General features: G+C 40.9%; 3 protein-coding genes across 3 annotated transcripts; 2 read left to right on the plus strand and 1 right to left on the minus strand.

Moving 5' to 3' along the window:
* The first annotated feature begins 14473 nt into the window (after positions 1-14473).
* Positions 14474-23846, plus strand: LOC104225991 (2-isopropylmalate synthase B). The gene is made up of 12 exons (XM_009777874.2): positions 14474-15236; positions 16231-16444; positions 16528-16608; positions 18308-18400; positions 18490-18576; positions 19874-19974; positions 20430-20463; positions 20540-20614; positions 21459-21542; positions 21654-21788; positions 22589-22734; positions 23469-23846. The coding sequence occupies exons 1-12, from the start codon at positions 14596-14598 to the stop codon at positions 23596-23598; spliced, it is 1821 nt and encodes a 606-aa protein (XP_009776176.1). The 5' UTR covers positions 14474-14595; the 3' UTR covers positions 23599-23846.
* A 3683-nt stretch (positions 23847-27529) lies between these two features.
* LOC138871392 (uncharacterized) lies at positions 27530-28840 on the plus strand. The gene is made up of 2 exons (XM_070149267.1): positions 27530-28218; positions 28564-28840. The coding sequence occupies exons 1-2, from the start codon at positions 27530-27532 to the stop codon at positions 28838-28840; spliced, it is 966 nt and encodes a 321-aa protein (XP_070005368.1).
* A 1594-nt stretch (positions 28841-30434) lies between these two features.
* Positions 30435-41292, minus strand: LOC104225992 (uncharacterized). The gene is made up of 4 exons (XM_009777875.2): positions 40924-41292; positions 38410-38468; positions 31313-31494; positions 30435-30699 (listed from the first exon to the last, which is right to left on the minus strand). Exons 1-4 carry the CDS (start codon positions 41288-41290, stop codon positions 30627-30629), a joined length of 681 nt encoding a protein of 226 aa, XP_009776177.2. The 5' UTR covers positions 41291-41292; the 3' UTR covers positions 30435-30626.
* Between the last annotated feature and the right edge of the window lie 30797 nt (positions 41293-72089).

Below are 72089 nucleotides of genomic sequence, written 5' to 3' on the forward strand. Positions count from 1 at the left end.
CAAATCGGCATCAGTTTCGTCGAGTCCGGACCTCAAGATTTGAAGGAATACCACTGCATGCTAACAGGCTCAACGGAAGATGATTTTGAACTTTTGGGGTTGAATTCGGATTTAAGATTCGACGAGTTCAACGTTGATTCAAGGGGTATGGGTTAGGGATTTGGAGAGAGGAGATCATGGGGGCTTCAGAGTGTTAGTTTGGGGTTGTTTGGTGGTGGCGCTGCCAAGTTTATGATGATGGAGAAGAGAGGCGGCGGGTAGGGTTTTGGAGGGGTCTATAAGGTGGGGTGTTATGAGAGAGGCGATGGAGAGGGGGAGAGACGAGTTCAACGTTGTTAAGTGTCCCTCACTTCTAAAAAGTTAGATCAGGCAAACCTCGACGGCTGGGATCACATTTTCACTAAACGGCGTCGTTTGGGAGGTGATGGGTGGGGATCGGGTAATAGGGCGGGTTTTGGGCCATGCTAAACGGGTTTCAGGGGAGGGAATGTTTGGGCCTGGGCAAACTCTAAAGACTTGGCCCAAAAATCCATTTCTTCAATTCCCTCTCCTTTCTTTTCAAATTAATTCCTTTTCTTCTTCTTTTTTTTTTCAAAATTAATTCTTTTTATTTCTTTTTTTTTTCAAAAATCAAAATTAAAATTAAAAGGTGCAAAATAACTATTTTTGTGACTTTTTTTTTTTATAAAACAACTAATTTGCTGATTAATCCAAAAATGTAAATTTAAATCCTAAATGCAAATGTCAAGTATTTTTGTATTTTTCATTAATTAAATAAAAATGCACAGACAAATGCAAACAATTAATAGAAAATGCCACAAAAATCCATAAAATTGCAAATAATGAAAAGCAATTTGTTTTCTTGAATTTATGGGAGTAATTCATATAGGGTAAAAATCACGTGCACACAGATGTCTTTACCAAATTTATCTACTGAAAGATCCCGTGATCATCCCAGAACCCGATGTCACAAGTCCATGAGCATCTACCAGTGAATGAAATAAAATACAGTGACTGTCCGGAATACAAGTGGACAGAAATGAAAATGCAATACAATACTCTGAAGGAGACTTTGCTGGCTACGGTCATCTCGATAAATGCAACTCACCTGAGTCTCCGTATCAACCATGCCGCTATACCACTAGCCACACATAAACCTGTGCAACAAAAATGCACAGCAAGTGTAGTATGAGTACGAAAATAATGTGTACCCAATGAGTATCCCGTCTAATCTCGAAGAAGTAGAGACGAGAGATCGACTTCGACATTTACTAGAGGTCCAATAGTAATATATTATTAATGCGAGAAATCATGGATTTATTAAGAACAATAGTAATTTCAAATAAGTCACGAAACTGGTAAGAGTTCCTTTTTATTAAAAGTCTCCGGATTCATAATCCATTAATTAACAATTATCTCAAGTCGGGGAGAGCAAATATCAATATCAATAACTCTCAAGGCAAGCAATACAAGCATGCACAAATCATGCCGAGGTCGTACGGCCCGATCCAATATATTTTAAGCTGTGCACTGCCAGAGAGTCGAATGGCGCAAACCATAGATGCATCTATTTAATCTGCCGAGGCGTTCGGCCCGTTCCAGAATTTAAACACGCACAGACAATCAATCAAGAAATCATCAGGAAACAATTATCCAAAGAAAACCAATTCTCTTTTAACAATTTAGAAAAAATGAAGTTTAATTCTTTTTAGAAATCCATTTACCAATTCGATAGGATTTAAGCAATCAACTGTCAATAAAGTTGCAGATATTCCAAGTATAGCATGTTTTTGGGTCCTAGACTACCTGGACAATAGCATAATAGTAGCTACCCACGGACTCTCGTCACCTCGTGCATAACGTATCCTCCACAAATAGGAGCACATAACCAATTATTTCACCTATGGGGACAATTCCCTCTTACAAGGTTAGAAAGGAGAATCACCTCACTCCGAAGATCCATAACCGGCATTCCACGCTCTTCCGAAGACTCAAATCGATGCACAATGCTCCAAAACTAGCCAATAATTATGCAAATCCATTAATATATGTTCAATTCCTCATTACAATCCAATTTATAACTATTCCTAACCCCGATCGAAAAGTTAACAAAATTGCCCTTGGGCCCACGTGCCCGGATTCCAAAAAATTTCGAAGATAAAGTTTACCCATAGCTTCACGAACTCAAATATATGATTTTCTCTTAATTTCATACCCAAAATCGTGGTCAAATTCCAAGAATATCAATTTTCTAGGTTTCCCCTCAAACCCCAAGTTTCTACCAACTTCCCTGTCCAAATCCGTATATAATCATGTATTTAACTAAAAACTAGCATAAATTACTTACCTCATGCTTGGTGGTGAAAATGGCACCTCAAAGTTGCTCCAAAATCGGCTCCAATGGAAGAAATGGGGTTGATATGAACTCAACCCCCGATTTAAAAGAACCTCACTGCCTCCAGCGTTTCCGCACCTGCGGTCTCACAGGTGCGAATCAAACGCCGCTTCTGCGGTCCAGGGATCCCAGCCCATTCCACTTCTGCGCCCTCTCCTCCGCAGATGCGGTCCCACTTCTACGCCAAAATGACCGCATCTGCGGTCCCAGCCTAGCCGCCCATTTCTGCATCTACAGTACGAAGGCTGCTTCTGTGGCTCCGCACCTGTGGCCCTAGTCTCGCAGGTGCGGTTACACCAGCAACAAGCAACTTTAGCCCTTTCAAAAATTCCATTTTCGATCCGTTAACCAGCCAGAATCCACCCGAGGCCCCCGAGACCCCAACCAATCATACCAACCAGTCCCAAAACACATTACGGACTTGCTCGAGGCTTCAAATCATATCCAGCAGCGCTAAAATTATGAATCGACCTCCAATCCAAGCTTAATGAACTTTAGAATTTCAAACTTCTTCATTCGATGCCAAAACATATCAAATCACGTTCGATTGACCTCAAATTTTGCACACTAGTCATATTCGAAATTACAGACCTATTTCAACTTTCGGAATCGGAATCCGACCCCGATATCAAAAGGTCCACTTCCTGTCAAACTTCTCAGAAAACCTTCAAATTTATATATTTAGTCAAATGACTCCAAAATAACCTACTGACCTCCGAATTCACTTTAGATTGCGCTCCCAATTCTAGAATCACCATACGGAGCTATTCCGAGACTCAAAATCTCAAACGGACATTGATAACCCTGAAATGCACTTAAATCCAAAGTTATGAGATTCTTCCAAAAATGCTAATTTCCATAATATTCGCTGAAACGTTCCCGGGTCTTCCAAAACCCAGTTCGACATATGTCCAAGTCCGAAATCATCATACGAACATGTTGGGACCTTCTAATCCTTATTCCGAGGTCGTTTACTCAAAAATCCAATCTTAGCTAGTTCTTTCAACTTAAAGCTTCCGAAATGAGAATTCTCTTTCCAAATCAACTCCGAACTTCCCGGAATTCAATTTCGACCGCGCGCAAAAGTCATAATACCTGAAGTGAAGCTGCTCATGGTCCCAAACTGCTGAACGACGTGCTAGAGCTCAAAATGACCGGTCGGGTCTTTACATTCTCTCCCACTTAAACATATGTTCGTCCTCGAACGTGCTAAGAACTGTGTTGGAGTTGTCCAAAATCACTGTTTAACACCTCGAGCACCTACCCATGCTACCACAACTCAGTTGGGCACCCTAGCTCGATCAATTTGAAGATACCCTTTTTCACTTAGGCAAATAAGCCTTAGAGCCTATTCCAACATCCAAAATTCTCTGCCTGGCCTGTTCCAACATACGCTCACCGAATCAATAACTACACGCAACACCAAAACATGACTGCATACCTTAGCTGAATTCACACCTTGCACCACTTTCCTCACAGGACCACAATAACATTCTCTGATCCATTTAGTCAAAATTCCATGAATCTGATGCCCTCATTGCACCTCATGACATACATAGGTCTTGCTCTAACTCTTACAATACCGCCATGACGGAAAAGATGTGTAGAAATTCATAACCAACTGCCGAATCAACAATTCATTGGGTTTATACTCCTGACAAGAGCCATCACCTCATTCTGAACCAAATAATGGTCTTTGCTCTTTAATATACTTCATATAATCCGACTGCACTGTTCCTAGATCCAATAACCTCGTCTCACTTAGTACGAACTGCTCAGGCAATAAGCCACCCCGGACATGATCAAAAGTCTCATATGATGCCGCAATGTGCCGATAGGCTACCAATTCGAACGTGATACAAAGGAAAACGAACTCTGGAAGGAACTACTCAACTCACGCACTAATATGGACTTTCCTTAGAAAATGGGAAACAAAGCATACAAAAATAGCATATAGAAAACTGTACTCATCATTACACAGTTGCGGCGTGCAACCCAATCCAAATAACATACCCATGGCGGCGCGCCACCCGATCCACACATAGAATTCACATAAGGTGATATACATCGAGCTAAATCGCTCATCACAACAAATACCGAATATCGGTCACAAGCACGCTAAGTGTATAATACCATCCCTGGGGAGACATATAGCGTTATAAGCTACAAACTCAAGCACAACTGAGGTGCGATATACGATCTGAATCTCAAGAGCCATTCTGCTCATATAACATCATCTATACGCAGAACCTCAACACATAAGAATTCACCAAGCCGTCTCATGATCACACGGCGCAATACATCATTACATGAAATAGCTGACGACGAAATAACACACCGACTACTCTTCCATAAGGAGCGCATGGCTGAAATGAACACATCTGGCATGATATAGAGCCCATTCACATTTAAATCCATCCACAAACCTCAAGCTGATTCTGATCGCACCGAACCAGGCTAATAACCTTTCAAAGGTCCATAATCACCCCCTTTTTCTCATAACACTAGAACAACCATCATAACCGGAGTAATCCTCCACAGTCCGCAACCTAATAAACCGTGTGCCTTCCAGGCATCAATTCTCAATTTACGACATCACTACAATCTTCATATTTGATTTAACTCTTCAATCAATCAAGTGGCTACATGCCACACTAATATAACCTTCACGTGGGGCACGCTCCCACAACCTTCCGTAACAGCTAACGGGTCTGTACATCCAAACCACCGGTCGTACTAACGCTGAAAAGTGATCAAGAATCCTTAACTAGGATGCAAAGCTTTTTTCACAAAGCACCAATCTCAGGTGACGCTGAGGACAATACCAACTTACTTTAAACATCGAAACTCCCTTCCTGCTCATCCGAGCCCGTGACATCCTTGTCAACACCGAACTGCAACCTTGATCCTTACTTCAATTTCCATACCACTTACTGCACCCATCATGCCAATATGCGGTAGAACACGATTTTCATCATAACTCTGGAACCACTAATAGGTTAACGCTTCATCATATAAAAACTTTTCACTTAACTCACTTCAGGAGAACCATAGCAAAACATAGGCGAATTCTCATAACCGTAGAATATACAAACCTCTAAGTAGTGGTCTAAGCCACCATAGCCCTTCCGGGATCCGCCTACACATGACAGGCCATAGTAGAAGAATATTTCTGAATAATATCAATTACGGTGGCCGACAATCCTCACACGCACCATCACACACGCTGAAGGAATTGATCACTACTAGCAATATGCCAGTTCAACTATGACTAATCAACCTATCTTCTTTCCAATTTATTTTTGATGGCCTTTGAAATAATAATAACACCATTCAACACATAGTACACTCCATCCACACTCGTCCTGAGTGACCTTGAATCACGAGACCATGCTGTCTCAAATCCCACGAACCATTTCATACCCCCCAAATGCTACACTACAAGTCAAAACATCATAGGACATTCTGTTCCTCTTCTTATAAGCTGCTACAAAGCTTGCTTCTTAACGGTACCTATAGGCTAGAAATCATTAGGAACCACACTTTACCTCTTTGAATCCACTAGGGCCGTTCTTGAGAGCCACCTGCTATGACTTGGCCCCGAATACAATCAACTCCATAAATCTTCTAGCACATGAATACCCTCTCAACGAAGCACCCGGCAGAATCACTTCCCTTGAAACCCGCACCTATACAAGGTATAAATCCTGAATCCTTCCCCAAGTCTGAACATAAGCCAATAAGGTCAACCATAGCACACCTTTAACAATTCTTTTGCTCAAATTACCACTTATATTCTTTTCCCGTAGCTGAAATAACTCGTCAATATGCTAATAACCAGAAACCTCGCAAGTAGTTAACCATGCAACCCAATCATAGGCGGTGGGACTCTCCCACTTGGCTTGAAGCCACTTATTACACAACTCTGGAATTCACCAGGATTCTTTATCTTTTATTGACATAACCTTGTGCAATCAACCACTAAAATTCTCAGAATCCTTCTGTAAAAACCCCTTTTTATACTCTGAATCATCAACCACATTCGCACGACTGATCTCTTTGCTGTATAACCAATAGAATTCTTCACAGAAGCTTCGCCAACCATATGACCGTTGATCTACTCACTGGAGATAACCCACCTGTGGAATTTACGTGCTGACATCTTCTAACATTCCTGCACGGGGTACAATCACTACGACATCAATAACTCATCCTGAGTCCGAGCTCACTCTCTAGCTGCACAAGTCCATTCACCCCTCGTGGACATCAATTAAATGTGCGGCAACATCCTTTCAATTCAAAGTTAGGTTGTATCCTTCTTCATTTCAAGCAGCTCCTTTCCGTTATATCAAATCTCCTGCCGCATAGTAGCCCATACTTCAAATTAAGTCCGTAGACCCAGCCACCGAATCCACATACTGCTCTGCCACTCTCCCACTTTGGGCGGACTCACTTCATTAAGAAACTACTCTACCTCCACTTCTTACACCGGGCCTTCTGGAAGTTTAACTGCTGCATGACACTCCCCACACATCCTTCCTCATCCTTTGCTGCTCAGCTAATGCCTTAGATCGAAATTTATCTCAGTAGCGTTTGAACCAATAGACCGTCATTCACTTTTAAACCTTTCCGAAGATCATCTTTCTCGAGCCGTCAATATTAGGAATACACATTCAATCCTGGACCACCACACCCCGTGATCTCTGACAGTCGTTTCTCCAATATTATTCCACAATACTCGGCCAAAGGCGAATTGAAGAAAACCATAACACCAACGAACTTAACATATTCAATCACGGACGACGAAACCACGTCGCAGATGAAAATCCCATCACACTTGAAATCACTAAGTCTTGTTAATTCATCACTCCAAATCTGGACATCCTTAGGCCAATTGCTTTTCCTCCGCCGGAAATGAAATATCAGCTGTCTGAATCGTGCACTGAGTAGACTTCCTTTCAAATCATCTACTGCCTCAACACATAGGCAAGTATCCTACTATCAAGTCAATATTGTGCGATAACTAATCGTGAGCATCATAGCAAACTGTGCATAGCCTCCAAGCTCTTAGAAGCACAACTACCAAGCTGAAATGATAGAAAATCCTTCCGCAAGGCGACGATAATAGCCCAACCAACTATACTGGGAGAAACATCCCGTACCACATCTGTAGTACCATTACAATTCTTCAATTCTCGATTTATAACAAGCGCTTCATGTTGCATAAGATTGAGTAGGAAAGAAACAAAGGCATGAGCCTCAAAGGAATCAAACCGCGCGATGATAAACCAAGAAGGGAAGTACTCCTAACAGCCCTGTAGCCTCTCGAAGATAAGTGCAGACGTCTCCGCACCGATCCGCAAGACTCTACTAGACTCGCTCATGACTCGTGAGACCTAAGGGAACCTAGTGCTATGATACCATGTTATCACGACCCAAAATCCACGAAGGGTCATGATGGCGTCGGACACTACTGTCAGGCAAGCCAACCACGATTTACTAACAATTTCTCATTTTAATTATTTTGAAATCACTTCCTTTAAACAAATAAATAATAAATAATAAACTTCTCTGGATAAATGAGGATGACTTTACCAAATTTATCTACTGAAAGATCCTGTGATCATCCCAGAACCCGGTGTCACAAGTGCATGAGCAACTACCAGTGAATGAAATAAAATATAGTGACTGTCCGGAATACAAGTGGACAGAAATGAAACTGCAATACAATAATCTGAAGGAGACTTTGTTGGCTACGGTCGTCTCGATAAATGCAACTCACTTGAGTCTCCGTATCAACCATGCCGCTATGCCACTAGCCACACATAAACATGTGCAACAAAAATGCACAGCAAGTGTAGTATGAGTACGAAAATAACGTGTACCCAATGAGTATCCCGTCTAATCTCGAAGAAGTAGAGACGAGAGGTCGACTTCGACATTTACTAGTGGTCCAATAGTAATATATTATTAATGCAAGAAATCATGGATTTATTAAGAACAACAGTAATTTCAAATAAGTCACGAAACTAGTAAGAGTTCCTTTTTATTAAAAGTCTCCGGATTCATAATCCATTAATTAATAATTATCTCAAGTCAAGGAGAACAAATATCAATATCAATAACTCTCAAGGCAAGCAATACAAGCATGTGCAAATCATGTCAAGGTATCCAACAATATTTAAATTGTGCACTGCCAGAGGGTCGAATGGCGCGAACCATAGATGCATCTATTTAATCTGTCGAGGCGTTCGGCCCGTTCCAGAATTTAAACACGCACAGACAATCAATCAAGAAGTCATCAGGAAACAATTATCCAAAGAAAACCAATTCTCTTTTAACAATTTAGAAAAAATGAAGTTTAATTCTTTTTAGAAATCCATTTACCAATTCGATAGGATTTAAGCAATCAACTGTCAATAAGGTTACAGATATTCCAAGTATAGTATGCTTTTGGGTCCTAGACTACCTGGACAATAGCATGATAGTAGCTACGCACGGACTCTCGTCACCTCGTGCATACGTAGCCCCCACAAATAGGAGCACAAAACCAATTATTTCACCTATGGGGACAATTCCCTCTTACAAGGTTAGAAAGGAGACTCACCGCGCTCCGAAGATCCATAACCGGCATTCTACGCTCTTCCGAAGACTCAAATCGATGCACAATTCTCCAAAACTAGCCAATAATTATGCAAATCCATTAATATATGTTCAATTCCTCATTACAATCCAATTTATAACTATTCCTAACCCCGATCGAAAAGTTAACAAAATTGCCCTTGGGCCCACGTGCCCGGATTCCAAAATTTTTTGAAGATAAAGTTTACCCATAGCTTCACAAACTCAAATATATGATTTTTTTCCTAATTTCATACCCAAAATCGTGGTCAAATTCCAAGAATATCAATTTTCTAGGTTTCCCCTCAAACCCCAAGTTTCTACCAACTTTCCTGTCCAAATCCGTATATAATCATGTATTTAACTAAAAACTAGCATAAATTACTTACCTCATGCTTGGTGGTGAAAATGGCACCTCAAAGTTGCTCCAAAATCGGCTCCAATGGAAGAAATGGGGTTGATATGAACTCAACCCCCGATTTAAAAGAACCTCACTGCCTCCAGCGTTTCCGCACCTGCGGTCTCACAAGTGCGAATCAAACGCCGCTTCTGCGGTCCAGGGCTCCCAGCCTATTCCGCTTCTGCGCCCTCTCCTCCGCAGATGCGGTCCCGCATCTGCGCCAAAACGACCGCATCTACGGTCCCATCCTAGCCATCCATTTTTGCTTTTGCGGCACGAAGGCCGCTTCGGCGGCTCCGCACCTATGGCCCTAGTCTCGCAGGTGTGGTTACACCAGCAACTTCAGCCCTTTCCAAAATTCTATTTTCGAATCATTAACCACCCGGAATCCACCCGAGACCCCAACCAATCATACCAACCAGTCCCAAAACACATTACGGACTTGCTCAAGGCCTCAAATCATATCCAACAGCGCTAAAATCATGAATCGACCTCCAATCCAAGCTTAATGAACTTTAGAATTTCAAACTTCTTCATTCGATGCCAAAACATATCGAATCAAGTCCGATTGACCTCAAATTTTGCACACAAGTCATACTCGATATTACGGGCCTACTCCAACTTTCGGAATCGGAATCCGACCCCGATATCAAAAAGTCCACTTCCGGTCAAACTTCTCAAAAAACCTTCAAATTTCTATCTTTAGCCAAATGACTCCAAAATGACCTACGTACCTCCGAATTCACTTTCGATCGCGCTCCCAATTCCAGAATCACCATATGGAGCTATTCCCAGACTCGGAATCTCAAACGGACATTGATAACCCTGAAATGCACTTAAATTCAAACTTATGAGATTCTTCCAAACATGCTAATTTCCACAATAGGAGCTGAAACATTCCCGGGTCTTCCAAAACCCAGTCCGGACATACACCCAAGTTCGAAATCATCATACGAACCTCCTGGGACCTTTGAATCCCGATTCCGAGGTCGTTTACTCAAAAATCCAATCTTAGCTAATTCTTTCAACTTAAAGCTTCCGAAATGAGAATTCTCTTTCCAAATCAACTCCAAACTTCCCGGAATTCAATTCCGACCGCGCGCACAAGTCATAATACCTTAAGTGAAGCTGCTCATGGCCTCAAACTGCTGAACGACGTGCTAGAGTTCAAAACAACCAGTTGGGTTGTTACACTTACGGTCAACTTTACTCCTTGCCTCAAGTGCGGATGCAGCCTTATAGGAATCAGGTAATGCGTCTCATCCTATTTATTTTAAAATATAATAGGTTTCCTGCTAAAATTAAATGCGGTCATAAAGTTTAAATTCAGGTTATGTCCCTGACGTACCTAATACGTTAAAAAAGGGACAAAAATTATAGGCCACACATTGAACATTAATATCTCTAAATATTTGTTTATATACAGACATTGGAATATAATTTATTTTCCTACGAGTTTTGGCAACAATATCTTTCAATTAGTGTTATAGTTTAGAAATTAACTTTAATGATGAAGAGGTAATACATGTATGTTAATCTTTTGTAAATGTTTTTTGTAATTTTTAACTGTCCAAACACTTACTATTTTTTTTATACCAGCACAACCTGATACATGCTACAATCAGAAAGAATCAAGTAAATAGGTACAAAAATTTGATGTGTGAAGGTTTAGGTTATGTTAATAAGAACTTTAAAGTTACTGAGATTTTTGGTGAATATAGACCACTGACAAGTCCTTTTGAAATTACTTTCTTACAATTCGCTCCGGAAACTACACAAAGGAATTGTTAATATTCCTATAAACAGATTTGAATTAATAAAACCATACATGATTAGCTGAAGGCTGAACAATAATACCTTGTTATCAAGTTCATATATTACTATCAATCTTTGCTGCTACATTTTGTTTAATTCCAATATAATTATGAAATAACTCCTTTTTTAGTTCATATTATAGATGTGGTTGGTTTTCTATGTGCCACTGGTGACATGGAGAGTGTTGGAAATAAGTGAAAAAATGGGACATCTAAGTTGTTACCGATTAGTAAGCATCTCATATCTTTTTAAGCACCTTTTTTTTTGTTTTCTTCCTAAAAAGTGGATTAATGCTTACCTTAATTCTGTTTTAAAGTTGTTTAAGCACGTATCTTTATATTACATTTTGGATGAATCATATGTATTTTAACTCAACTAGATTATGTTTTTCTTTTTCCACAAAAATAACTTTGTGGGAAGAATTTGAAGAAAAGTTTGAACCTTATCTATACAATGGCTCTGGCCTTTACATTGGCTATTGCTCGATCAAACTAACCTCATCACTCTTCCTATCAACACCACATTAGCACTTTAGTTGCCACTTCTTTGCGGCATGCATGTTGACATCTCTACCCATTCAGGTATTTAATGATAAAAGTCTATATTATGAAAAAACTCTCTCTTCTTTAAATTTAAGTTCTGTACTAATACATCTTAATTTATATTGTCATTTTCTGAAGGACTACCTCCTAGGACAACAACAACTCAAGTTTCCTTTGGATATTAAAAATAATTTAATTGTTCATGGTAAGAAATTCTTTAACTGTCGTATTAATGGTTTTATTATGTAATAAATAGCATGCGCAAATCTATATCTCATTGTTACTTCTCAGAAATTTGTATAACTTGTGATATACATCTTAATCAAGATATTCTTTTAAACTCATTTATGAATTTTTGTCCTTACATTTTTGCAACTTTGCGCGTCTTGACTTAAAAAATTATATCTGTATTTTATTTTTATCAGCAGACATTATAGTGACAACAACATATGTCCTTCCTCCTCATTGGATGTGAGAATCTTAATATTTCTACACATTAGTACTGTTGCTGGCTTCATAGAAACTGTCATTTATTACCCAACCTCAAAGACAAATCGGACATGTGTAGGACAAGTCGGATAGGTATACATGCAAATTTATTCCCTGAAAGGAGTTTATATATATATATATATATATATATATATATATATATATATATATATATATATATATATATATGGATCATATGAATTTGCTTCAGAAAATTGCCTAATAGTGTTTTATTGGAAGAAACTCTATTTTTCCTTAAAGTTCAACGTGTATTTTAATCTTTTATTCTAAACAGGATATAAACAAGGAAGCTACGACTGCTAGGATTACCTCCTTATCGAACGTTTGAATTGGATGAGCTTTAAGAGGCCACTAAAAACTTTGATTTGACAAATCTAATCTGAGGCATATAACCCAGTCTTATACTGCCATTTAGTTAGTATTGTTGGATATTGCTTTGAATGATGTCAAGATGACTTAAATGTTAGCATGTATACTCTTTGAATTTGTGCCAAATGGGACGTTGCGGGGGTCATATCAAAATCTTGAGATATAGATATTATCTTTATTGGCAGCATTGATATGAGAATCTTAACTCCAACATAGGTGCAAGACAAGACAAATAGTCACAACTTAAATCGAAAAGGTATACATAGAACATCATTCCCCAAAAGGAGTTTCGTTATATGTAGATGTAAGTATGGGACATATGAATTTGCTTCACAAAATTGTCTAATCGTGTGTTATTGGAAAAAACTTTACACAATGTTATTAATTTACGTGTGAAGCTATTTGTCCGAGGCTGATTTTAAAAAAAAACAACAAAAGTCAATTGATTAATGTCGTTTTACTTTCATTTCCATCTTACCCGAAACTTGACAATGTGAACACTTAAAGAAAAATTAATTTTATTTTTCTTCAGGAACAATGGCTGGTAAAGTTATGAAGTCTGCAACAACAGCAGTTGGAGAAAATCAATATCAATGGCACCAGAAGTTGGCAAAATACAAAGACGAGCTCTTCAAGGGAGTTTCGGGTTATTGGAAACTTGGGTCATGGAAATCACTATGCTCGCCATCAAGCTCACTTAAGCAAAGATGTTCTCCTTGTTGGACAAGATTGGCCATATGATCCAGAGAGAAAGGAGATGAAAGCAAAACAAAAAGAACACAAGTGTGGCAGAATATCATTCTGTCAAGGTTTTCATTCTCCCAACAACTTTAATGAGGACATACCTACGACGTTTGAGAATCTACAATTTGAAAAGGTAACTTTCCAGTAAGTTTGAAGAATATTATGCTATAAAACTATGTTTGATTAACTTATGTACTAACTACTACGTGAACAACCTATAATTCTTTACACAAAGGAAGGACAAAAATACTACATACAAAATAAATAGCATAATTAGACATCAGTTAAAAAAGTCATGCTTCATATGAGTTCTATTTGGAACAAGATTATGTAGATCACAAACTGATTGAAAGGTGAAAGAAGGTGTTTTTTGGCAACATCCTCTACATCTTAAGAATCTGTTTGTTTCTTATATTTAATTCTTTCCTATTTCTTGTATTTTGACATGCAACCTTGATACGAGCGTCTCTGCATGTAATATCAACCAAAACTCATAGTATTTATGAGTGTGTACATTGTCATGTCCCCAAGCACCTTAGGAAAGTTGTTGTACTAGAGTGTGTACATTGTGGATATCAAGGTTGTGCAAATGGGGAGTAATTGTTTTCCCCTAACTGTATGTTATGAAGTTTGATTTTTCTATCTCGAAATACTATGGCTTTGTCGTATTTTTGAATTTTTAAGGCATTAGAAACCTTTGTTTGTGGCAATCTACCTGGTATACATGACTTGCTTTATTATGGTTATAAAGAACATTATTGGACTTAAGAAAATAACTATATATATTTTTTTATTGTGTTTTCTTACTACTTTATTATACGAATATCCATTACATTAACATGTTCCAAAAAATAATAGCATTTTCATGTTTTTCGTATCTACCATCTTTTCTGAGATATATTTTCTTATGAAAAATTATATTTATTATATACTAGTTTTCATTAAAAGGGAGAAATGAATAGGTTAGTCTAAATTAGTGGGCAGCCACACCTGCAAAAGACTTGTAATTAAGTTTGAATTTTATAATCAAATCCTTCTAGTATTTCTTTTTCAATTAATACATTATTTAATTTTTTTCTTAAATTTTCTTTAGTGAAATTTCACTCTCTCCTGCGCCGCCACTCACACCCTTCATTTTTGACTCCACCATTCCCAACTCTCCACACAACTCGACTCCTCTGTTCTTCTCTTCTCCTCCAATGGCGTCTATCACCATAAACCATTCATTTTCCCGTAACCCTAACATCTCATTCCATCCCCAAAATCCTCTCATTCAAACCCAAGCTCTCTTCAATTTCAAACCATCAATCTCCAAATGTTCCCCTATTATCCACTGCGCAATCCGCCGTCGACCCGAATATACCCCGAGCCACATTCCCGACCCGAACTACATTCGCATCTTCGACACCACTCTCCGCGACGGCGAACAATCCCCAGGCGCCACAATGACCACAAAAGAAAAACTCGACGTTGCGCGTCAGTTAGCTAAGCTTGGTGTTGACATAATTGAAGCCGGTTTTCCTGCTTCTTCTGAAGCTGATCTCGAAGCTGTGAAATTAATAGCGAAGGAAGTTGGAAATGGTGTGAATGAAGAGGGACATGTTCCGGTAATTTGTGGACTTGCGAGGTGTAATAAGAGGGATATTGATAAGGCTTGGGAGGCTGTGAAGTATGCGAAAAAACCGAGGATTCATACGTTTATTGCGACTAGTGAGATACATATGAAGTTTAAGTTGAAGATGAGTAGAGATGAAGTTGTGGAGAAAGCTAGGAGTATGGTTGCTTATGCTAGGAGTATTGGTTGTGAGGATGTTGAATTTAGCCCAGAAGATGCTGGAAGGTTTGCACTTTACACTTCCATTTTGAACTTTATCGAAAAATTTAATGTTATTCAACTTTTCAGGTATTAAAAATATAAACTTTGATGTGATAATGTCCCTGTTACACTAACTTACTTTTTAACCATTACTTTAATATTTTTTTCGATGTCAGTAGTATAATATACATTTAGTAAGAATATTTCATCAATTAACATTTAACTTTGGGCTATCATTTCACTAAATATAACCACATCCCTGCTAGAATTGTTGATTCTGAGGGTTTTTTCGTGAAGCGATCCTTATTGAATTCAGGCAATCCAGGAATTTGCCAATCTTTTTTTGTTGATAAAGTAATCAAATTTTATTAAAAAATAGCAAATATCTTCCCATTTACATGAAGTATGCCCAAAAGTAGAAAGCTTTCAAAATAATATGATTTTCTAGCAACAACACGCAATCATCTATGCTTATAGGGATCTCGCGGTGTGCACCAAAAAGAAATAAGCTTATAAGATGCTATTTTCTTATTTCTCTTGTGGATGAGTCATGGCCATTATGGTCTTATAGTTGAATAGACAGTTTTATGCTTAAAGATAGTGTTATATAGATTCAGATATTTACATAAAAATGATTAACATTTTAGCTGGTGAATGATCCTTCAGAATTCTGTAAAGTTTCTGGAGATGATCTTGTCACAAGGCTATTGACACTAAACTGGCTTTTAATGAACTCGCTTGTTCACTTCATTCTTCTCTACTAGCGTGTGTAAGAGCGTGAAATTTATGCTCTGTTAAGTTGCCTTTTCCTATTAAGGAGTTGTCTGGTATGATGCTTTGAGATCTCAAGTAAGAGGTTTTAACTACCTACTATTTTCTATTGTCATGTATAAAAGCTCGTGGACTAGTTAAGTGATTAGAATTGGCAATGGTAACCACTTTCATGCATTCTGTAGCTTGGATTTGTTGCCGTCATTGTATTTTGAACTGAGCCTTATTTCCTGTTTATTCCTCTCAGATCCGATCCAGAGTTCCTCTATCATATCCTTGGAGAGGTCATCAAAGCTGGGGCAACAACCCTTAACATCCCTGATACTGTTGGATACACTGTTCCCAGCGAATTTGGAAAATTGATTGCTGATATAAAGGCCAATACCCCAGGAATTGGAGATGTGATCATCTCAACACACTGCCAGAACGATCTTGGGCTTTCTACTGCCAACACCTTAGCTGTATGTAGTTCAATGTTGTTTAGAACCTAGTGGTTTATACCAACTTATAAGCTGTATGTTCATTAAAGCGTGTTCAATTTCAGGGAGCATGCGCAGGTGCAAGACAAGTAGAAGTGACCATCAACGGAATCGGTGAAAGAGCTGGAAATGCTTCTTTGGAGGAGGTATGTGAGGGTTCTTCAGTGAGAAACTTCAGGTCTCTTATGTGCATGATTTGAGCTCCAAAATTTGAGGGGTGGTAAGAGGTGGAATCACCAAGTATACAACCGGACTATGAGTTCCCCTCTATTCTTTCTCCGTCATAAAGATGGGTCTTTAAAATATTTTCCCATAGCACTGTAAGGTATTCTCTGCACAAAAGGAACTATTCTACCTCTTCCGAAACAAAATTAACATCTTGACTTTAAACTGATATTTTTCTTTTCGAGAAAGGTAACAATGTATTATCATCAGCACAGCACTATATTTACAGTTCAAAAACAGCAAAAATGCTCTTGTTCATCTTACAAGGACTCTATTAACTCAAGTAAGGCTGAGCATCTTCCAAATATCTCTCTTTGCACAAAAAGTGAAACAAAAGTATACAATTCATCTTGATTTTAAGAGTAGAAATTGTGTATTATCTAACCTTCCTTAGAGGATCTTGTGGGAGCCACATGTTATTATTTTTGTTTTTAGGAATAAAATCAAGAAAAAAGGGTGTTGAGAATGGTAGAAGTGAGTACATCCAACCTTCTGAATTTGTAAGATATGTTTAAACTTATTTTAAGGACATCATTTTTTGGGGTGACGCGGAAAAGAAGGGTTGAGTAAGGACTTCATATTTAAGAATTAAGACGGGGAAGACTTTCTTTTTGACCATATCCTCTGTAGCCTTTAGACGCATTGGTCCATAGGTGTGACACTATGATGATTGAAGGTGATAAAAGCAGAAAAAGTAGACCTTAAGTCACTTAGAAGGAAGTTATATCGAAAGTCCTCCAATCTCACGGATTCAGTTTGACTAGCTATGAAATAATACAACTATAAATAAAGGATCTATATAGGCAATATCTAGTTTGATTTAATGTTTAACTGTTATTATTACACTCCCTTAAAGTAGTTTTTTCTCGATCATTTTTTTTTTCTGGTTAAAAGGCTTGTATGTCCCTGTAGAGATAAATGTGAAACGTAGACACCTCTGGTTTTAGATAAACCTACTTTGTGTTAAAAGTCAAAGATTGAACAAAGTGAATGGGTATAGTAGATTCATATGGCTGAACCCAACTAATTTGGGATTGAGGCATAGTTGCTTGATGATTTCCTTTTGTTGAAGTTAGTATCTCCTATGCCTCACATTTGGTTGCCTTTCCACTTTGGATTGACTATTTTCCACAATTAAAATTTTGCCACTCACTTCTACGGTGCACAAGTTTTCTACTTTTCTTCTCTGAGGCTAAGAAAAGAGCAAACTTTATAGTGACTACAGATTTTCATATATCCTTTTAAAAACTATTTAATGTCACAGCGAGACATCCAATTTTGGATGAAGGATGGAATTTCATGTGCTATCATAGTATTTCTCTCCCTCTCTTTCCCTATGTTAGCTTTTCCACTATTATTTATTAGGTGTGGTTTTACTTACCCTTTATGGCTCGATCGACCATCTATGTTTCTAACTATTTGAAAACAATAGTTGCAAATTTGCAACCATATTTTGAAGCAAATTTCTGCTGTTGGTTGTGATATGTTCTGTTGAAACGGACAACTACTGACTTGTATGGGATTCTTTTGTCCTCTGTGTTGCTTGTTCTGTTTGCTTTTCCTCTTGGGCATTTTGGGCTTTCATTTTCTAACCTGTTACCTTCGACAATGCCGGAATAGGTTGTAATGGCCTTAAAATGTCGTGGAGAGCAAGTACTAGGTGGCCTGTATACAGGAATTAATACACAACATATACTCATGTCAAGCAAGATGGTTTGTCCCCTGCTATTTCATAGTCTCTGCCGATATTTTACTGGTTAATATCTTTCTGATGTGCCTTCTGCTGACCCTTTGCTATGCAGGTAGAGGAGTACACCGGGCTTCATGTGCAGCCACACAAGGCCATTGTTGGAGCTAATGCGTTTGCTCATGAAAGTGGCATCCATCAGGTCTGCGTAATTTTGCTCTAATTCATTGTTGAAAGAGACAAATGTTCTAAACCCTAAACAGTTCTTGAAAGAGGCAACTCAATCCTCTTATTAGTTCATGGGCATATTTGCTTGAATGTTTGTTAATTTTTGCTTTATTCTGCTTTGACTAAGCACAAAATTTTGCTATTTAAGTTGAAAATAGATACTCTATTCATCCAATTAGTTCTGTAACTTGTATTACCTTGCTTTGAGCAAAGACTTTTTTTTTTGCACTATTCCATCGGGTACTGGGTAAGAACAAAAGACTTTTTTTGCACAAATCCTATAAACAGTACAATCATCCGCAGAGGAAGAAAACAAGTGAGCATGAACTATATTATCTTTTAACTTCGCGTCAAAATAACAGATATTTCAGAATAGGTCTGGTTCTGGTTACTAGTTTGCTGAATCTGACATCTACAAAAGCATAATATGGGAGCTGTTTTAAGAGTAATTTGCCGATATACACTGAAATAGTGAGTTGATGCAAGAGATTTAAGAGAATGAAGTAGAGGGAGAGAAGGAGAACGGAAGAAGGGAAAGGGATTATTAGATGCTTGTGAAATTGTTTCATTAAGAGCTGCTGAAAGCTCAAGGATACACAATATTCTTTTTATTGGCTCAGTGACATGTCTAAAAATTTGGGACAATGTGAAGGGTATAGCTTTCTTTGCTGGTATGTCACAGCTTTTCAGTTACTGTCACTGAAAAGTTGGCTCTGTTAGCATGAAGGGTTGTTCTCCAAGTTTTAAGCAACAACTCACAGCCAATAGAAATACTTTTAAATTAAACAGAAGCCTCAAAGTACCAAAAAACCACTAGAAAGTAGCTCCAAGTATTCCTTCTTGGGGCATTAGATCATTGTAGACATTGGTGAGCATATTCCAGGAGGGGCAGAGATCTTATACCTCCTGACATAAAATAGCTTCTTTCAAGAGTTTGAATCCACTTACTCTTTCATTTTTCAGATTATCCATTTGCTTTTGGCCCTTTTCACTTTAGTTGCGTAGTTATTATTCCTATATTTGGATATCTATGAATAAATCTGCCACATATCTGGTTAGAGATTGATTAGTTGTTCTGTTTGCACTGTTTTTGATTCATCTTGAACTGCATAAAGTGTTTCAGTTAAACATCTTTAGTGTCTCCCCCTCCCTTTTCTTCCTTGCGTCAAAGCTGGATTCTCTACCTTTTTATTATTGTATGGTTGTGAAGTTTAATTAATTCAGTTTTTCTTTTTCAAACTCTTCCGCTTAAACTACTTTGTGCTCTCTAGGATGGAATGTTAAAACACAAAGATACATATGAGATTATATCTCCTGAAGATATTGGGCTTAACCGAGTTAATGAATCTGGCATCGTCCTTGGGAAACTCAGGTATGTGATTTTCCAATCAATGCTTGTTGCTATGATGGCATAAATGTTAGATTTCTGTGCTCTTCGAGCTTTTGCTTATTATCCGTTGATTATTAAACTTGCTTAGATTTACTACATCCTTTTTGTTGCTATGAAGGATATATTTCTTTAGTACTTTAGTAAGGCTCCCTGATCAACATGCTGTTGCTGTTTCAATAATGAATCGCATCTTTGTTGTTTTAAAATACTGTAGAGGTCTTTAGGAACTTCCTCTCTTCTCATGGAGGGATGAAGTAGAAGAAGCTTATTGAGTTTGCCTCACTATAAAATGTCAGAGCCACCATTGCATCAGATAATATCATCACAGTCTGTACCTTTGTCCCTCCTATGCCTCCCTCCGAACCTGCACTATTCATCATTTAAATCTAATTGCTTCATTCCTATAAGAAATTGATATGTTGAACATTTTTGTGTAGTGGGCGTCATGCTTTGCAAGCCAAAATGCTCGAGGTAAATTGTATGCCCTGGACTTGAGTTTCTTTCTTATATTTAAGAGCATGAAACAAATCCTTTAATCCTGATGCAGCTTGGATACGATATTGAGGGAAAAGAACTTGAGGACCTCTTTTGGCGATTCAAATCTGTGGCCGAGAAGAAAAAGGTGAATTACGTTGTTGAAATTTCCATTGTTGTACATATATTTACATTGTCATTCAAATGCACGTGGAAATGCCCTGTGGTGCAGTTTATTAATTTTGTGATGTTGAGAAGCTTTTTTTTTTTTTTGGGGGGGTGGGGGGTTGATGGGTGGAACATTTTCTCCTTCATAGATTGACCTTGTGGATAGAACACGGACTAAACATGTAATTATGATCCCCCCCCCCCTCTCTCTCTCTCTTAGTAATCGATCTTACATTTACCAAGTATGTCACAACTCACATCTTTTTGAGCAAGACGAAGTATGTTGCATATTCTAATTTTATTTGTTGTAGTGTTTTCCTTATCTCTGTGTCGGGGTTGTATAATCACTCGTGTGAAACTGGAAACAACTGGGTGTGTAAGTACTTCTAAAATGTTGTAAGGTGAGACGAATTAAGTATGAGAAAAGGTGGAATTGAGAGAGAGAGAGAGAGAGATGAAGAAAATGGAGGGTGGATGTGAATGAAAAAGTCGGTGGTAAAAATCTTAGAAATGACACCTGAAAATTGGTATGGTCCAACTCCATGTTGGTTATAAGCTGAAGTGTAAAAATTTTCCTATTATACCTGGTATATTATAAAATACCCCTCTTCTCGAGCTGGGGTTACTGACAAATTAGTGCTAGGACCTTTTAAATCATCTTTTCCTTGTGCAAACTTTCTTCTGCTCATTTGAAAGGGTTATCTGGCTAACTTTTATCAGTTCAATTATTGAAACTAAGGTTAAGCTACTGTGTGGATCTAGTATGATGTTGGTATCGTGGGTATGTTTTTTGACCATCTACTTATCTCCTACTGCTCATTCAGAAAATTACAGATGATGACCTGATAGCATTAATGTCAGATGAAGTTTTCCAGCCTCAATTTGTTTGGCAACTTGAAAATGTACAGGTAAATGTCATTGTTGACTACATTTACATCGGTTTTATTTAATTTTCTGACTTAGATCTGGATTGGGAATGATAGTTCAGCTGATCAAAAGAGTTCCTGTTCGATGGACAGGTTACATGTGGAAGTCTTGGCCTTTCTACGGCAACTGTTAAGCTCATTGACGCTGATGGTCAAGAGCATGTTTCTTGTTCTGTTGGAACGGGGCCAGTTGATGCGGCTTATAAGGCAGTTGATCTCATTGTAAAGGTCTGAAATAGAAATCGAATTTCCTAATAATCTTGTCATTAGGACTCGTTGATTGCAAGCTGATCTGTTGGTTAATGTTCAATTTTGAAATGCTCATTCGGTAGAATCTCTCTTTTATGCAAATCATCAAAATTATACAGATACTGATTTTGTGTTCTCCCCTGGCTATATGTGCGTCAGGTTGGATATTTGTTGAGCAAAGTATTCGAAAGCACATGATTTTGGATTTAATGTCTTGTTGAGTCCTCTTACATGTATCCTTTTTGTCATCATCTGTTCTACAGAAAAAAATGCCTTCTTTTCTGACCGTTCTCTTGTTGTGAAAGAGGTCAGGTCAGCCCAAGTATATGGAGTTGTACTTAAAAACTATGACTAGAGTTCCATTTCAAAATTAATAACCACATATGAAGTCCTTTCTTAAAGCTAGTCCAACCCTAACTCAGCATCCAGCAGATCAGCACTGAATTCAACAATGACATACAGACGGCCAAATTCCGCGTAACAAGTGCCTTCTATTTTACTCTAATGCATTGTGAAGAACCTATCGAGAGCCATTTCATCATGTTCCACATAAATGATCAACCTACTGGCTTTATAATAGTTTCTAAAAATACGTGAAACTGTGTTAAATAACCATTTTGAGTGAAAAATCTACATTTTGAACTTGTCTTACAAGCAGATTTGGCTCTAGGAGATGGTATTTGGCTCTAAAGCAGTAGTCAATTTTTGGTTTTCAGTTATTCATCTTTTTTTACTGTTTGTGGGCTCTTTTATGAATGTAGTGTTCACCCATTATGCAGGTACCTGTAGCACTCCTTGAATATTCCTTGAATGCAGTCACGGAAGGTATAGATGCCATAGCTTCAACCAGAGTTTTAATTCGTGGGGAGAATGGCCATACATCAACCCATGCTTTAACTGGAGAGACTGTACACCGTTCTTTTAGGTATGAAATGTACCGGCCATGTTGTTTCATCTAATCTTATTTGCCATCTTTCTTTGATAGAACATAGGAAATACGGAGGGTGTGTTGGTGAATTTTGGAATCAAGGACATGACACGGAAGTGAAATGAGCCAAAGTGATATGTTTTTTCTATAAAGCTAACTATGCATAACCCAGATTTAGGGCTAACACATGAATAGAAAAATGCTGTATGAGAACTATGATCGATAGCAGACGTGGATATTTAAATGGAAGATATTTGCATAGCATGAATATATCAGCTGAAGCATAGCCATAGTAGACATCAGATTCATGTTTCTGCCACTGCAACATCTCTCCCCTCCTCTTCGGAAATACTGCTCCCAACAGTTATCCCTGTACCCCCAGGTCCTTTCTCCAATCTTTATTTCGTCATTTGACTTATCCAGAGGGAAGACCTGTGTCAGTGTATCCAGCAAGTTGGGGAGTTAAACTTCATAGTAGACCGACATGATTGGCTGGATGTCAAACATGTACCCGGCATATTTTCGACCTACATATAGCTAATGCACATACATTATGTTTTCTGGCGAGTCCGTAAATTATTGTTTTTTCTTTTCTCCTATTAGAAATGTCTTATACGAGTTGTAAATTCTGGCTTCCAGTACAGACTCTGTGCTGATGATTTGATTGATATTTGGGATATGTTGCTTTCTCAACCAAAAAAGTCTTATATGTCTACTCTCTTCTTCCACAGTGGAACCGGAGCAGATATGGATATTGTTATCTCCAGTGTCCGAGCCTATATTGGTGCATTGAATAAGATGTTGAGTTTCAGAAAGCTGGTATCGAAACACAGCAAACCTGAAGGCAGTGCAGTCGTATAGACATCCGGTATGATCGAGTTTATGGTTCTTATGTCTCTTGTGACTGCTGCAGCTTTATCAATTGTACAGAAGTGGGGAGGCTGTCCAAAGAATTTTGACCTACCTGTATTCTCATTTTTAGAATTGTGGCGGCCAAAGAGATGTCATACGCCCTATCGTTTCTCCAATCCCTCTCCATTCTTCTGCATGTTGATGTATTACCTGTTGTTTACATCTTAATTTAAGTGCCTGTTAGTGCTTGAAGATCATCTAAGTTTTGTGGTATATCTGGTAAACATAGACACACTGTTCATATAAGATGTGTTTGAGGGGTGGGTATCGGTTGGTTCAGAAGTTCGGTTCGATTTTTTTGGTTTTCGATTTGCGATTTTAATAATCAAAACCAAACCAAAGTATTTTTGGTGCGTTATTTTCGGTTTTTATTTTTCGGTTTTAGGCTTGTCAAATTGGACTTCTTTCTTAAGCAATAAATGAGCCTCAAAATTAAATTCTTACAAAGTTTATGAGGCTCAATGCATGTGCCTAGCAAATTGTCCTACCATAGTCTGCTATAACATAAAATTTAAGTAGAAAATAATAAAATATGCACTAAGAATATATGCTTATTGTATTTGCTAAGAATCTGTAATAATGAGTATTTTTTTATTGTTGAATTTGCAATTTAATATTTTCTTAGTAATAGCTCTTATGATTTGCACATTAACGGAAAGTAACAGAAGAGATTTATGTTATCATCGGGGAACCAATAGATATCATAATTTATTGAATAATGATCATGGTGGTTATTAATTTTTGGGTAGCGTGACTTTGGGGTTGAATGAGTTTCTGAAAAGTGTGGCATTTGGAGTTTGGACTTCAACATTCACTAACAATTAATAAATGATTGGCCCCATCAAACATTTCCGGATCAATCTGAATTCATTGCAAATATAACAAATACAGACAATGAATTATAAATAGATGAAGAAAAGTTCTAAAACGCTGTTTCAACAAAAATGACAGTCACTATGAGCAAATCAGCAGTAAAATATACTACAAATTACAAAAAGTGAAGAGTAGAATAAAGAGTAGAAAAGAAAGGAGTAAGAAAGGAGCGCACAGGTAGGTAGCAGGAAGAAGGAGACGCCTGATGTTGTAAAAATTAGGGTATATGTTAAATAATTTTAAAAATATGAGTATAGGTTAAATGGGGGCGACCAAATGGGGAGCCACATGCAATTTTTACTAACATGTTAGACTTAAGAGTAAAGATGAGCTCAGAGGCTATAGGATCCATACTTAAAAAAAAAATTCAGTTTTTCGGTTAACCGAAAAATCAAAATACTAAAACCTAACGCCAAACTTTTAAAAAATATAAGCCGCAAACTGACCGAAAAACCCAACAAATTGAACCGAATAACCCGAAATTATCTGTTCGGTCGGTATTATATGCTCTTGCTTTACTAAATTATGGAATTTCATTCTAGGTTAATTGCACAAACCTCTTTTGAGTTTTCCCCTAATCCCATGGGTTTTACAAATGTTTCTGAAATTACTGGAGTCTCTTGTTTTAAAATTACATTTAGCGATATTCTTACACTTGCAACTCCCTAACGTTTTGCCATTTAAAGATGTCTTATAGCCCGTTTGGCCAAGCTTCTTAAGAGGTAGGTCAAAAGTGTTTTTTTTTCTTTCAAAAGTACTTTTTCCCTCCTAATTTGAGGTGTTTGGCCAAGCTTTTTCTTGGGAAAAAGTGTTTTTGGAAAGAAGCCGAAGCAGTTTGTGAGAAACAGAAAAAAGTAAAGCAGAAGCAGAAGCAGTTTTGACTTTTCTTCTTACTAAAAATACCCTTAACAAAATATAGTATATACCAAAGTAATCGTTAAACGTAATACTTAGGATATTAATGTATACGCATTTCTTCTTATATAACTTTCTAATATATAGTGACTTTAGGGGTGAATGCTTTTATATTTATTGAATGATTTTTAATATATTTAATTTATATTAAAAGAATTAGGTACTTTTTAATTTTATTTTCATATTTTACTTAAATAAAATGAAAAGATTTAATAATTGCCTGTAATAACAAAATTTTGAGATTATTTATTTACTCATAATATTAACTATTAAGTAAATCTATTCATGTCCTTATTCATAATTTGATACTTAAAAGCACTTTCTGAAAAGCTTGGTCAAACACAAATTATTGCTTAAAAGTGCATTTTAGAGTGATTAGCCAAATACAAACTGCTTCTCTTCAAAAATACTTTTTTAAAAAGTATTTCTCAAAATAAGTTGATTTCTCCAGTTTGGCCATACATGCTATTAAACTGAAAGTGAACAACTTTACCTTCACTATTCCCTTATTTTCAATTAAGTCCTCATCAAAGAAGATGGAATCTTATGAAGTAGGTGTCGATAATTCCTAGTCTTTAAATTATTCAATCTAATATATACTTTTAATCCATGTTTGGAAGCAAAGGCTCAAAATTGCTCTACTCTTCTCACTCTCTAACGTTCACCTGCTAACGGTGCTCATCTCCATCGCCGCTCAATTGTCGGCGAGTCACAGGTAAGTCCACCCTTCCTTTCTCGTTCCTTCTCCCTTTCTTTTCTCTCTTTCCCTCTCTTGCTTTTCTTTCTCTTTCCTCTTTTTTCGTTGTCCTTTCTTCTGGTGTGACCGGTGCCGGCAGATTTCCGGCGAACACCGGCGACGACAATTCCCCCTTCGAGTTCTTTCCCCTCTTCTATCTTCCTCTTTTTCCCCTCTCATCTCTCCTTTCTTTCCCCTACGCCTTCTCCCCTCTCTATTTTCTCCCCTATCTCTCTTTCCCCCTTCTTTCTTTCTCCTCTCTTTCTTCCCTGCTACCCTCCCCCTCTTTTGCCTTCCCGTTTAACCTTGCTGCCCACTGTATAGTGGCAGTAGAGGCAGCGGGACCATCTTTTTCTTTTTTCGTCTCCTTTTCTTTGTCTAGGTCAATCAGAATAGTGCTTAGGGTTCACGGAGGCGGCGATTTCAGCAGTTGCACCCAGCGGCAATGGTGGTGCGTGGCGGTAACCGATGTCAAGTTATATTTCCAGGTTCTTTCCATCGGGAGTTGGTACCTCCCGATTTCTTGTATCTTTCTTTATGCTAGTTAAATTGTGACTATTTAGTTAGCATCAAGCATATTATTAGAGCATTTGTAGTTGCTACCTGTTATTTCCTAGTTTGGGTCTGTGTTAGCGTTTTCTGGAGTTTGTCGTAGGTACTGTGGTCTGGGATGGTAGAGTAAGGTCATGTCCTCGAGGGGTGCCGGGGGTGAGAAGTGGGTTGGGGAGGGGGTCAGTGGATGGGACGAGAGGCAATGAGGGTAAGGGGAAAGAGGGAGCTTGTAGATTGAGGATCGGGTCGTGAAACATAGGCACGCTGACGGGTAAGTCTATTGAGCTGGCAAAGATTCTCCAGAAGAGGAATGTTAATATAACTTGTGTCCAGGAGACTAGGCGGGCAGGGTCGAAGGCGAGGAATGTGGACGGGTATAAGTTGTGGTACGCTGGAGTCGTGAGGGGTAAGAATGGAGTGGGTATCTTGGTGGATAGGGATCTTAAAGAGTCTGTGGTGGAGGTTAGGCGAGTGAATGGTAGGCTAATATTTATTAAGTTGGTGATTGGTGAGTGCACCCTCAATGTAGTTAGCGCTTACGCGCCGCAAGCGGGCTTGGAGGGTTTGGACGAGATTGTGCAACAGTATTCCACCTACTGAAAGGTTATTTATTGGAGGAGATTTTAATGGCCATATTGGGTCAGCTGCTGGTAGTTATGGCGAGGTACATGGCAGCTTTGGCCTTGGAGTTAGGAACGGAGGAGGTACTTCTTGTTAGACTTCGCCAAAGCTTTCGAGCTGGTGATTGCGAACTCGACTTTTCCAAAGAGGGAGGAGCATCCGGTTACTTTCCAAAGTTCGGCGATGAAGACTCAGATTGATTACTTTCTCCTCAGAAGGTGTGATAGAGGTTTGTGCAAGGATTGCAAGGTTATCCCGGGAGAGACCCTCGCGACTCAGCATAGGCTCTTAGTGATGGACGTCGACATTATGATGAAGAGGAAGAAGAGGTATGCTCGTGGCCGACCAAGGATTAGATGGGGAGCTTTAACCAAGGATAAAGCCCAGGAGTTGGATGTGAGGTTATCCGCTATGGGAGCTTGGAGGAGTAATGGAGACGCGAGCACTATGTGGTCAACGACGGCGAACTATGTGAGGGAGGCGGCAAGAGAGGTGCTAGGGATATCGAAGGGTTTTTTTGGAAGGCACCAAGGTGACTGGTGGTGGAATGACATAGTCCAAGGTAAAGTGGAGGCAAATAAGGTAGCGTACGCGAAGTTGGTAGGGAGCACAAACGAGGAGGAGAGGAGAGCGAATAGAGAGATATACAAGGTGGCAAAGAAGAAGGCAAAGCTGGCGGTCATGGAGTCTAAGAATGCAGCATTTGGCCGCCTATACGAGGAATTGGGGGAGAAAGGCGGGGACAGGAAGTTGTTTCGGCTGGCTAAAGCGAGGGAGAGGAAGGCCCGCGATCTGGACCAAGTAAGGTGCATCAAAGACGGGGATGGTAGAGTATTGATGGGAGAGTACCAGATTAAGCAGAGATGGCAGACGTACTTCTATGGCCTTCTGAACGAGGAGGGGGACCGGGATATAGCGCTAGGGGACTTGGGGCGTTCGGAGAGTCTCCGAAATTTTAGATATTGCAGACGCATTAAGGTGGAGGAGGTCGTGGGGGCTTTGTGTAAGATGAGTAGGGGTAGAGCGACCGGGCCAGATGAAATCCCGGTTGAGTTTTGGAAGTGTGTGGGTAGAGCAGGATTGGAGTGGTTGACTGGGTTGTACAATGTAATTTTTATAATTTTTAGGACGAAGAGGATGCCTGAGGAGTGGAGGTCGAGTATAGTGGTACCGTTGTACAAGGACAAAGGTGATATCCAGTGTTGTAACAATTATAGGGGTATCTTACTTAGCCATACCATGAAAGTCTGGGAGAGGGTGGTAGAGGTGAGGGTGAGGAAGACGACGTCTATATCCGACAATCAGTTTGGGTTCAGGCTGGGTCGCTCCACTACGGAAGCTATCCACCTTATTAGGAGGTTGGTGGAACAGTACAGGGATAAGAAGAAGGATCTGCACATGGTGTTTATTGACTTGGAGAAAGCATATGACAAGGTCCCCAGGGAGGTGCTCTGGAGATGTCTTGAGGCAAAGGGCGTGCCAGTGCCTACATAAGAGCAATCAAGGACATGTATGATGGAACTAATACTAAGGTTAGGACTGTGGGAGGCAACTCAGAGCATTTCCCGGTTGTTATGGGATTACACCAAGGCTCTGCACTTAACCCGTTCTTATTTGCCTTGGTGATGGATGCATTGACACACCATATTCAAGGGGATGTGCCATGGTGTATCTTATTTGCTGATGACATAGTTCTAATTGATGAGACGAGAGTCGGTGTTAACGAGGGATTGGAGGTTTGGAGACAGACCCTCGAGTCTAAGGATTTCAAATTGAGCAGGTCTACAGAGTACCTGGAGTGCAAGTTTAGCGTTGAGTCGAGGGAAGTAGGTAGGGACGTGAGGCTTGGATCACAGGTCATCCCCAAGAGAGATAGCTTCAAGTATCTTGGTTCGATGATCCAGGGGGGACGGAAAGATCGACTAGGACGTCACTCACCGTATAGGGACGGGCTGGATGAAATGGAGGCTTGCATCTGGAGTCTTGTGTGACAAGAAAGTGCTACCGATTCTCAAGGTAAGTTTTGTAGAGCTGTGGTTAGACCGGCCATGTTGTATGGGGCAGAGTGTTGGCCGGTTAAGAACTCCCATATCCAGAGGATGAAGATAGCAGAGATGAGGATGCTGAGGTGGATGTGCGGGCACGCTAGGATAGACAAGATTAGGAATGAAGATATTCGGAAGAAGGTGGCGTGGCCCCTGTGGATGACAAGATGCGGGAAGCGAGGCTCAGATGGTTCGGGTACATGCGGAGGAGAAGCATTGATGCTCCGGTGAGGAGGTGTGAGCGGTTGGCCGTGGTGGGTACGAGAAGAGGTAGAGGGAGGCCTAAGAAGTATTGGGGAGATGTGATCAGGCAGGACATGGTACGACTGTAGATTTCTGAGGACATGACCCTTGATAGGAAGGTTTGGAGGTCAAACATTAGGGTTGTAGGTTAGGGGGTAGTAGAGCTTTCCTTACTTCATACCGGGGGTGAGACGGGGTTGGATTAGGGTTGATCTTAGATGGCTTGCAGTTTATGTTGAATCCACACTATCGTTGCTGTTTATCTTAGCCTCGGGCCTTAGTTACTGGTTACTGTTATTGCATGTCATTTATCTTTTTGTTGGTATGCTTCTGTTACTATTACAGCTTCTACTGGAGTTACTATGAATTGTCTTTTCTTGTTTTCTGCGCCGAGGGTCTATCGAAAACAGCCTCTCTGCCCTATCGGGGTAGGGGTAAGGTCTGCGTACACATTACCCTCCCCAGACCCCACTTTGTGGGATTTTACTGGGTAGTTGTTGTTGTTGTTGTTGTTGTTATGGATTGTGCCTTCGATATGCTTTCAAAAGAGTATTAAGAACCTTTTGAGAAAAGTTGTCAATTTTTCCAATTTATTTTTTCAAACAAACACCTCTTGGCGTTTATTTGTTCAGAATTTCAATTCCTTTTAATATGATTACGACTATTAATTTATTCTCATAAATTTTCTTTTTTGAGGCTTTTTGGAGGCAGAGCTACTCTTGAACTGTAATTTGGTAATGACAAATTAAGGAGAGAGTGGGAGGAGTTGGTAGGAAAGAAAGTTGAAAAAGAAAAGAGCAGGACCATGAAATCTGATGACTACATCAAGCACGTAAAAGCATAGAATCCAGTTCATAAGTTGCTAGTAATTGCATGTTACGGACTCTTCACTCAAAAACATTCTCAGCTTTCTGAAACTAGATGCAGGTTTAAGAAAAGCCCGCTCCTCATGAAGCCGCTCTTGATCAAACGGGACTCTACCACCAGCCACATTAGATATCCGATGATGGTTTAACCTTCTCTTTCAAGAACTGCAATATGTGCTCGCGTTTCCAGTTATCAATTCTGCAAAATGTACCAAAGACATTAGATAACCAGAGAACTTGCTGTTATTGCACATTAGTGCATAGGAAGATGCAATGCAGGGTACTAACTAATCTTTGTTTTTTTTAACTTGGGCCGACCTTAGGCGGGCACACCTCCTAAGTGCAAAGGAAGTCACCAGCCTAGGTCATGGGCCTCCTTGATCGCCCATTGACCCCGTCTAGGTAAGTACTAACTGACCTTTGTAGAAAGTCAAATAAATAGCTGAACTCCAGGAATTGCAGCTTTTGCTGCTCCTCATACTCAGGCTTCCCAAGGGTACAAATCAGAATGCCCTTAAGGGATCTCTGAAATTGGTCAGCATGTGACACACTCATGACCCAAAGGTTGATCTTCTAGAGGCAACTAAAAGACTGCTTATCAGTGTGCTCAATACAGGTATGTTTCCCAAGCATGAAACAGAAATTCATATGAAAGAGCACGATTTCAGAAAATGTATCAGAGCACAAGGATCCTGATGGGCAATACTTCTCATGCTCAATGCACTTTAATAAAGACAACATAGAAATAGGAAATCGGCTGTGAGACACACATAACACAAAGGAAAGAGGGGAAAAGGAGACAGGAAGATGACCTAATGGTTTCCATGTGCTCTCCATGATCATCCAACATGATCAACTTTGGCGGAGAATTATATGCATATTGAATTTTTACGCAAGGGAACTTATCCTTTTCTTCTTCAATGAACCCAACGACTTCAGGATAGAAAACCAGCTTTCTCATGCAGACTTCCAAAATTGCTCCAGAATAAACAACCTGCAATCACAATCAGAGTAGATTAGAAGTACCATTTCAGAAAAAAAAGGGCATCATTTCAAGAGTGTTCATGATTTACTCTAGTCATTAGTTGACTGTCGTGAGATATGTTACGCGGCGCCTTCCTGAAAGTCCTTGGAAGGGCGACGTAAGGCTAAGCAACTGATGTCAGTATAGTTGCTGTCCGCCAACTGAGGTCCCCTCCGTACGCTAGACTAGATTGTCAGTGCCGTACGGGAAAACCAATGTCAAGAGCAATTGAGAGAACAGGAATGAGAATTGAGAATGAAAGAAAGCTTGATTGCATTAATGAAAGCTATTACAGAAAGGCAACGCGGTGTCGAGGGGGAGAGACACCAGTACAGAGAATTGTTTGCTTGCTAGAAAGTTTGATTGCTTGATCCCCCCTAATAATGCTTAAAAAAATAATCCAAAGCTACAAGACTAGACTTGATTAAGCTAGAGAAACATAATGGAAGTACATGGAATAAAACTACTCTATATTTACAATGAAAAAGACTTAGTTTGCTATAAGGCAGAAAACAGGTCCGTTGTCAGCAGCATAGTCTTTGGCATCAGGGTCTGCGCGCGCGGCATTGTCTGCGCGCGCGGCGCTGTTGGCATCTGCCTGCGGTTGGGCGCTGGCGAGGGATATCGGTGGGGCGACAGAGGCACATGCGCGCTTGTCACTTGGCGCGACCAAGACCACGGGGCCGTCCGTGGCGCTAGGCATTGGAAGGCTTGCTAGGACGCCACGGGGCGCGCCCAAGGGGTCATGGGGCACGGCTGGAAAGCCGCCCATGACATTCTCCCCCACCTGAGTTGGCGACGTCCTCGGCGCCTTACTTGCAAGATAATCTTCAATTAGGCTCTTGTAGGCTTTGAGGTTTGTTCCCCTCTCCCAAGTGTTCTCCTCTGTATCACAGCCCTGCCATTTCACCAAGAACTCCTGGTGATCTTTCCTTGAGGCATGAATCACTCTATCATCAAGGATAGCTTCAACACGCCTTTTCCCGGTTGAATTGGGCCCTCGAATACTGGGTATTGTGAGCTGGCTCCTTGAAGGATCCTCTGTATCTTCCCGAAAAGGTTTCAGGAGGCTGACATGAAAAACAGGATGAATTTTCCACCAAGCTGGGGTATCCACCCGGTATGCAACTTTCCCAATACGCCTTTCAATGGACAAGAGTCCAATGTATTTTTGCAATAAGCGAGGGTCATGGACCCCCGCAAATAAGTAACGCTTTGGAATTTTGACCATCACTTTGTCTCCTACTTGGTATTCAACAAAGCGACGATTCTGATCAGCATGCCTCTTCATCCGCTTTTGAGCCTTGACAAGATAGCTCCGCACTATCTCCAAATTTTGCTTCCACTCTTTAGAGAAGCTAGCAGCTCGAGGAGATTTAGACATATTTGGTGCATTGACTGTGTGTGGGAGTAGCGGTTGCTGTCCGGTAACAATTTCAAAAGCGCTTTTGTTTGTACTAGAGCTCTTTTGTGAATTGAAACACAGTTGAGCAGCATCCAGAAGCTTCACCCAATTCTTCTGCGATCCGGTTACAAAATGACGCAAATATTCCTCCAACATACCATTGAACCGCTCCGTCTGGCCATCAGATTGCGGATGAAAACTTGAGCTGTGATTCAGCTTCGACCCAAGACACTTAAAGAGTTGGGTCCAAAAGTTGCTAGTGAAGCGTGAGTCACGATCACTAACAATATCTTTGGGTAGGCCCCAATATTTGACGACATGAGAGAAGAAGAGTCGAGCTGTATCTTCTGCTGATATATATTGTGGGGCAGCAATAAAGGTAGCATATTTGGAAAACCGATCTACCACAACCAAGATAGTTGTTAGATCTCCGACCTTGGGCAATCCGGTGATGAAATCCAGGGAAACACTTTCCCAAGGTCTCTTTGGGACAGCTAGTGGTTCCAAGAGTCCCGCCTGTGTTAAGCGGTCTGACTTGTCCTTCTGGCATACTAGACAAGTCTTCACATACTGAGCAACGTCATCGGTCATTTGAGGCCAATAATATGCACGGCGGAGTAACGCCATGGTGCGTTCTTCACCGGGATGGCCGGCCCACAGAGTATCATGACATTCCGCCAGAAGAGTCCTTCGTAGGTCTCCTCCTTTAGGAACATAAAGTCGGTTCCCTTTCACTTTCAGAAAACCATCTTCCATGTAGAACTGGCGAGTCTTGCCCTGTCCTACCAAATCAACCAAATACTGTGCAGCAGGGTCTTTGATGAGTAAATCCTGTATCTGGTCCTTGATGGAGGTGGCTACTTCGCTTCCCCTTAGGGTGGCGAGCAAGCACACCAATGCTAGATCAGCTCTCCGACTGAGCGCATCAGCAACATGATTGGTCTTCCCACTTCGGTACTCCAGGTTGAAGTGGAATTCAGCTAGGAGTTCCTGCTACCTGGCCTGTCGACCATTCAACTTCGGTTGGGTCATGAAATGGCTAACAGCTGTGTTGTCTGTCTTGACCACAAACGGGGTTCCCAGAAGATAGTGCCTCCAGAGGCGCAAGCAGTGGACGACAGCCAATAATTCTTTCTCATGGGCGGCATAGCGTCGCTCTACATCTTTTAGCTTCCGACTCTCGTATGCTACAGGATGCCCTTCTTGTAGCAGGACTCCACCGAGGGCATAGTCAGATGCATTTGTTTGTACTTCGAATGGCTTGGCCAGATCAGGAAGGGCCAAGACGGGGCTACTAGACATAGCCGCTTTCAATGCGTTGAAGGCCTCCATTCGCTTGGGTCCCCATTCCCAAGGCGTGACCTTCTTGAGGAGTTCTGTCAATGGTACTGCAATGAGGGAGTAGTCTTTCACGAATCGTCGATAAAAATTGCATAGACCAAGGAACGCCCTCAAGGCGTGGATATCCTTAGGCGGCGGCCAATCTGTGATTGCCTGAATCTTCTGCTGGTCCATCTTGATCCGCCCTTCCTCGATGACATGTCCGAGGAAGTCAATTTGCTTTTGAGCAAAGGAGCACTTAGATAGCTTCGCATATAGTTCATGCTCACATAATCGAGCTAGGACCTTCCGCAAGTGCATCAGGTGTTCCTCCAATGTTTGGCTATATACCACAATGTCATCCAAGTAGACCACCACAAATTCATCAATGTACTCTCGGAAGACTTGGTTCATCAAAGTGCAAAACGTAGCTGGGGCGTTAGTCAAGCCGAATGGCATAACCAGGAAATCGTACGACCCATATCTTGTCACACAGGTCGTCTTGTGCTCATCACCCTCTGCAATCCGAACTTGCCAATAACCTGTCTTCGGGTCTATTTTGGTGAACATCGTCGCACCACCCAGTCTATCGAACAAGTCTGCCATTAGCGGAATAGGGTACTTGTTCTTCACAGTAATTTTGTTTAGAGCCCGATAGTCCACACAGAGTCGTAGACTACCATCATGTTTCTTTTGGAATAGCACAGGGGACCCGTATGGGGATTTGGAGGGCACGATAATCCCTGTGTCTAGCATTTCCGTCAATTGTCTCCGAAGCTCGGTGAGTTCGGGTTGTGACATTCTGTAAGGCGCCCGGGCAGGTGGCTTCGCGCCCGGCACCAACTCAATTTCATGGTCCACAGTGCGCCTAGGCGGTAGTCGCTTTGGCATGTCTTGTGGCATGACATCTTCAAACTCTAGTAGTAGCTCCTTCACGGGTTCAGGAATGGGACCCGAGGAGCGTTCTACATCTTCGATGCAGAGGGTTGCTAGGAACGTGGGTTCATTTCTTTTGACCCCCTTCTTCAACTGCAAGGCCGAGATGTTTTCAACGGACATCTTCATGGGCATGCACGGGATAATGCAGGGCTTGGTCTCGTTTGCTTCCATCATCAGTAACATGTCAGCATACGGTACAGGCATGGTGTTGGTTTGCCTTAGGAATTCCAATCCAACTATCAACTCGAAGTCATCTATGATCACCACGCGCAGGTTGAATTTTCCTTCGTAAGGGCCAAGCTTCACCGGTACTTCTTTGGCTATTCCACCCACTGGCTGGGGAGGTGAGTTGATAGCCTTGACACGGCCTCTACCTTTCCCTACAACTAGACCAAGGCGCTCCACCTGAGTCGAGGCTAAGTAGTTGTGGGTAGCACCCGTGTCTACCATGGCCTGAATGGGCTTGCCATTCACCTTCATCTCAACGAACATTAAGGTCCTCTCGTGCTTAAGAGGAGTCTCATCATCCGCCTTCTTTTTCCCTTTCTTGGTGGCTGGACATGGGTCCTTCTTCTTACGGATACCAGCACTAGTCTCTGCTAATGCCTCAGAAATGGAGCCAACAATTGCATTGAAGGCACCTACTGGTTCAGTCTGATCCGCATCGTCTGAGTCGTCATCCGTCCCATCATCAAAAGTCTGATGGGCGTTCATCTGTGCCTGTGGGCACTCATTGTTCCAATGTGGTCCGCCGCAATGACGGCATCCTGAAGGAGGCTTCCTCCCCCGATCATTGTTGTTAGACGCAGCACTGTTGCTGCCTGTGGAGGGAGCCTTAGGTTTGGTTGAGCTCCGATCTCCCCCACTTCTGCTAGGGCCACCATTGCTAGACTGGCCCCCTTTGAATCCCGCTCGGGCAGGCGGCTGAGGCCTATCCTTCCGAGCTTCCATTTGATAGTCCCCAAGGCATTCAGCTGCTTGGATCGCCTTGGGCAGGGTATCTACCCGTTGTCTTTGTAGCTCCATACGGGCATAAGGTTTCAGCCCTTCTAGGAAAGTGAAGAGCTTGTCTTTGTCCCCCATGTCGCGTATGCTTAGCATGAGCGCGGAGAATTCCCGCACGTAGTCCCGCACAGATTTGGTCTGACGGAGCTCCCGTAGCTTTCTCCTTGAATTGTATTCGACATTTTCGGGGAAGAACTGTAGGCGGATGGCTGCCTTCAGTTCTGCCCATGTTTCGAGAGCATCTTCACCGGCCTTGATGGCTTCGTATTTCACCCGCCACCAGAGTTTAGCATCACCCTGAAGATACATGGCAGCAGTTGCTACCTTCTTAGCTTCTTCTAGGCCCCCAACAGCATCGAAATATTGTTCGACATCAAAGATGAAGTTCTCCACTTCCTTGGCATTCCTAGCTCCACTGTATGGCTTTGGCTCAGGAATTTTCAGTTTTTGTGTCGCGGAAGTGGGGTTTGCAGCGCCCCCGATCTAGTTTCCACCGCCTCGCAGCAGGCCCTGTAAAGCAGCATTGACAACATTGAGCTTGTCTGTCAAGTCGTCAATAGTACAGCATGACAGTCACCCTGTCTGCCTCTTGTGCCCTGTAAGCTAAATCCTCGGCACGCTCCTGTTGGAGTCCCTCGAATTTGCCAAAAATTTCGGCTGCCTCTGTGGCTGCCGTTTGCCGATCTCCCTCGGAGTCACGACTGATGTTTTCTATGTCAACTTCGGCCTGGAGCACCCTGCGGTCCAGGTCATCCAACCTTTGCCCTAGGCTGGTTCTTAGTTCAGGCACCGTATCCATGATGGGCAGTAATCCGTCAACCGTCTGTTCAAGGGCCGCAATGCGGTCCCCATGATTCACCATGGTCAGAAATGGTGGTAATGGCAATGCGTTCCCTCGTCCGATGTCGAGCCTAGGCTCTGATACCAACTGTTACGCGGCGCCTTCCTGAGATTCCTTGGAAGGGCGACGTAAGGCTAAGCAACTGATGTCAGTGCAGTTGCTGTCCGCCAACTGAGGTCCCCTCCGTACGCTAGACTAGATTGTCAGTGCCGTACGGGAAAACCAATGTCAAGAGAAATTGAGAGAACAGGAATGAGAATTGAGAATGAAAGAAAGCTTGATTGCATTAATGAAAGCTATTACAGAAAGGAAACGCGGTGTCGAGGGGGAGAGACACCAGTACAGAGAATTGTTTGCTTGCTAGAAAGTTTGATTGCTTGATCCCCCCTAATAATGCTTAAAAAAAATAATCCAAAGCTACAAGACTAGACTTGATTAAGCTAGAGAAACATAATGGAAGTACATGGAATAAAACTACTCTATATTTACAATGAAAAAGACTTAGTTTGCTATAAGGCAGAAAACAGGTCCGTTGTCAGCAGCATAGTCTTTGGCATCAGGGTCTGCGCGCGCCGCGTTGTCTGCGCGCGCGGCGCTGTTGGCATCTGCCTGCGGTTGGGTGCTGGCGAGGGATATCGGTGGGGCGACAGAGGCACAGGCGCGCTTGTCACTTGGCGCGGCCAAGACCACGGGGCCGTCCGTGGCGCTAGGCATTGGAAGGCTTGCTAGGACGCCACGGGGCGCGCCCAAGGGGTCATGGGGCACGGCTGGAAAGCCGCCCATGACAGATAGCATGTAATGTACTTGCGCAACAGCTGTAGATAGTATTAGAATCTTTAGGAATTCCACAAACCCCCAAGCAAGAGAAAGGGATGCAAAAAGAAGGAAAGAAAGAAAGAAAACAGCGTTCTCCAAAGTGATTTTTGGACATCTTATTTTCTCCCTCGACCTCCCAATAACTTTTTGGTCAAGGTGTTTGTAAAAAGAAGAATGAGTCGTCCGCTTCTCATTTTTTAATAGCTTTATTCATTTCCTAAGCACTTGGGGATTGTGAGCCAAGTATAGAAACCAAAAAGGTAATATTTTCAATTTTCCCAAAACAAGCTAAGACAAAGAAAAAAATGGATGGATGCACGTCCAAGGAGGGGCAGATAAGTGCCTCTTTTGTGTCTTAGTCTTGCCTCTATTTTAATTTGATTATTTTCTGGGTGCTAACATAAGTCCATCTTATCTCTACAATGTATGCATGGAAGCCAAAATTTTCAAACAAAAAATTGGGCAAAACTAGTGACAGGAAACCAGAGGAGAGCCTTCAAAACTCTAAATACAACCCTAAATTAATGCTGCCAAAAAATGATCTTGGTCGCATCTGTACCTTACTCATGGCATCATCAGAGTCTTCTGTGCAACAGCTCAAGCATTCAGAAACCAACTCTGTAAACAATATATAATCAATACTATTTAGCAAGATATAACCATACTGTCAACACTCATATGGAAATTAAACTAGAAAAACATGACAGAAAACACTGATAAACGAGCAGTTTATTTTTTTGTTCTTAATTCCTAATAATCCACAAAACACGGAACAACCAATAAAATGGAAATTGCTCCTGCATCAAAATATGGAGCATGGTTTCTATGAACCTATCAGTTATTTTATTGGTCAATTTTTTGCATTAATGCCATTGTTTCTACTTTCTATCACACTATTCTTTTTCTTTTTCATTGATAAAGTTGTTGTTTCTAACTATGTATGGTCCTTTTCTCCATAAATCAACAATAATTAGTCAAATATAGTGGAGTTCTATCATATACACTGAAGTCATTCTTAAAATACAGAACATGTCTGTCAAAAGTTGATAAGTTCAAACATTTCCAATCACAATTAGACATGGATGACTGACATTGCACGACCTTTTACATACCCATATAATCCTCTCATATTACGCTCAGCAAACGAAACCTCCCGATTTTTCTAGAGGTTTCACCATTTTCTCAGAAAGTAAGATATTTTCTTTTTGCAGTATAAGGATGAGGGCAAAGATATAGAGGTAGCGAATGTGAAGGACTTGGACCACCTAGGATATATATACACACACACACTTGAAAAGGCTTGCGTCATAGAAGCACAAATTTGTGAATTTGTAAGACCAACGATAAGCAAATAAGCTGCTATTTCCCACTACCTTCCAAATGTTTTTCATCAAAGTTCCATAAAGCTTTTGTATCAGTATGTCAGTTTAATACTTATATTGTCTTCCCCTTGAACACTTCAATCTCTATCAAAATCCCACCAACCAGGGAGAATGATGCACTAAAAACTACTACAGGTTTACTATGTGTTGTAGCTATCCTTCAACTCTTCAATATCAATAACATAAAGGTTTATTTAGCCCACACTGATAGGTTTTGTGCAGAGGTTTATCATTAATTAGGGCTCTAGATAGGACTGTGGATATCGGTCCATTGCTGCTTCTTTCCCAGGTTAGAACAAGTCTAAACAGAGCTAGGATTGAAAGTCAAGTATCATGCATTCGGTTGCTTAGTGCATAAACAACAAATCTTAGTTATCCACAGATGTGGGATAAATTTTTGTCTTGGATGAGTTAAAGCAACTATGGAATGTCATTTCCATTTTTTGTGCCTGGAAAAGGAGCATTAGGGTGAGAGGCTAGTCTAATAGGGTTGTGTCCTAGACTGCTAGTGGTTATTGTTGTGTCTACACTTTTCTTCCACTTTTCATAGTACCGAGCTTTTCTACGTGTTATTGTTATTGCTTTTCATCTATCTTCTTGTACTCGTGATGCTGTTATTATTTCTATGGTTTCTGTTGATGGTACGGATATGTTGTTTTTTTCGTCTCCTTGAGCCGAGGGTCTATCGGAAACAAACTCTCTACCCCTTGGGATAGGGGTAAGGTCTGCGTACACTCTACCCTTTCCAGACCCCACTAGTGAAATTTTACTGGGTTGTTGTTGTTGTGCCTGAAAAAAGAGCCGACTAAGCATGATAAGTATGTAAAAGTTGTTTTGGATGGGCTACCACAATATGGACGAGAGATTTTTCCTTAGTGCTATTACCTGGTCAAGAATTCTTACCCTGTAGCTTATCAAAAGAATGATTCTGGAGTTGTATATGGTTCGTTGCCACCTGTCCTCCATTATGAGTAGTGGCGAAGCCAGGAATTTATATAAGGGGATTCAAAGAGTTGTATGATGTGACAGCTGGAATTTGAACTTTGGACTTACAACAACTTTGCGCCCCTTTACCACTATGCTAGAATTTTTTTTCATGCCAAAGGGATTAAACAGTTTACATATAATAAAAAGAATTCATTTTTACCCTATTGGTGCAGTAATTTTCCGACAAAGGGGTTTCAGTTGAACCCTGAAACCCCCTTCCCTCTACTTAGTCCCCCACCGATTATTAGGTTCTCAATATAGGGAAGACAACATGACTTGGATTTAGTGCCTAGGCCCTTCTATCCAACTCCTCCAATTCCCTGTTCTCTTTCAATTATAGTGCAATCACCAAACTTTTTCCCCAATTCACACCCGTTCAGCAAGCTAATCAGCGCTGGATAGACTAATTTATACTCCTTGTTTGCCTTAACCTTAAATCATCCCCCTTCTGGACCCATCTCCTCCAACCTAATTCCCTCATTTGAACTAAACATCAGGCCATAAACACCTACAGATCCAAGCTCATCTTCAGCCGCATTGAATACAATGTTAAGGTCAATACTTTCCCTCAATACCTTTTTTATGGATTTATGTTTGTACCCAAAAGTATTAATTAAAAAATACATAAATTACAAGGAGTGAAAAATGAAAATATGTGCATATTAGGTGCAGAGGTAGAGAGAATAAAGGATAGGAGAAAGAACCTTGATCTTTAACATACTCAACAAGAGTTCTACAATCGGAGCACAGAGCTAGACCCGAAAACCCCAGATTTTCACACTCTTTCGTGCTCAACTGCTCTGCTCTTGCACCGTAAACTCCAACAAGGAAGCACAACACTGCTGCGTAGATCAGACCCATCTCTCTCTCTCTCTCTCTCTCTCTCTCCTTTGCGGAGTCTCTATTATGATCAGAAGTTAACGGGTCGGTTTGGGGGACCTTTTTAATTTGACTTTTGACTTTACTCTCAGAGTTATAATTGTTAGTTGTGACTTGTGACCATGAAATTAAGCTCAAACTCGTTTTAACCCCTAAAGCTTTAGTATAAAATTTGAGCACTCTTACAAGCATACACATTTGATTTACTAGAACGAGTCTCTTACATCTTTTAACACTAGTTAGTATTAGCCCGGGCCCAATTGCCGAACTTGGAAATTATTATTGTAAAAAAAATTGTCCTTTATATTATAATGAATCTCAGCCCACTGAAAATTGCTTTAGAGTTTAGATAAAGCTCTACGTGATTGCTTTAGACATTCCTTAGATCAAATAACAAATGTTTTGGAAATTGCTTTAGATTAGATAAAGCTCTACATGATTGCATGTTCACATTTATGTGCCATATTGAAACATCCAAAATAGAATATTGTAACTTCCTAATATTTTGTTCGGATATTTGACAGTCGAAGGGTAGTATCTATTATCTTATATTCTCGCCACGACACATGCTTATTTGGCACAACAAATAAACAACCAGCACCAGGTATATGATATACATCAGGAGCACTATTAGCATTTTCACTTTTTTTTATGTCCTTTTCATTGTAGCTTTGTCATTTCTAAATCATAAGTTATATGTGATTAAATTATGCTTTTACGTATAAAAATATAATTTCTCCATTTCCGTTATCTTATAAGTAGTACATTTGTGTGGTTTTTTAATCTTTTAGCTAACATTTTCAAGTGATAGGTTCAATTGCATGCATCTACAATTATTAAAAAGTTAAACTAATTTGCTTGTCCGATCCTTAAAAAAATTTAGAATTGACGCAAATTTATTTTGATTTTCGATTGAATAGTATATCTCAACTATTTTAATTATAGTACTCATATTTTAATAAAATAATTTCAGCAATATGTTATCTAAGCACATTTAACTATTCACCGAAAAAGTAATATACTCTAGTTACCTGGTTAGTTAGTAGTAATGTGCTGTCCCGGTAATTTTGACCACAAGGGTGTGTCCAGATCTCTCTATCGTGCGTCAAAAACGCTCTCTACCAACTTCAGCTTGGAAGTACCTTTCCACACCATGGATCCCCCTCCGATTAAGCCACCACTCCCACCAAAACCCCCGGATAAATATAGCCAAATGGAGGTAGAAATGCCTCATCACTCCTATAAGGAAATGCTCTTGGACAAACCAGCGAGCAACCAAACAAACTACGAAATAGATCACCAACCAATTACAAATCTGGACAAAGGGAAGCACATTGAGGGCTCAATTCCCCTCTCACAAGATGGAAAGAGCGTCTTTACCTCCCATGACGCTACTCGGTGATTATCAAAGTGTTCAAGCTAAAGATGCCTCTCCATCTCCTTCGATCTAAGCTAAACGACCTATGGAAGCCATCCGAACAATTAATCTTGATTGACCTAGGGTGAGACTTCTACATAGTAAAATTTAGTTTAGAAGAAAGCATGGTTAAGGCTCTACACCTAGGACCTTGGTTCATTTCTGGAAACTTCCTATCCGTACGTAAATGGGAACCAAAGTTTGTTCCCCAAGAAGCCACACTTACTTCTACTGCCATTTGGATCCGATTACCCCAATTACCAACAGAGTTCCATGACCAGGATATCTTGGAGAAAGTTGGGAGGAAGCTGGGCAAACTTCTCAAGATAGACCAATATACATCCTCTGGGAAGATATGCCCGTATTTGCATCCAAGTTCCTCTGAAAACCCCAGTAAAAACATCAGTAATAATAGGAGACCATAAGCAGGCTGTGATCTATGAATGAAAGGGAACTCTATGCACTATTTGTGGCAGAATAGGACACACTGTACATATTTGCAACTATAGGACACCAACACCCACAGCAACCCACGAACCACAGGATGATCATCAAAGGAAAGCAGCCATTTCGGAGGAAAGTGAATGGAAAACTGTCACCTTCCCAAGAAGATGTAAGCAGGGACAACCAAAAGCAATAAACAAAAATGAAGGTAAATCGAACAAACCACAACATGCTTCACAGACGGAGGAGATACAGGTAAATATGTTCGATGCCAATTCAGGTAAATTTCTCCAAACTCAAACTCTTCGTTATAATTCAAAAAAAATATTCACCACCGAAAAAACCCAAAAGAGGCCAAATGGCCCAAACAAAAACCACACTAGCACACAAGATCTGCCCAAAAAGGTAAAAAATCAGGCCTAAAGACACAGCCCAATACAGGTGCCACACGAAAAACGGGGCCAACAACTGACGACCGCACTAATCCCAATCATGAGCCCAGCTTTCAAGGGGCCTCTAGCCCATCTACCAAGACCACAATCACCACGCCTGGTGAAACAGCCAATGGGGCCGACCCCCTTTCCCCAAACGGGCACTCAACTAAGGGCACCACTGACAGCCCAATTCCCCACCCAAACACCCAAACCTATGCTTTCCCTACCAAATCTCCTGAAACGACCTCTAATGGAGAAATACCAACAGTTACCAACAACAATTGAGTGCCCTATCTAGTACCCCCCCCCCCATTTCTAGATGAAAAGACCACAACCGTCACCTCCATTAGATCCCCAATTAATGAACACCCAACCCCCTAGTTCTAATGCCTAGAAACCCTTCCACTATCCAAGATGTGACACCAAAGGGTTTATTAATGGGAAGATAGTCCCTTAACTTCACACCTCTTGTTACCCAAAGTAGCAAGACAAAAAAACATAAAAATGGCAAAAGAAACACCACCGACCACCATCACCAAACTACCACCACCACCGGACCACCAATCGGCCTCCTGGTTGGAGGTTGCCTTGTAGGGGTAGGGACTCTCCTAAGATTTCACCCTGGCCAACCACAGGGTGACACTGATAGCGCAAAACCTAGCCCACCTAGCCAGGGTGACAGTGGAAGCACTGAACAAGGCACTGGCAGACTTTGGATCTCTCATATAGCAATCGATAGTCAACAGCGACAGCAACTCCCCGTTAATGGAACCCCAAGCCCTCAACAACCATATTCTACAGGGCTTCCAATCCTTACCCTTCTTCTCAGATCTGATGAAAGAGGACCCAACAGCGGAGCCGGTCTTCGTCATGATCGATCAGCCAACCCAAAACAACCCATCATCTTCTGCTCCAAAAAGGAAGAGCAACTCACCACCTCTTCAGAATATCCAGAAAGGAATCTCCAAAGCTCTGGAGACACTCAAGAAGAAGAATGCCTCAGAAGAACCAGAAATGCCTTATGCCACACCAAGGACGGACTCACTTCTCCTGGACTTAGTGAGATCGATAGAGTTCAGCACGGAAACAAGCGAGATAGTAGTGGTGCTGTGCCCTTGAACAATGACCAAGTATGGAATGAGCCTAGTCTCAGGCCAAACACACAGTCCATTGAAACCCCTTCTAAACCTAACTCTAATCCTGAGTCTAAAGAGGAAGTCCTCCCCACTCCAAATGTCGGGCCTGCAAGGTCCAAGGAGCCCTCAAGAGGGAACTCACCAATCACCCACAGCTCCAATGATGAACTACATCATATGGAATGTTAGGGGTGGAAACAATGCCGAGTTCAAACGGTATTGTTTAGAAATGGTGAAAATGCACGAGCCTGACATGCTTGTATTGCTTGAAACGAAGATGGCAGACCATCAGTCCCTAGCCCAGCAACTCTAGTTTGATATGATCATCCAGTCTCCTGCAGTAGGCCCATCTGGGGGTATCGTGTTTATGTGGAAAGAAGAGTTCGTGATTGTTGAAGAGGTGTCAACTACCCCCAAGGTATCCATGCAATGGTGAAGGTAAGTCCAGACCACCCTCCATGGCTCTTTTCTGCTATTTATGCTAGCAATCTCTTAGTAAATAGGAAACTCATATAGGAGCAACTAATTTCAAAATCAAATAGCATAAAAACAAATTGGTTTATAGGAGAAAACTTCAACGAAGTTTTAAAGGCCAGGGACAAATTTAGGGGTAACCCTATAAACTTGAGTCGCAACAACCTGTTTTGGAACTACATAAATAAGTGTAACCTAATAGACCTAGGCTATAAGGGAAGCAAATACACTTGGACTAATAAAAGGTACAATAACAAAACCTCTCTAATTTTGGAAAAGAATAGCATGTGCTTTGCTAGTGAAGGTTGGATTGAGCAGTACTCTGAAGCTATTGTACTTCACCTCCCTAGGACCCACTCAGACCACTACCCTTTGCAAATTAACCTGGTAGGGCCTCCAATTAATAAATCTTCAAGGCCCTTCAAGTTTGAATCAATGTGGGCTAGCCACCCTTCCTTCCCCAACATCATCAATATTGCCTTCTCTGACCACTCCACCCTTCTTTAATCTACTGAAAGTTTCAAGACTCTGGTAACCAAGTGGAACCATGAGGTCGTTGGAAACATCTTCCATCAAAAGAAGAGACTCATGGCTAGAATCTCTGGAATCCAAAAATCTCCTAGCTACCAATTAAGTAGTTACCTGATAAACCTTGAAACTAAGCTAAATACTGAACTCAACCTAATCCTCAAATGTGAAGAAGACTTTTGGAAACTTAAGTCTAGGATCAACTGGCAAAATGAGGGTGATGCTAACACTAGATTCTTTCATACATCCACCCTCAATAGAAGAAGGAGGAACAGAATCCTTTCCCTTAAAGAAGAGAATGGAAATTGGCTTCATAACCAAACAGACATCCATTCAACTATTGTGGGCTTCTTTACTGATCTATACACAACTTCCCACACTGAAGCCCCTTGGGAAACTACTAATCACTCTACCATAGAACCCATCCTGTCCCAAAGCCAAAAAGCTTTTATGGACAGACCCCTTCAAGTGAGATTAAAAGGGTAGTCTTTTCCAATAAACCTTTCAAATCTCCTAGCCCAGATGGCCTCCACCTCTTCTTCTACCAAAAGTATTGGGATATAGTAGGGGACTCTGTCACAAACTTCTGCAAAAAATGCTTCTCCACAAGATCCATGGATAGCACCATGAACCAAATTCTTCTGTGTCTAATCCCTAAATTTTCCCAAGCTTCAATGCTAAAAAATTTCAAACCCATTGGCCTCTGTAACACCATCTACAAATCAATCACAAAAATCATTGTGAACATGATAAAGCCTATCCTCCCCTACATCATTGGCCCAAGCCAAGCAAGCTTCCTATCCAATAGGAGGGCATGTGACAATGCTATCATTGTCCAGGAGTATATCACTCACTTCAGAAAATAAAGGGGAAGAGTGGCAACATGATCCTAAAAATAGACCTAGAGAAGGCCTTTGATAGGCTAGAATGGTCTTTTATTAGAGACACTCTGGATGCCTTCAATTTCCCCAAGGGCTTATCCAAACTCATCATGTCATACATCAGTACATCCTCCATTTCCATTCTTGTCAATGGGGGAAAAACAGAGTCTTTCAAACCCTCAAGGGGCATCAGGCAGGGTGACCCTATGTCTCCCTACCTATTCATCATATGCATGGAAAGACTTTCTAGATCCATTGATAAGGCAGTACTACATAACCAATGGCACCCCATAAGTATAAGTAGGTTTGGACCAAAAATATCACACCTATTCTTTGCAGATGAGCTCACCCTCTTTGCCAAAGCCAATGACATGAACTGCAATACCATTCTTTCAATATTGCAGAACTTCAATGAACAATCAGGACAAAAAATAAATCTCACCAAGTCAAGAGTCCTGTTTTCTTCCAACACCACCCAAGATACCTTTCATCACCTCACCAATCATTTGTCCATCAGGCACACAACATCCTTTGGAAAATACCTGGGATTCCCCATTCTCCATAAAAAAACAATCAGCTGCAGACTTCCAATTCATCATTGACAACATGCAATCCAAGTTGGCTGGTTGGAAAACCAGGTGCCTTAACATGGCTGGAAGAACAGTATTGGCCAAGACCTCTTTGAATAGCATTCCAAGTCATGTTATGCAATACATAAGTCTACCCCTCAAAGTCACCAATCAGATTTATAAAATTCAGAGAAATTTCCTTTGGGGCTCCACCCCTGAAAGAAAAAAGATGCATCTGATTAAGTGGGAGGTAGTCACTAAAACCAAGGCTGAGGAAGGGCTAGGACTCCAAAAGGCGTATCAAGAACAAAGCTTCTCTCACAAACCTAGCATGGAGAGCTTATAAGAATACCAATAGTCTATGGGCTAGAGTGCTCATTCACAAACATTGCAACATGTCTAGACCTGATAATGCATTTAGACACCCTAAACACCCAAAATCCCCAACCTGGAAAAGCATTCTAAAGGGATGGGAGGTATGCAACAAAGCAAACAGATGGGTAGTCAACAAAGGGAATAGGGTCAGTTTCTTGAATGACACTTGGATCCCTAATCAGCCTGCAATCAGGCATATGATATAAGGCCCTTTAACACAAAATGACCTTCAAGCAAGGTTAACTCAATTCACAACCTGGGCAATTGGGATACCTCAGCCTTGTCCATCAATATCCCCAAGTACTCTGAACCTCCTCAACTCTGTATTCATCCCAAATGCTACAACCAAAGATGATAATCTTATATGGTATTTGACTCCTAATGGCCAGTTCTCAAACAACTCTACTTACTCCTTCCTAAGCAGGACTACAACCAGCCTTCCTGCTGGGGAAGAAGCACCCTTCAAATGGATCTGGAAGCTTCAAGCACCCAACAAAATTAAATACTTCATCTGGCTCCTAATCCATAAAAGACTCCCAACTAGGAGCTTCCTCCACTCTATTGGAATCAACTGTGTCCCTCAATGTCACTACTGTAACAATGATCAAGAAGACATTGCCCACATTTTTTTTGAATGTCCCAATGCTATCCATTTCTGGAATGACATCCTATCCAAATCCATAGGAAATAGTTCAAATCACCCATCTTCAATAGAACCTGTGGCAATCAATATGGAACTCTCTCAAAACTGTCCTTTACAACAACTGCATTTGTTGGGATAGCATCATCCCCTTTTGTCTATGGCACATCTGGCTAACAAGAAACAACAATGTTTTCAACAACAAGAAAGAACACATCAATGCTAATAACACAATCTCAAAAACAACATAGTACATTATGCTTACAAAGAATGACTCAACAAAGGTAACCCACCAGATTATGCTAAAGTGGGAACCCCCACCCAGAGGTTTCTACTAACTGAATACAGATGGAGCAGCAAAAGGAAACCTAGGAATAGGAGGAAGGGAATATTCAGGAACCACAATGGAGACTGGATATTGGGCTACATGGCCAATATACCCCAAGTAACAAATACAAGGGCAGAAGTTCAGGCCCTCATTCGAGGTCTACAACTAGAGGAGCAAAACAATCTAGTTCTACTGGAAATAAACAATGATTTAGTAGAAACAATTAATATGCTCTTGAATGACAATATGATTTTTGACCCTCTAATTTGTGAATGCAGATCAATCATCCAAAGGATGGGCAGCATGGTAGTGAGGCATATCTACCGGGAGCAGAACAGAGTAGCTGATGCGTTGGCCAAGGAAGCAGCGAAGGAGATGTTTTTGAACAAATCTTTGACATTATCAGTTCCTCCAATGTTTGCCAATGATGTATTTTGGGCAGACATCCTAGGAACTGAGCTAGTTAGGTCTTTTGTGGATTGTAACTTAAATATAATTATGCAAAACATTGCAACTATGGGGTCTTTGAGATACCACAGTAATGTCCCAAATGTAGTTTCTTCTGTTTAACTAGTATAAATATAATATCTTTTTTACCAAAAAAATGTTGCCACTGTCCCGTGATGATTAAATAAAATAAACTATCTCAGGTTTATTCTTTTAGGCAATAAATTATACTTTACGTTTTTTTTATTAAAATTCAAAATACAATTTATATATGAATGATATGTTGACTCTTGAAAGATAAATTTTACGAACTCATTGATCGTTGAAAAATAGATTTATGAAAAAATCCTTAACATTGTTATATAATTATCATGTATCTAAGTTAATGCTCATTATATATATATATATATATATATATATATATATATATATATATATATATATTTAATATCACTCTATTAGATGATATTATACATTCTTCATCTATCGTATTATTGTTATTATTTTTTTCCCATATAAGTACAATTATACATTGTTTAACAAAAATGATTGGTTTCTTTCCAACAAGGGTATACAAGAGTTTGACAGTTGTCCGCTCTAAAGTCCTCATTATATTACAAGTCAATATATATATATATATATATATGTATATATGTATGTATGTATGTATGTATGTATATATGTATGTATGTATGTATTTATTACTATGTATATATGTATTTATTACTAATTTGAGTACTCAATTTCGTTTCCTCTTGTTCAATATCACTTTCTGTTCAAGTAGGGTTCTTATCTTCAAATATCTCATATGTTTTTTACTTTTATTTGATTCTTGAGCTATGTGGTATTTTTCTTTTTGAGTGTCTGATCAATCCCGACTAAGTTTTCTCCGTAGATTGTGTGCACCTTGTTTTCTCTCATGTTTCTTTATTTGAATTTGAACTTGTTCATGTCTGAGTGATTGCTTGTTTGAATTACTCCTTTTTGTTAAAGCTTTAGATAAAGAATTATTAGCTCTCTCTAGTTACATTACATAGAAAGTCGAACTTTAATATAAGCTGCCACTTCGTATTTGATTTTACTTAGTAATTCAAATGGGGTCCACATGGGATGATACCATTAAAAGTCTGTTGAAAGGCAGATGGAGCCCATATTAGAGTACGTCCATTGACAATGCACATGAAATGAAAGTTCTGGTGGGCCCCATAATTGAGAAGGTGCACACGATATTGCACTTAGTACATCATAACTAAAGCACGAAAATCCAAAAAATAACATAAATGTCCCTGATCGGCAAGCTAGCACGTTGACGGAGAGCTGCTAGACTCTCACTTATAAAATAGTAGAAAAACTATCGTATAATTAATTTTGGAAAAAAAGTGATAATAGTTTACCCACAAACTAGCACTTCCTTCTTGTACCAAGAAATAGAAAAAATATCATATTGGCCACCTTAACACATTTAGAAAATCTAAAAGAGTGAATGATCAATAATTTGACTTCAATATATGAATAGGAATAACTCCTTGTTATAGTAATATTTATCCGTAAAATGGTACAGTTGAATTTATACGTGGTTTATAGACAAGTGAATTGATTTGATCCCAAAATAATAAATAAATTAGATAAAAATGTAAGGCTTAGCCTTGAAGTTGAGATAAAACAACAGAAATCTTGATTCTGGGAGCAGAGCTTCTGGAAACAGTAATAACAATACAAATAAGCAAGAAGGTAAAATTGTATTGAACTTTGAACAGAGTATAGTATATGTTTGCGAGAAAATTCGTGTCCTTTACAATGACTATAGAGCTCACTATTTATAGTTGCACCTAACGAACAAGGTCTTAGGATCAAGTCTCTCTTTAATGACAATTATGAGGGCCATTGAAGAATGTGTAACAGTAGGAAGTGAATGTCATATTCTCTGTAACGTACCAGATGCTTAATGCTGTAGAATATTCTCCACTAAATGCTACCAGTGGCAAGCATTTATTTCGCCTTTATGAACATCATTCTCTTCGATAACAAATGAGATCGTTGCTATCGGACCCGGCTGTCTTATGTCTTCGGCTCCACATGTTGCTTTCTCATGAGATCATTAAATATGAACATAATTTACCCTATACAGATAGTCCCTTTGCTTTCCGGTGGAATAACTTTGTGTCATCGGAAGGTTGGTAGAGATACATTTTTTGGCGGAAAATTCTCTGACCCCTCTGAAAAGTTTCTGATGGTTGATTAGACGCACGTCTCTCTGCATTTAATGCCCCGAACACGCGTTATCCCACAATTCAACATCATTTTTTACGGTTATCGAGGTAATTATGGACACGATCTTAGCCGCATATTCTTTACTTATACGCATCAAACTTCACCATTTACACTTCATAACTTTCCAAACTTTCTCGAACTCTCTTTATTCAACTCGAACTTGTCTTCAACCTTCTCTAATCTTCTTCTTCAGAACAAACCCTTGTCTCTCTTCTAATAACAATGGCCTCTTCTTTCAGAAACCTTAGTTCCTCAAAGAACAAAGGTAAAGCTGATGATTCTACTTCTCCTACGGCGAGCACCATCATTCTAAGGAGCCTTGTCACAACTAAGGACTTTGAAGAGAACTACCCTACCGCTAATCCTCGCACGTGGGTTGTTGGTGTGTACCCTTCCTATTCGCCCTTCCAACATTTCTGCTATGAAGGAAGACTACCATTGCTATGGTTTTAACATCATCGCTCCTGACCTGGCGGAGCGGATGACCTTATGCAAGAAGGGTTTCACGTATTTTTGTACGTATCCCTTCACTCCGGGCCATTCTTTTTGAGCGAGGAACTTGACTTTGTTATCATGGAGTTCTACGTACGTTACTAGGTATGTATGGCACAAGTAAGTCCTTTTGTGTGAATGACAATTGCTTGTCTTTGACGTCTATGCCAGGAGACGGGAGAGGAGCTAACCCTGGCTCGATTAATGAACCTTTATTCCCCCAAGATTTTTCGTGGCGAAATGATAAATTTCAGCAAACGTGGGCACCATGTTTTGCTATCTAGATTATTACAACAACCATGGGTGGATGGAATGGTTCATTACAGTTGCCACCAGGGACATCATTCCGGTCACGAATCCATCATGTCCGAAATTATGGAACCGTACTCGTAAGTTCACCATTTGTCTTCTCTTCTATTAAAGATCTCCCCATGTTGTTACTGACCCTTTTTCTTACACTTATTTTAGCAACTCGGTGGACACTACCTAAGGTTCAAGGCTTGGACCAGTGGGTCCAGAAAATTTTGGATGTCACTACGCCCGAGACCCGCACGTGGAAAGAACTGGCCCTTAAATATGGGTAGAAGGCCAAAAAATCATAGTAAGTCAAACTCATCTTGTTTTTACCTTTCGTATAAGAAAGTTGATTAACCTTTCTCTATTGTTGAATTCAGGTCTACCGCAGGGCTCAGTTGTCGTCCTCGAGGAGGACGTTTTGGCTAATCATGCTGACGAGGCGAGGCTGCTACAGGAGGTTTTCACCGGAACAAGTGTCTTCAGGCCTGCTTTTGGTGCAAGTGCTTCTTCTTGGAGTCCCCGACCGGAGAACAAGAAACCAAAAAGGAGACGTTCCTCCGCGGCCCGGGGAAAGAATAAAAAGGCAAAAATGCCAGGCACGAGTCGTCTTTAGATGCTGCGGTGATGAGCGCCACGCGGGGAGCCGTCCATAGGCACCGTGGTGATCGATTATGATGGAAAAGCTAGTGATGAGGGGGCTTCTCTACATAGAAGACTACGACCTTCATCAGCTCAACAAAATGCTCAATCTATTGACTTAGTTACACCAATCGAGGATGATGCCTCAGCACTCTGGGGGAGTATGATATGGTGGAAAATGCTAACTCCCGCTTTCGAGTCCTAGTCGTTATGCCCGGTATCGTGAGGCTGAGTACGAGTTCCTTCTTTCTTCGGTTGATGAGCAACCAACAACCAGCACTGCGCTTGTCGCAACCACTTTTCATCCTATAATGCCATCAGCTTCATCTCCTTCTTTACCAACTCTGCCTTCGCCACCAACAATTGCTACATCATCTCCACCGACTGTAGTTGCCCGAGAGGCAGATATCCCTCCTCCCCAATCCCCAGTTCATGGGAATTTGGGGTATAATTATTCTGCCTCCTCTGAAGATCCCCAAAGAAGGAGGAGTATCACCCTCTTGGTTTCCACCGGATACCATCTATTATCCCGGTCAGTGGAGCTTGCTAATTATCTGAAGCCTTTGGCTTCAAAAAAAGGTAGGAATAAAATACAGGCTCTCTCGGAAGAGTGTTTGTTGACCAATGCCATGCACAATGCAGTGGCGGTATAGTCTTTGTTTCCTCTGTTGTTTCTTCTATCTTTGTTGTGGCATGGTTTTGAGTCTGCATTTTGTTTTTCAGGCCAACTTCTTTGCTTTCGAAGGCCTTCAAAGGGTAATTCTTGATAAGGAGGAACTTACTTCCGAGCGGGATAATCTCTTGGCCGAGCAAGACCAGACAACTGCTCACCTCTCAGAACTGGAAGCACGAGCTGCTGAGGTCATTGGGTTGGAGGCTCTCTTTCATAAAAGCGAGCAAGAAGTAGTGTCCCTTAACCTGGAGATTGCCTCGGTAAGGGCACAATTTAACAATCTAGGGCCAAATGGGTTGAAGTCCATAATATCGTTCTTGCTGCATCCGATCGTGAGGTTGCCTCTGCAGAAAGATTGAATAATTTGGAGGCAACCTTAAACTCCAAAACTGAAGAAGTTACTACTGTCGAGGTGAAGTATGCCCGGTTGGAGGAGAAGCATAAGAGGACCATCGAGCATAATAGAGTTTTCAGCTCCATTGTCCACGACCTTGATGTCAGCCTCCGAGCCACCAGATCCGCATAAGATAACCTTTCTGCGGAGGTTGACCGACTTAAAGAAGAACTCAAGCACCGAGCGGCTTCCCTCATTGTAAAAAAACATATACTATGTATATCATAAGGAGAAAAACCTTGGAAGAGGCCAAAGCTGGTGTCATTGACTTTGATGCCGAAATTTCTAAGGCCCGTGAGCTGGAGTCAACTGCCAAAAGGGGTTTTCCGGCCCGACTTGGTACTATCCACTCTTCTGTTTTCGATTCCATGTTCTCGGGAACTAAAAAAGAAGCCGAAGGTGATGATGCTAAAGGCCAAAATGGTAAAGGCCAAGATATTAAGCCGGTGGTGGGCCCACTACTCCTAAAAATGCAGATGCTTCTCTTCCTCCGGGTTTAGAGATGCAGTAACTTAGTTTTTGCTTTCTTTTCTTTTCCATACTTTTATATTTGTGCTACTTGTCATGTTTGCTATGAATAAAAGTACTTTTCGTTTAACTGTTGTGCAAATATTTCTCTTTGCATGCTTTTCGTTTAAGTATTTGTGCAAGTATTACTCTTTACGTCGAATTGTGCAAGGTTTCGGGTGTATTTTTCCCTGAGAGCATTTGGATTCGGGGCATAAGTTTTTTCGAAATCAACTCTTTAACGCGAGGGTTTTATAAGAGAAAGGCCTTTTATGTATACGGTGCTCTTGAAGACGACGCCTCTTGTTCATTACGGCACTAGCATTTGAAGTACTTGTTTAACTTTCAAATGATAAAATTAATTCATCTTTCATACAAGAAAAAAGATAGAAATAAAATGACTTTACTTTATTCCTTTAATTTTCAAAAGTACATACGCATTCATTGTGCTAAAAAGAAATTGCCATTACTTGTGGATAACTTGTACAACTTGTTTCTACAGGACTGGCCGTGCAGTCCCTGGTCCCGATGATATAACTTTATTTTTGGGTTTCGTATTCTGGTTAGTGTGGCAGACATTGTTGTCGTATCCTCATATCATTCCCCTAGTGTTCAAATGCGAAGAATGTGAATTTGAACACTGGAAGTCTTGATCCTTTTGAGATTCCACTAGTGCATGATTAGATAGTCTTTAGTTCAGTAACAAGCTTCACTTCACCTTAGGAACTTTGTTATCGAGCCAAAGACTATCTAACAGCCCCCCAGTATCTTGCACTCACGAATGGTCGGCTAACCTTTGTCCGATAGCAAATTTTACTTCCCGGTAAGAACGTTTGATACCGAGCCAAAGATTATCTAATCGCTCCGTAGTGATATGTCGTTTGTGTGCCTTGTTGTTTTAAGGTCTTATTTCTACTGACGAAGCTTTCTTCTTAGTATACTTTCCATCGCTTCCTCATTAAAAACCTTTCTAGAAAAACCCAATTGGGACAAAAACTAGACTAAGAGAAAAAGAATGCAACACATACTTTCAGCGTAGATGAGGCTCATCAGCAATAGTATCTTTTGAGGTGTGCCACATTCCAGTTGCTTGGCAACTTTACTCCCTCTTGATTTTCCAATTCATATGACCCTTTTTTGGCGACAGCTGAAACCTGGTAAGGGCCTTCCCACGTTGGACCCAACTTCCCTACGTTGAGCTCCTGGGTGTTCTGAGTTACTTTCTTTAAAATCAAGTCTCCCACTTTGAAATATCGGAGGTTGGCTCTTCAATTGTAATATCTTTCCATTCTCTGCTTTTGGGATGCCATCCTTATATGCGCCAAGTCTCTGCGTTCGTCGAGCAACTCCAATTTGACCAACATTGCTTCATTGTTCGCTTCTTCGTATGCTAAAAAATATCTTAGGGTATGTTCTCCTACTTCCACCGGGATTAGGGCTTCTGTTCCGTACACAAGAGAGAAAGGGGTTTCCCTCATGCTTGATTTGGCCGTTGTCCGGTACACCCATAGGACTCCTGACAGCTCTTCAAGCCATTTGCCTTTGGCTGCTTCCAATCTCTTTTTGGGATTTTCTATAATCACCTTGTTTATTGATTCTGCATGACCGTTTGCTCTCAGATGATAAGGCGATGATGTGATCCTTTTGATTTTTATGTTTTCAAGGAACTTTGTGACCTTTGCGCCTATAAATTGTGGCATATTATCGTAGGCTATCTCTTTTAGTATCCCAAATCTGCAAGTTATATTCTCCCACAATAAATCTACCACTTCGCGTTCGCCGATCTTCTGATAAGGACCTGCTTCAACCCACTTAGAAAAATAATCAGTTAAAATCAAAAGAAACCATACCTTACCAGGGGACAGTGGCAGCGGACCGACTATATCCATCCCCCACTTTATGAACAACCATGTCGACAAAACTGAGTGCAGTAGCTCTGCCAGTTGATGTACCAATGGTGCATAGCATTGACATTTATCACATTTTTTAACATAAGCCTTGGCATCTTGTTCCATCCGGGGCCAATAGTATCCTGCCCTAATTGATTTTAACACCAAGGAATCCATGCCTGAGTGATTTTCGTAAATCCCTTCGTGGACTTCTCGTATATCATAATTAGCTTCGGAATCTCCCAAATATCGGGCCAACGTGCCGGGGAAAGATCTTCTGTATAATTGACCTCCCTTGAAACTATATTGCACTGCTTTATTGCGTAGCACCCGAGATGCCTTAGGATCTTCAAGCAATTTTCTATGCTCGAGATAGTCAATGATCTCATTTCTCTAGTGCCAGACCAAGTTGGTCGCATTTACCTCGTAATATCTATCTACGTCCAGTACCGAGTGCATAAGTTGTATGACCGTACCGGAGTCCGATCCCTTCATTTTTGTGGATGAACCCAGATCGGCTAGTGCATCCACTTCCGCATTCTCTTCCCTCGGGATGTGTATAATTGACCATTCCCTGAGCTGAGCAAGCAGAGCCTGAACTTTCACTACATATTCTTGCATGCGTTCCTCTTTAGCTTTGAAGATCCCGTAGACCTGATTTACTACCAATTAGGAGTTGTATTTGATTTTTATGACCTCGGAGTCCAGTGTCACGACACAAACCGATGGGCCACGACGGGAACCTGGTGCCTTACTCAACCGAGTACTAACGTAACATATCTTTCTTATCGTACTATCATTGATAACTAGGCCAACATAGCCACAAGTCGTAATGTATAACTATAAGTGGAAAATATTGTATCAATGAATCACTTTTCTTAAAACATGAATACATATGGGCCGTGAAGGCCTCTGACATATATACAAAATGAACCTCTGTCTACAAAGCCTCTCAGAGTATTTGACATCAATGAGACAGGGTACCGGCCTACCCATAAGTCTGTAGCAAAATTCTGATACGATAACTCAGACTCGGCTGCATTCCGAATGAGGTGGAGTCTTACCGATCCTTTGCTGAATGCTAACCTCGTCTACTATGAGGGCTCGTCAAACTGATTGTCTATACCTACAGGCATGAATGCAATGTCCCAAACAAAAGGACGTCAGTACGAATAATGTACCGAGTATGTAAGGCACATAAAAAAGTATATAAAAGACATGGAAAAAACATGGAGTAAATGATTTAACTTGTAAGTCTGGATAACTCTGTAAATCATGAAATACTTATAGTGTCATGCATATGCGTATGAATGTCATGTCGTGTATAGGTACATATGTTCATAACATCATCAAGCCTCTGAGGGCATTCCATCATATCATCTCGGCCACTATGGGCAAAATCATAAATGTATACCAGCTGATTAGGTGGTGGTGAGTATATAATGCCGTAACCTTTTTCTATATCCCATATACATATAATATACATATATACGCGTATATAACGCCATCTAGTCATGGGTTAGTGTACATGTATAAATGAATGCAATGCATGAGAAGTACGTCAATAAAATCTCTTGTAATGTTATAAAACTATTATGCTTTTGAGTAATATCATGAAGCAAACTTTTTTCAACTTACATATTTTTTTGAGACCCATGAACAGATGATAGAACAATAGGAAACATGGGGAATCAAGAACATAAACATCTCTAGCATTTGTATGAATATAGTCATTTATGGAAGTTTTGCTTTTTCTCGTTTCATTTGTATCGTATGGATCATGCCAAAAGGAAAGAAGGGATAGCCTTAACATACCTGAGCCGATTCTCTTGACAATCCCTCTAACATATGTCAATTGTGACAAATCACATAATGATGGATCGAAGTAGGGAAAAATCCGTATGATATTATTGAGAAAGATTGTACTGTACTCTCTAAAAATCGCAAAATCCCATTGCGATTATACGGTATAACTTTGTTGCAAATCTCTTAGAATTTCAAATCCATATTAAAGCTTCATCCATTGTCTTCTAATACATATGCATTTTAATGACTTTTGTTGGAGTCTTTATCAAAGAGAGTGTGCCCCACTTTTAGGATGACTAAGCCATAAAACATTTCTTAAAATGTGCCACATTTTTACATGACTTAAGAGTCATTTCTTGGCTTGATCAAGACAACCTTGGGCTGCCATATTAGGAACTTAGTCTTATCCATTTTATGCTTAATTATTCAATTAGCCTAATTACTTAATTAATCTCCCACTAAAAATATATAATTATCCAATTATCCACATAATTAAGAATTATCTCAAATTACTTAAAATACTAATGACTTTTAACACACTTTTTACACTTTACTATTATGGTCATGTGGTACCTTGTATGACGCTAGTCCATAAATACAGGGTATTATAGCTCGGACCGTATTTTATCTCAAATTGTCAAACTTCGACGAAACTCATTTTCTTCGATTTGCTTACCCTCTCACCTTCCCAAATTTACTTATCCCTTATTTGAAATAGCATAATACTTATAATCCCAAAATAATCTCATTCCTGAACTTACGTCGAATAACTTACGATGAAACTTTAACGTACAAAAATGCGAGATGTAATATCTAATTTTCGAGCTTTCATCAATTTGTTTATGGCGTACTTTCACGTATGAAAATATGGGGTGTAACATCATTCCTCCCTTTGGAACATTCGTCCTCGAATATTGACTGATGCACTTATCATTCTCATAACCCATAACTCTTGCGAATACTTTAGTACTCCTCTTGTCATCTAGGCAACAGTTCTGTTAATGAATCCCAAAGGCCAGGGCATTACCCCCTTTAAGACTCTTTCTCACACCACGACTCATGGTCAGAATCCTTCCAATCTTATAACTGTTGCTACCTTTTATCATGCAGCCTGTACGATTCAAACTTTGTAAGTGCGCCTATGAGACTATTCTCTCCTTTTTCCTCCAGCTTTTAGCCAATATCTAGGCCTCACTTTGTCAACATATACAGAGCTTAATAAGATGTCCCTCTGGGAATCTATAGGTATATTAAAGTTCTTCGCTCGGTACTTTGTCGAACTTACGAATATTGTTATATCTTATTTCATAGATCTGGTTATCCATCCGTATGACTTTACTGCATCAAGGTAGGTCATATTATACCATAACTCTTGCTTCGATTTATCATTACTAAAGTTTGCTACCGAACTCTAGGTTACTTTCATTGCTTAACCTATATTTATAAATCTAAGTCCTTTAATGCTTCTTCATTACTGTTCATCTTAAGAATGATGGCCTAATATCATCTCATACTTTATAAATTTTATCCATCTATTATTGATTCACTTCAATATTGATCTACAATCTACCACTGATAACTTGAAACCTCTTACGTAATCACTAGGGCTCATGTCTCATCGGGGAACATCTGAAATGATTAGACTGATCCACCTGGGGCGATACCATGATTTCATAACCGTATTTCATAGCATCCCAATGTGATTCACCTTATGTGGGAATTTTAATCCTGTATAAATCATGAAATCCCTTTTTTTCCCTTCAAATCACAACTGAATCGAAGGCCAAAACGTCATCCTTTATCTATCACAATCACACCCTCATTCTATTACCAGGGCAACATTCCATCTCTTCTAAATGCCATTAGTCTTAGACTCCTTTGAATTCATTTAGGCTATACTGAGCTTTGTATAACTTAGAGAAACCATCAACTCTTCTTGTTTTTATGGGCTTAATCCTAAGGACTTATCCATTCTCGTCACCTTCTCACTCGCCCTTTCTCATCCTTACTCCTATCTTCTAGAACCTTGTTGCTTCACCATACAATAGCTTGCGACCTACACATATCTATTTATATTACTCGTAACTTTTCAACTTGCTTGCATCATAGATTTCCTTATGTCATTCTAGAACATCAAGCGAGACATCACATCGTCTCTAACTCTTCTTTACTCTCTTAATCAGACTTCTCGATACCTAGACCATAGGCTGGAAGACATGCCATTGACGTCGCCGCTATCATTCCTAGATATTGAATCCCCACACTTCTAGCCTTCTATCCTAAGTGAGGACTATTCACAACCTTCTGCATAACACCCTTCCACATAGGTATAATGCACATCCACAACTTGAAGCTCTCTTATAATACTTGCTCCTATGGTGCATACACAATCTGGTGGTAGCTCCATACTGACTTTTTATGAGGCTGGTACTCTTTTAACTAGCTTTTTTGTAGAGCTGTTATAGAATATGGTTGTTGTACTATCTCTCTTGCACCTCTGATATTAAGGCTGATTCTGCTATGTTCTCAATCATGATTTCTATAATTTTCTGGTTGTAATAATCAGACTCCTGATTTACTTCATTGATGTAACTCCTTAGTTTCCCCTTCCTTCTGATCAGCCTTCATGTAGGCTTAAGCTATCTTTCGATCTGCGGCTCTTGGTACTAGTTATTACTTTAGCTTTTCATGGGCGTTGTGGAACATCCATGATATAATCTTTTAAAAATTCAATCCTTTATTTATGCAATGGGCTCAATTCTTTCTTTTAACTTATACCAGAGTCTTCTACAGCTGTATGATTGTCAACATATGTGTTGCATGGATAATACTCCGAAATCTTGAGTGAATTCATAACGTAACTAACTCTGGATCCTTGATCGAATAATTCCTTTCGTTCCTTCTCAGCTTTCTTTAAACGTAAGCTATTACTTTTCCTGGTCTTTCTACCCCTTGTTGCATGCATACTTAGCTTATCTTAGTTCTCATGTATGCCGAAATTTTCATGCAACTCATATAATCTTGAATATTACTTTTGATTTTACTTTCCGTTCATTAGCCACGGTGGGTGACACTTTCTTATGGAGTGCATATAATATTGTACTGAGACTGCCATTACAAGACCATTTCTTCTTCAAGTTACTATGTTTAGGTTGAAGCCTTCTTCCTTATTTCCCCAACAAGTCTTTTATTGTAGTACTTAGGGAAGACCCTTTGACTCTTGTAAAGCTGCAAACTTATTATATCGTATACCCAATAAATTTTTTGATGTTCGTACTCACCTATAATTATCCTTAATTACTTACCTCCATGCTCATGTGCTCGTATAGTTGCTTCTGAACTAACTGCGAGGCTGAATTCCTTATGTTGGGGTTTACTATGTTTATCTTGCATGATCAATTGATTTATCTGTAACTTCTTGTTGAGCCATAACTAGACTCTTCCTGAATCAACTACTAACTGCTCGTTGGTCCATTCTATTATCGCCAAAACAAAATTTGAAATTCTCATGATGCAGACTATTATCAAATCACTCAGTCCTAATTCATGTTTAATTTATCTTGTTCACCAATCCATACTGGTTTCTATTACTCTAGGGTCTAACTTTTCCTTTTGGTAATCGCGTTAGAGTCGCTAACTTATTTCTCGAAATAAGGATATGACTCTATGTCCTATACTCTTTTGTTGTCTTAAGGCATGTCACCTCTCTGTTTTACCAAAAAGTGTTAAACCCTTTTGTCAAACTAATTATCAGAGATATAGAAGGTAATTCTTAGCCAAACATAATTAATTCTAGATCCAAATATATTGAGTACAAAAATCGAAGAAGAACAAGAACGTGTAATATTTCTTAATATAATTATTGTACATCGAATATGAATGATAAGCTTACATCTAAGACAGATTTGCACCATGATCATGGAAGTAAGGAAGGAGAAGAAAAGGAACTGTTAATGACAAAGAGATACCCCTTATTGACACTATCGTGATGGCTATTAAGAATCATCCCCCCTTTCTCTAGGCGCAACTCCCCATATATATATATTAGCAATTTTTCCTTTTATCCAATGGTCTTTGACCGACGTATTTTCTTATGATTGTACCCTTCATCACTCGCTCAAACATTATGCTTGTTCTACGATGTAAGCTTTCCGACAATTTGACCCCGACAATGGCCGAGGTGCTCTTTGCTATCACGCCACATGGTCATGATTACGGCTTGGTCGGCCCCTTATCGTTCCTTTTAAGAACAACCATCCTATGGTCAAGATTTTGACCCATACAGTTAGTCCCTCTGTCCGTAGGGGTCGCCTCTTGACAAGATCAATGGATGGACTTTGTCAATTCAAAAGTTAGGAGAAATCTGAACGTTATACGTTGAACGATATCCTTAAATCGAGGTGGCTATGTGACACTTCAGTGGTATCATCGGACCATTACGTCAGTTCAGAGCTGAATCGTTGCATCGATTCAAGATGTCATGGATACCCATTATGCATTATTATGGCGCACGTTTCCCAGGCACCGTATCGTTTCTCGTGACCTTTCAGTTTTTTGGTTGGCGGCTCTTGGGTTTCCTGCTCAGGACATTTATGTTCTTATAAATAGGGGAAGACCACCATTCGATTGTTACGCTTTTTGATTCATCTGAGGAATTTTGCAAATCTCCACCTTCTTCAGTATTTCATACTTCTAATTTCATACTTATACTTTCGTCAAAATTTGACGTGACCGTCTTCTCTTTTCTTTCATCACTCTTGTTTATTTCGATCAAGTTAGACAGATGGCTGGCACTTCTTCCCAGACTGACAGATTCGTCGAAGCTCCGGCGCTGGAAAATGATGTACCTCCTCTTGGAGAAGGAGTGAAGGTGACGAAAGATGATGGAGTTTCGATAGTGGCTGAGATACTACCCCGCTCGGGGAAATTATGGACTGATTTTAACAGCCCCATTGGAAAAGAATCGGAACATGTCCCTTATACTATGGATGAAGCGGTGATTACGGCGCTCAAGACCAAGTGGGGAATTACAAATCATATTGAAATGGTGCTGGCAACATGGACGAATATTGTGCACTTGCACCGCTGGGGTACTGTGCATTATACGCGTATCTTTGTTGTCGGATATATGCTTCCTCTCCCCTCTCTAGTGGTGGACTTCTGCCACTTTTACGAAGTGTGCCCGACTCAGCTTTCACCGTATGCATACAAGCTTTTCCTCATGCTTCTTAAGTACGCGGAGCTCGCTGGTCGAGGAATCATTTAGGGGCACATGCTTAATATTTTTTCCCCTCAATTTATTCGAGGCACGATGATTCACATGCGCCATCGAGGAACCAAGAGTTTGGTGGTGAAGATGGACGATAAGGCTAATCGCCGCTTCTAGGAAAACAATTTTTATGTGCGGACAGAACACATTGTGGCAGACTCAGCAGGGTTCCCTGAGATGTGGAACTTCTCATATAAGTTTTCCTTTGTTTATTTTGTGATTCCTCTCGAGGCAGTCGCCGACCGTTCTTCTTTAGGTGGCATTGCTAATGATGTTTTTTCTTTCCCAGCCTAGAGATTGCCTCCCCCTCTAGTTGACGACATCCGTGAGTGGGTAAACGCCATTCTTCCCCATATAGTGGGGGTTCGCGAGTGGGCATCCTTCTGCGAGAGATATGGGCATAAGCCTCTCAATGGTGAGTCGGCTCGTTGCAGTTCTTTGTTCTTTGCCTTATAGTTTGATCTTATCGTTGTATGACCGTCTTTCTTTGCTGACAGAGAGGGTGCGAAGGATGAGGGCTCCTCCGCTTGCTTTCTGTCAAGCGGCACCTTCTACTCGTCCTACGTCGAGGGCTGCTGCCCATCCTACTGCTTAGCCTACATCTGTGGCCGAAGCTGCGCATCCGGAGATTACTCAGCCGGAGGTTCCGACCCCTGCACCCCGTCCAGTCGGCGAATCTTCTCACGTAAGTAGTGAAGTGGCCCCACCAAAGAGATAGAGGTGGTGTTAGAAGAGGTTTCCCCAGCCGATACTTCTTCGAGGGGTGCCCTTACCCCGGCGGTGATAGAAATCAGAGATGATGTCAGCCCTGCTGTGGAGACAACGCTTGTTGTGAGCGGTCAACAGGCTGATGTGGTGGAGAGATGGAGTCTCGGGATTGCAATTATTGTCTTGGGTGGCCCTTAGTCATCCCGGCCGAACCGCACTTCTTATTCGGCCAAAGAGAGGGGAAAAACGTCATGGTTGATGATTACGAGTTTGAATCCGACCTCGATCCTGATGATGTTAGGATGTTCGAGGAGGGCTTTACTCGAACTGTGGTAAGAGCGGGAGGTCCTTCCCGAATACTCAAAATCCCGTCGGATCTCAACTTTCTGCGAGATACGGTGGATTTTGTGCCACAGTTTGACCCTCTATGCTCTACCGCAGTTAGCGATGCCGAACTAACGCAAGGTGTGGCTGTGTTAGGCTTGAGGGTAAGTTTCTCTCCTTTGTTTGTTTTTCTTCTCTTTTTTTTACCTTGGCTCTTATCGACTCTCTTATACTTGATGTTTTTAGACTTACATGCTGGAGATCGAGAGTGCTCGCAGGGCCGAGACTCGTGCCAAGATTTTTTTGAATATGCTTGAGAAGTATCAGCAATTTTGCAACAAATGCCGTGAGATGCATGATGCAGTGATGCAGTCCAGTGTCGTATTTGATTTTTATGACCTCGGAGTCCAGTGTCACGACACAAACCGAAGGGCCACGACGGGCACCCAGTGCCTTACTCAACCGAATACCAACGTAACATATATTTCTTATCGTACTATTATTGGTAACTGGGCCGACATGGCCACAAGTCGTAATGCATAACTATAAGTGGAAAGCACTATATCAATGAACCATCTTTCTTAAAACATAAATACAATTGGGCCGTCAAGGCCTCTGACATACTGTACAAAATGAACCTCTATCTACAAAGCCTTTAAAAGTATTTGACATCAAATGGGACATGGTACCGGCCTACCCATAAGTCTGTAGCAAAATTCTGACACGATGACTCAGACTCGGCTGCACTCCGAATGAGGTGGAGTCTTACCAATCCTTCGCTGAATGCTAACCTCTTCTACTATGAGGGCTCATCAAACTGATTGTCTATACCTGCAGGCATGAATGCAGTGTCCCCAACAAAAGGACCTTAGTACGAATAATGTACCGAGTATGTAAGGTATATAAATAAGTATATAAAAGACATGGAAGAAACATGGAGTAAATGACTTTGTAAGTCTGGATAACTTTGTAAATTATGAAATATTTAAAGTGTTATGCATATGCATATGAATGTCATGTCATGCATAGGTACATGTGTTCATATGTCACGACCCCGGTTCGCCCTCCATGAACCATTGTGACGGCACCTAGTCTCTATGACTAGGTAAGCCTAAATTGCAAAGATAACCAAATTTGCGGAAGTACAACAATTTAAAAATAGAAATAAAACAATAATAGTGTTTAAATGTGCCGCTCGGCATACACCATATATAAATCTCAAAAACCAATATCTAAATCCAAGACCCGGAAACCCACGAATCACAAGCTAAGATAAATACTATATAGCTCTAACTCCGGAATGTCTAACAAGAATAGAAAAAAATACATAAGGGTTAAATACTAAAGGCAAGAATAGAAAGGGACTCCTTGGTCTGCGGACATGATAGATGTACCTCGGAGTCTCTAAAGGAGTCGCCTCCCTTAAGGACGGTAGGCCTGAGCAGTGGTACCTGGATCTGCACATGAAAAACATGCGCAGAAGGTGCATGAGTACACCACAACGGTACTCAGTAAGTGCCAAGCCTAACCTCGGTTGGGTAGTGATGAGAAAGGTCAGGGCCCTACTGAGATTAAATAAATATAAAGATGACAGGACAAGATAAGCAGTACAATTGAAAATCTACAGTAAGGATCTATACAGGTTAATAAGAGTACAATAACGGAACCAAAAATAAAGGCAAACACTAGGAAATACCACTCATAACTAGGATGATAGCCAGAGATCTCTTGGTATCCTGAAGATCTCTTGGTATCCTCAATTATATGCTAGGGATCTCTTAGTATCCTCAATATATGTGCCAGGGATCTCTTAGTACCCTGAGGATCTCTTGGTATCCTCAATTATATGCTAGGGATCTCTTAGTATACCGAGGATCTCTTGGTATCCTCAATATATGTGCCAGGGATCTCTTGGTATCTCGCACCTCAATTCAGATCATAAATACGTACAGGGGATCTCCCAAGATGTTGTCCCGTAGCCCCAAAGTAAAAACACACAGTAGCAACACAAGAATGCCCAATTAAGCTAAATTCCGTACCAAGTAAACAATTAATTCTAGCCTAAGTTGCTTCATGTAATGCAATTAAGGCAGTTTAGGCAAATAGGCAATTAAGTCAACTGAACATGCTTTCCTAAACTAGCAACAGGCAAAATACGCAAGTAGAATAAAATAGGAAAAAAGAATTCAATTGAAATACTTAAGGAAAAACCGGATTTCCAACAATTATCTCAAGTACGCGTTCGTCACCTCACATACAAGGCATATCAATTATCAAATATATCATACAAGGGGAAGGTCCCCAACACAAGGTTAGACAAGCCACTTACCTCGAACTAGCTCAAAATCAACCCGACACCACGTCTTTGCCACGAGTACTCGACTCCAAATGGCCCAAATCTATTCAATTCAATTGCACAATGTAAATAACACTTCAAGTAACTGATTCTACAATTAAAGTCTAAGCTAATACGCAAAATTATGTAAAATGACCAAAATGCCCCTCGGGCCCACATCTCGGAATCGGGTGAAATTTACATTTTCAAAAACCTCGTACTCTCATGAGTCTGTACAAAACAAGAACACTGAATTCGGAGTCTAAATGACCCCTCAAATCCTCATTTAAAAGTCTCTTAAACTCAAGATCTAATTACCCATTTTTCCCAATTTTTTTCATCACTAATTAGGTCTGTAATCATATAGAAACGAGTTATGAAGTCAAGGATGTTACCTCCAAGCGATTCCGCTCGAATCCTTCTTCTATCCCCTTCAAAGAGCTCCAAAAACGATTAGAAATGGTGGAAATAAACCCTCAAGTCGTGGAACCCCTTTTAAAATAATGCCCAGCAGTTTCCGCATCCGCGGTCCCGCTTCTACGGAACAAATATCGCATCTGCAACTTTCACTTAAAGAGCCAGCTTCCGCATCTGTGACTCCCAATCCGCAGATGCGGTAATTCCACCGCTTCTGTGGTTCCTAAAGAAAAGACCAAAATTCGCTTCTGCGGCGCCGCAGCTGCGGTCCCCAAACAGCAGATGCGAAAATATTAGAAACAGCAAAAATACAGCAGCTGCAACATTTCCTCGAACTTCTCGTTAACTATCCGAAATCATCCCGAGGCCCCCGAACTTCAACCAAAGGAATCAACATATCCTAAAACATTATTCAAACTTGTACCAATCTTCAAAACACTTCAAACAACCTCAAAACAACCAAAACACATCGGATTCAAGCCTAAGTTTCTAAAATCTTCTGAATTCCGCTTTTGATCAAAAAGTCTATCACAACGCATCTGAATGACCTAAAAGTTTGCACACACGTCATATTCAACACTACGGAGCTACTCCAACCTCTGAAATTCAATTCCGACCCTCGGACCGGAAACTTCAAAAATTCAACTTTCGGCATTTCAAGCCTGAATTAGCTACGGACCTCCAAAACACAATCTGAACACACTCCTAACCCCAAAATCACCCCACGGAGCTAACTGAACCATCAGATTTCCATTCCGAGGCCGTCTTCACACTATTACAACTAGGGTCAACTTTCCAACACTTAAGCTCTCATTTAGGACTAAGTGTCCCAAAACTCTCCGAAACTCAAAACCGAACATTCCAGCAAATCGAAATAGTAGAAATAAACTTGGGGAAAGCAGTTAATAGGGGATCAGGGCGTTAATTCTTAAGACGATCGGCCGGGTCATCACATCCTCCTACACTTAAACATTCGTTCGTCCTTGAATGAGCATAGAGACATACTTGAAGTAGTGAAGAGATGCGGGTAACGGTTGCGCATATCCTGCTCGGTCTCCCAGGTCACCTCCTTGACCGGCTGCCACTGAACCTTTACTGATACAATGTTCTTTGACCTCAACTTTCTAACATGTCTGTCCAATATCGCCACTGGCTCCTCAACATAAGATAAATCCTTGTCCAACTGGACTGAACTAAAATCCAACACGTGCGACGGATCACCTTGATACCTCCGGAGCATCGAAACATGAAATACTAGATGAACTCCTACCAAGCTGGGAGGTAAGGGAAGCTCATAAGCAACCTCCCCAACATGCCTCAATATCTCAAAAGGGCCAATAAACCTCAGACTCAACTTCCCTTTCTTCCCGAATCTCATAACGCCCTTCATAGGCGAGACCCGAAGCAAAATCCGCTCTCCAACCATATAGGAAACATCACGAACCTTTCGGCCCGCGTAACTCTTTTGTCTGGACTAGGTTGTGCGGAGTCTATCTTGAATCACCTTAACCTTCTCCAACGCATCCTGAACTAAGTCTGTGCCCAATAATCTGGCCTCACCCAACTCAAACCAACCCACCGGGGATCTACATCGTCTCCCATATAAAGCCTCATACGGTGCCATCTGAATGCTGGACTGATAGCTGTTGTTATAAGCAAACTCCGCCAATGGCAAGAACTGATCCCAAGACCCTCCAAACTCAATCACACACGCACGGAGCATATCCTCAAGAATCTGAATAGTGCGCTCGGACTGTCCATCCATCTGAGGGTGAAATGTTGTACTCAACTCCACCTGAGTACCCAACTCATGTTGAACGGCCCTCCAGAACCATGATGTGAACTGAGTACCTCTATCTGAAATGATGGACACTGGAATTCCATGTACTCGAACAATCTCCCAGATATAAATCTCCGCCAACTGCTTCGAGGAATAAGTAGTACACACAGGAATAAAGTGATCAGACTTGGTCAGCCGATCCACAATCACCCAAATAGCATCGAACTTTCTCAAAGTTCGTGGGAGCCCAACTACAAATTCCATGGTGATCCTCTCCCACTTCCACTCCGGAATCTCTATCTGCTGAAGTAACCCACCCGATCTCTGGTGCTCATACTTCACCTGCTGACAGTTGAGACACCGAGCTACGAATCCAACTATATCTTTCTTCATCCGCCTCCACCAATAGTGATGTCTCAAATCCTGGTACATCTTCGCGGCACCTGGATGAATGGAATACCGTGAGCTGTGGGCCTCCTCCAGAATCAACACCCGAAGCCCATCAGCATTGGGTACACAAATTCGACCCTATATCCTCAATACCCCATCATCACCAATAGTCGCATCTCTGGCATCACCGTGCTGAACCTTGTCCTTGAGGACAAGCAAATGAGGGTCATCATATTGTCGCTCCCTGATACGACCAAATAAGGAAGACCGAGAAACCATGCAAGCTAGAACCCGACTAGGTTCTAAAAGATCCAATCTCACAAACTGGCTGGCTAGGGCCTGAATATCCATCGCCATAGGCCTCTTCGGTGCTGGTAAATAAGCCAAACTCCCCAAACTCTCCGCCCGGTGACTCAAGGCATCAGCTACTACATAGGCCTTGCCCGGGTGATACAAAATGGTGATATCATTGTCCTTCAGCAACTCTAACCACCTCCTCTGGCACAAATTTAGATCCTTTTGCTTGAACAGATGCTGCAAGCCCCAATGGTCAGTATAAATCTCACAAGGCACACCGTATAAGTAATGGTGCCAAATCTTCAGGGCGTGAACAATGACAGCTAACTCAAGGTTGTGAACAAGGTAGTTCTTCTCATGTATCTTCAATTGTCTGGACGAGTAGGCAATCACCCTACCATACTACATCAACATCGCTCCGAGGCCAACCCTCGAGGCATCACAATAGACTGTATAAGACCTCGAACCTGTAGGCAGTATCAAAATTGGGGTTGTGGTCAAAGCTGTCTTGAGCTTCTGAAAGCTCGCCTCACACTCCTCCGTCCACTGGAATGGAGCACCCTTCTAGGTCAACTTGGTCATAGGGGCTACAATCGATGAAAACCCCTCCACAAAACGATGGTAGTAACCTGCCAAACCAAGGAAACTACAGATCTTTTTAGCTAAGGATGGTCTAGGCCAACTCTGCACGACCTCTATTTTCTTCGGATCCACCTGAATGCCCTCACTCGATACCACATGGCTTAAGAATGCCACTGAATCAAACCAAAACTCACATTTAGAGAACTTAACATATAACTTCTTCTCTCTCAGAGTCTGAAGCACAATCCTCAGGTGCTGCTCATGATCTTCCCGACTCCGGGAATACACCAGAATATCATCAATAAAGACAATGACGAACAAGTCAAGATACGGCCAGAACACACTGTGCATCAAATGCATAAATGCTGCTTGGGCATTGGTCAGCCCAAATGACATAACAAGGAACTCGTAATGACCATACCGAGTCCTGAAAGCCGACTTCGAGATATCTGGCTCCCGGATCTTCAACTGATGGTAACCTAAGCGCAAATCAATCTTAGAAAACACTCGTGCGCCTTAAAGCTGGTCAAACATATCATCAATACGAGGCAAAGGATAATGGTTCTTCACTGTAACCTTGTTCAACTGGCGGTAATCAATACACATACGCATAGAACCATCCTTTTTCTTCATAAACAAGACAGGAGCACCCCAAGGTGAAACACTGGGCCGAATAAAACCCTTATCAAGCAATTCATGCAACTGATCCTTCAACTCCTTCAACTCAGGAAGAGCCATATGATACGGAGGAATAGAAATGGGCTGAGTGCCCGGCAACAGATCAATGCCAAAATCAATATCTCTATTAGGCGGCATGCCCGGAAGATCAGCTGGGAACACATTGGGATAATCCCGTACTACTAGGACTGAATCAATTGAAGGGGTATCAATACTGACATCTCTCTTATAAGCTAAATACGCGTCACACCCCTTCTCAATCATACACTGAGTCTTACGGAAAAAAATAACTCTACTGGGAGTGTGATCTAAAGTACCCTTCCACTCAACACGCGGTACACCTAGCATAACCAACGTCATGGTTTTCGCGTGACAATCAAGAATAACATAATGGGGCGACAACCAGTCCATGCCCAAGATAATATCAAAATCAACCATGCTGAGTAACAATAGATCGACTCTGGTCTCAAACCACTAAGAGCAACCAAACACAACCGATAAACGCGATCCACAACAAGAGAATCTCCCACATGAGTAGAAACATAAACAGGGGAACTCAAAGAATCTCGAGATACACCCAAATGCAGAGCAAAATAAGAAGACACATAAGAATAAGTGGATCATGGATCGAATAGAACCGATGCATCTATGTGACAAACCAGTATAATACCTGTGATGATAGAATCGGAGGCAACAACATCGGTACGGGCAGGAAGGGCATAGTATCTAGCCTGGCCTCCCCCTCTAGGGTGACCTCTACCTCCCCGACCTCCACATCTAGCTGGCTGAGCAGGTGGGGTAGCAACTGGAGTTGTAATCATAGCCTGAGAACTCTGCGGGGCACGTTGTGGCTGAGAAGTCTGTGAAGGTGCACCCCTCCCAAGTCTAGGGCAATCCCTCACCATATGACGTGTGTCACCACACTCAAAACAAGCTCTGAGAGGACGTGGTGGTTGTGACTGACTCAGGCTAGGTCTACTGGACTGACCTCTGAAAGCACCCCACGGCAAGAGGCGCGCTAGAAACCGGAGGTGCATAATAAGGCTCCTAAGGCCTAGGAGGAGCTGGAGCACTACTGGCTGCTGGAAGAATTTAATGAACAGGGCGACTCATATAACCCCTACCATGACGACCTACAGCTAGAGCACGGACACCAGAGAAATAGCCCGATTCTCGAGACCTCTTGGCCTCCCTCTCCTCTCTCTCCCTAGCATGCATACCCTCAATCCTCCTAGCAATGCTCACCACCTACTGATAAGAAATATCCATCTCCAACTTACGAGCCATGCTAAATCTGATGCTGGGAATAAGGCCCTCAATAAACCGGCGAACCCTCTCGCGGACAGTAGAAACCAAGGCTGGGGCATGTTTGGGCAAGCTGGTGTAACGAATTGCATACTCTAAGACAGTTATAGCACCTTGACGCAAATGCTCAAACTCTGTGTGACACGCATCCCTGAGGCTTTGAGGAACATACTCCCTCAGGAACAGATCCGAAAATTGAGTCCAAGTCAGTGAAGCAGCCTCATCTGGACTATCTAACTCATAGGTGCGCCACCACTCATAGGCG

The sequence above is a fragment of the Nicotiana sylvestris genome, chromosome 6, assembly GCF_000393655.2.
Source record: "Nicotiana sylvestris chromosome 6, ASM39365v2, whole genome shotgun sequence".
NCBI lineage: Eukaryota > Viridiplantae > Streptophyta > Magnoliopsida > Solanales > Solanaceae > Nicotiana > Nicotiana sylvestris.

Bases quoted from the DNA above. Each gene is read 5' to 3' on its own strand.
- LOC104225992 (XM_009777875.2), bottom strand. From the start codon at position 41,290: ATGCTTGTAAGAGTGCTCAAATTTTATACTAAAGCTTTAGGGGTTAAA. The intron at 38,469-40,923 runs GTTCTTTCTCCT...TATTGTTTACAG, and splicing joins TGAGTATGTTAAAGATCAAG to AGTTGGTTTCTGAATGCTTG. The intron at 31,495-38,409 runs GTACAGATGCGA...TTGTGATTGCAG, and splicing joins CTGATGATGCCATGAGTAAG to GTTGTTTATTCTGGAGCAAT.
- LOC138871392 (XM_070149267.1), top strand. From the start codon at position 27,530: ATGAAGACTCAGATTGATTACTTTCTCCTCAGAAGGTGTGATAGAGGT. The intron at 28,219-28,563 runs GTACTTCTATGG...TAACAATTATAG, and splicing joins ATTAAGCAGAGATGGCAGAC to GGGTATCTTACTTAGCCATA.
- LOC104225991 (XM_009777874.2), top strand. From the start codon at position 14,596: ATGGCGTCTATCACCATAAACCATTCATTTTCCCGTAACCCTAACATC. The intron at 16,609-18,307 runs GTATGTGAGGGT...ATGCCGGAATAG, and splicing joins GAAATGCTTCTTTGGAGGAG to GTTGTAATGGCCTTAAAATG. The intron at 20,615-21,458 runs GTGAATTACGTT...CTGCTCATTCAG, and splicing joins CTGTGGCCGAGAAGAAAAAG to AAAATTACAGATGATGACCT.